At 33.0% G+C, this 72,089-nt stretch overlaps 1 protein-coding gene and 1 long non-coding RNA gene across 2 annotated transcripts; both read left to right on the top strand.

The window, feature by feature from the left end:
* The first annotated feature begins 33,944 nt into the window (after window positions 1–33,944).
* On the top strand, window positions 33,945–36,434 carry LOC133029221 (uncharacterized). Its single transcript, XR_009683373.1, has 3 exons — window positions 33,945–34,340; window positions 35,069–35,131; window positions 36,207–36,434. It is a non-coding gene; the product is annotated as an uncharacterized LOC133029221 (long non-coding RNA).
* A 9,773-nt stretch (window positions 36,435–46,207) lies between these two features.
* LOC133039733 (uncharacterized) lies at window positions 46,208–47,308 on the top strand. The gene is made up of 2 exons (XM_061118664.1): window positions 46,208–46,221; window positions 46,372–47,308. Exons 1-2 carry the CDS (start codon window positions 46,208–46,210, stop codon window positions 47,306–47,308), a joined length of 951 nt encoding a protein of 316 aa, XP_060974647.1.
* Window positions 47,309–72,089: the final 24,781 nt, after the last annotated feature.

The following is a 72,089-nucleotide window of genomic DNA, read 5'->3' as shown; positions in this document are numbered from 1 at the left end:
GTCCAAATTTCTTGCAAGCAAATCAATTACCATGGCTCTGAGGCCAGTTGTTGGAACTTATTTTACCAGGATCTTAGATCTACTCACAAGTATGTTGTTTAACACCCTAAATATGAACTTTCTAAAACGATAATTCAACACATATAAAGTTAAGAAAACCTTACATTGGTTGCAGCAGAACAATGTATCATTCCACTTAGATCTCTAACTCTTGTATCCTTTCGGTCGCAAAGTATTATCAAGATCTGAGCCCGAATGTCCTTCTCTTTGTGTGTGATCCGTCAGAGTCTTCCAATCTATGATTGAGGTACCACTTGCTGTGTGTGGGCACTACTCTATCACTAAGGGTTCGAAATTGTGAAGAGGGAAAGAGAGAGGTATAGGGTCGGCTATGGAGAGAGAAGTGGAAGGCTCAGTTTTTTAGAAAAGGCAATCTTTGATTTTCTGAGAAAAAGGTTATTTTGAACTGAGCCTTCACTTTCTATTTATAGGCAACTACTAGGTTTAGGTTAGTAATTATTTGGCATTAAAATAATGAAAATATTAATTGGAAAAAGCTCACTAAGTGGTCGGCCAAGGTGTTATTGGGCCTCACTTGGATTTTGCAGTCTTCACAATTTTTATTTCTATTTTCTCAAAAACGCCAATTTTCCAATTCAAACCATTTAAATGCCAAAACTAATTATTTAATAACTAAAATAGATTATTAAATAATATTTTCATTTAATTTAATTATTAATTAGACATATAGAGTTTCTTAATTAATAAATAAACCTAGAATCTCTTTTCTTTACAGTTTCACCCCTGCTTAGTAAAAATTCAAAAATTAGACATAGTCTAACTTTAGAATTATAATTGATTAATTACAAATCAATTATTGAGTCTTACAAGCAGCATAGTCTCAACTAGAATGGGGACCATGGATCTATATGCTGAGCTTCCAATAAGTGAACCGAATTTACTAAGTAAATCCTTACTTATTAATTCATCGTTAAATCCACTCTTAGAACATAGAATTTCACTCTCAGACTTATATAGAGCATATTATATGTTTCACGATATAGATATGCTATCTCATTTAACCATTGTTATAATCTTATTGTGATCAAAGATCCTCTATATAGATGATTTACATCGAGATGGGATAATTTTACCGTTTTCACCCCTCAACGTATTTTGCCCCTTAAAACACTTAGCTACCTGTAAATGATGTTTAGTGATCTAAGAAATAGTCACTTAAACAAGAGCTCATCCATTTACTTCTATTTAGATAAGCTCAAAGGGAATCATCACTTGACTTCTATACACCAGTAGAAGCTATAGATTCCATATTTATGTTCAACACTCCCACTCAATCATACTATCATGTTCCCAAAATATACGTATCATCCTGACCCAAAAGTAGGCTTAACTAATAAATCAAAGAACATGAATAACACTCCTGAGTTGAGCTTAAGCATATCAGGATTTAGATTCTTTTAATCTTAAGATCAACTACTGATATTGACTTCAAAAGATACAACGGTAAGCTTATAATATCTTAACTAAGTTCAATATCGGTCAAGTCCAATGTAGACTCCATACATTCGAAACTAGTATACTTTACCAATGTCCTGGAAAGAACATAACACTTACTCCAAGTGTAAGTACACATCATCACTGATTATCACATTAGTGTAAATCCAAAACATTAATGAAACAGGGACTTAGTCTTTTGAATCAGATACGCATAATCACATTCCACTGTGTTGACAATACTGTAATTGTGAATAAATATATGTTCTGGACTTAACAGATTTTGTGTATAAACATATTAAACATAAGTATGTGAAATTCATGCAAACATAAATCACTTCAATTTCTTATGTTGATAACTAATCAGATTGTAATGGGTTTTATTTAGGGCACAAAACCCAACAGATACTTGCTCCAAGAGCCTTAGAAATCTAACACACATGCATATAATATATCTTCCAGTATCTGTATTGTGCTTTCAGACTGTCCATTAGTCTGAGGATGGAAAGATGTACTGAACTTCAGTTTAGTACCCATGGCCCGCTGGAGACTCTGCCAAAATTTTGAGGTGAACTTCGAATCTCTATCCGATATAATGGACTTTAAAGCCCTATGTAACCTCACTATCTCTTTCACGTATAGGTCTGCATACTGATCCACAGTAAAGGTTATTTTCACCGGTAGGAAATGTGCAAATTTTAAAATTAATCTACCACAACCTAAATAGAATCGTACATTCCCGTGGTCCTAGGTAACCCAACCACAATATCCATGGTGACATCCTCCCACTTCCACTCAGGAAGTGTAAGTGGCTCAATAACCCTGCAGGTCTCTAATGTTCAGCCTTAATCTACTGACAAGTTAAACACTGGGATACAAATTCAACCACATCTTTCTTCATCCCGCACAACCAGTATAAAGCTCTTAAATCTTGATACATCTTGGTTGTGCCAAGATGCAGGGAATATGGAGTAATATGAGCTTCCTCAAGAATCTCATTTCTTAGTTTCACACTACTTGGAACACAAACTCTAGTTTTGTATAACAACATCCCGTTACTTGACACCGTAAAATCTTTAGCTTGACCAGCTAAAACCTCTTCTCAGATCATTACCAGTTCTGGATCTGTTAACTGAGCAGCTTTAATTTAGTCCAGCAGATCAGATTTCAACGTCAAATTATGAAGTTTTCCTACAACAAACTCAATACATGATCTAACCATGTCATTCACTAGGTGAGGTTAGATCTTAATCATACTAGTCACCTGTCCGGGACCCTTTCTGCGCAAGGCATCTGCCACCACATTGGCCTTCCTAGGATGGTAAAGGATTTCACAGTCGTAATCCTTAACCAACTCCAACCAATGTCTCTCCCACATATTCAAATCTTTATAGGTAAAGAAATATTTGAGGCTCTTGTGATCGGTATAAATCTCACACTTCTCTCCGTAGAGATAATGCTGCCAAATCTTTAAAGCAAAAACTACTGCCCCAAGTTCTAAATTGAGAGTTGGGTATCACTGTTCATATTCCATTAACTTACGGGAGGCATAAGTGATGACCTAATTGGCTTGCATCAAAACACACCCCAAACCCTGTCTAGATGCATCTCAGTAAACCACAAACTTCTCTTTATCAGATGTCAAGTGTTGGGGATTATTTTACCAGGATCAAGATTTACTACCATGTATATTGTTTAACATCCTAAATATGAATTTCTAAAACAATAGAATTTAAACACATATAAAGTTGTTCTGTTGGCACTGCGGGAGCCATAGCAGCAGGTGGTTGTAGGGGAGGCTCAACAGGAGCATCCCGCTGCCTCAGTCTTTGAATCTCTTCTTCTTGCTTAGTAATTCTGGCACGCATCTCAGCAAACCTCGGCTCCCAATCAAATGGAGCTTGGGGTGGATTCTCTTGGCCGTCTCTAGGAGCACGACCTCAGCCTCTACTGCGTCCATGGGGGTTTTGCGGATTTCTAACACCCCGACCACCTTTGGTCTCATTCATTTCACCCTGTCCTCTAATGTTTCGCCGGGCGTCCATTATTTAGGACTTAGCCTACAAACCCACAAGGCATGTAGGTTAGACAATGGTCAAAGTATTTTTAATACCACTTTAGAGTTTATGTAACATTTCACAAATATATGCAATACATCTTAAATAGTTTGCTAAAAAGTAAAACTTACGGAGCCGCGAGTTGAGCTCGACATTGGCCTTGATTGTACATCTCTTGACGGTCTTCAGTGAATAACCTGGTGGCTCTGATACCAAACTGTAACCCCCGTATCTGAAAACTTGCTAAACCAAATTTAATCTTATTATATTATAATTATATGACCTTATAGGTCGGGATCCCAAGTTTTAAAACACAGTTGCAAATTTCATTTACTATATATAGTTATGTAATATATTTTTTTACAAAATACAAGGCAGTTCAAACTGCCATAAGACCGAAACCCTCCAGGTTGCACTGTTGCGATATGTACAATCCTTGCCAAGCTCTAACTCACTGCTCCTCCTGCTTAGCCTTTCCCTTACCTACACAAGGTAGCAAACTGATGAGTCAATGGACTCAGTTGGATATGCATAACATATAAATAAGCGATGCTATAGCGACTTAATGATTAAGCTGTCCTGAGCCCAACAACTGAGCTTACCAAATGATTTAGAGCGAACTTAATGGATGTACGACCACTGTACCATATGTACTACAACATTAACTCTGTACTCGTGTCGGTAGGGTTGACCACTGTACCATATGCACTAGAGTACCAACTTCGTACTCGTGTTGGTAGGGCCAAATTATACTCCCGGGAGTTACCGAGTGTTGTACCACATGCACTAGAGTACCAATTCTGTACTCGTGTTGGTAACACCATAACTACTCTAAGATCCTACAGTGTATTAACACCGTTAAACTACATCATTGTTAGTGTTAGTAGTGTAAACAAATAATAATATGAATTCATTCTCATTTATATGCTTTTTGCTATCTTACCTCATTTCTGTGTTTAGGTGTGCCGGTCAGCCTGAGTGGAATTGCAGCTTGATGTTTCTTGGGGCCCTAATTTACATCATTTGTAATTTTGGTGAGAGACACGCTCAAACACTTTTTACGGACTTTAAAATCAAACTAGGAATAACCCTATCAATGAAAGACATGACCATACCCTAAAAATCAATAATTTGGGGAAAACTAGGGTCCTGGAAAAACCCCAACCAACAAACTGGTTAACCGGTTCACTGGGTTTCCTAAGGGACAAAACTGGTTTACCGATTACTCATGTCCCACAATATCGGTTGACCGATTTAGTGCAGGGAAACCCTAAAATTGACCCCCTAAACACAAAAAAACCCCAAACTCTCCAATAATCTCTACAATACTTGTATACACTATGATGAACCATAAAGAAGCAATAGAATTCCTCAACAATCACGGAAATTCAATCTACCATTAAAGGGCATGGCTTGAGTTCTTGAACTCAAGCCTTAGCCAAACCTCATCAAAGCTTACCAATTCAGCTCAAATCAACCAACATAAACCTAATCTAACCCCAAGACATGAAATTAAACCACCCTAAAACCTACAGCAACCAAAGTACCAAAGTTCATGCATAAAACCTACTTTGAGTTAAAAAAAAATCAAGGAAAAGAGGGCTAGGATACTATAGCTTGAATTAGAGTCTTCTAATCTGCTAGGATGACACAAAATTGAGCTAAACATAACAAATTCCCAGCTGGTTCCCTTGTTGTTCAAAAGAGAAAGAGAGAGACTTTAGAGAATTCTAGGTTTTTTTTCAAATTAAATGAATCTCTAATATTAATTACTTGGGTTAATATAATGATCCTAATAATAGTGTCTACAAAAGACAAAAACCCCATAGTAAAAGACCTATATGCCCCTTGATTTAAAATAAAAGCTACCATGTCCACCAAGGGTAATTTTGTCATTTAAACTCTGACAATTTACCGACACTCTAATGCCTTACAATGATACCCCGGTATTAATAAAATTCTATAACACAAAATTCAACTCTCTAATAGCCCAACATCTCTTTCCACCGTTTCCAAACATAGTCACAGGTAAACAAGAAATTCACATATAACATAATTAACATATATTTAAATTAAATAAATTTTCACCAATATGCAATACTATAATTAATATTTCAATTTTATATTTAACCCCAAATTATTCAACAACTCAGCATATTGATCTTAAGCGGCCTTTACAAGTTAGGCCTTTTATTCATATATTAGGTTTAAGTATTTTTTTCAAGGCATCTTGGTGTCACGTTTAATACTTTCCTACAAAATGCGAGTTGTTAGTATTCAACCTCGTATGTAGCTTATTGTTGTTTCTATGAGTTATATCTCATTTACAAATGCTACTTTTAATTTTCATTTCTCGTGGGAAAGGTTCTTTAATCAAAAACTTCAATTTTTTTTAACAAATTATAAAGTAGTGGGTTTGCAATATATCATGTATTTCTAGATAGATTCCGGTTAAGCATATACATATGCCCCTCAAGTAATTATAAAGGATGACACTTTGTAATTACTTGAATAATGATTCAACTTTATTAATAATTGATGTTCAAAATATTACATCAGAAATAGAAGTTACAACATCAGTTTACTGGTAGTAGGGTCGCAAATATTCCATGTTCCAGTATTTCTTTATCAGCGAGCCATTTAGCCGAGCTAATTTGTAAACCCCGGTTCCAACTATTGCCTCGATTACATAAGGACCCTCCCAGTTTAGATTAAATGCTCATGCAGAAGCGTCTCTTGTATTCGCAAATACTCATCTTAGCACCAAGTCTCTAATGTTGAAGAGCCTCTTCTTCACTTTCTTGTTGAAGTATCTCGTAACTCGGTGTTGATATGTTGCATTAGTAATTTGTGACTCAGCACGTTTTTCCTAAAGTAGATCCAAGGAAAATTTTAAGAGTTCTTAGTTTTCTTCTTGATTATAGAAATTTTGTCTGTGTGTTGCGATATTTACTTCTACCGGTAGCATTGCCTCCAAGACAAATGCTAATGAGAATGGAGTGCCCTGTTGCTGTCTTCTCAGTTGCGTAATGAGCCCAAAGTACTTGAGGTAGTTCATCGACCCATCTACCTTTGGCAGCGTTGAACTTCTTTTGGATAGTATCCTTCAAGGTTTTATTAACAACTTCTACTTGCCCATTTCCTTGAGGCCTGGACACTGATGAGAAGCTCTTAATAATCTTGTTCCTTTCGCAGAACTCAGTGAATAAGTCACCATCAAACTGAGTTCCGTTATTAGATACTATCTTAATGGGTATTCCAAACTTACAGATTATGTTCTTTACAACAAAGTCGAGAACTTTTTTGCAGGTTATGGATACCAGTGGGTCAACCTCTGTCCACTTTGTAAAGAAGTCGATAGCCACCACTGTGTACTTTGCTCCTCCTCGCCCTGTAGGAAGTGCCCCAATTAAATTAATTCCCCATATTGCAAATGGGTGAGGTGAGGTCATCATTCTCAGTTCCGTTGGTGGTATGCGAAGTATGTGTGAGAGTCTCTAACATTTATCACATTTCTTGACAAATTCGTGGGTGTCCTTGTTTATGGTTGGCTAGTAATATCCTTGTCAAATAATCTTTTTTGACAAGCTTTGCCAACCTGCATGGTCCCCACAAAAGCCCTCATGGATTTCTCTGATGATCTCATTTGCTTCTGTGAGAGGCATTGAATAGCCCCTTCTATACAATTTTCCCTCTACTATCGTGTAGTGAGGCACTGAATACAGGAGTTTTCGTGCCTCGTTCTTGTCAATTGGAAGCAATCCATTGAGAAGATAGTTAACTATAGGTGTCATCTAGGTACGTGAGATATCTATCATCTCAACTTCTTCTTTCTCATATATACTTGGCTCGTTTAACATCTCCACCAGAACCAAATTTAATTCATCCAGTTCATTCTGTGAGGCCAGTTTTGCTAAGGCATCAACATTAGAGTTTTGTTTTCTTGAAACTTGTTCGATTTTGAAATAATCAAACTTTTCCAAGTTCTTCTGAACCTTTTCTAGGTACTTTGCCATTTTTAATCTGTTAGACTGGTATTCCCCTAGTACTTGATTTACAATTAATTGCGAATAACTATGGCATATAAGATTTTTAACCATTAACACTTTAGCTATCTTCAATCCAGCGATCAAGACTTCATACTCAGCCTCGTTGTTTGACGTGTCGAATTGAAATCTTAAGGCATAGTGAAACTAGAAGCCTTCTGGCAAAATTAATATCACCCCTACACCCGAGGCATGCTCATTGGATGGACCATCTGCATATAACTTCCAAGTATCTGCATCTCGCTGAACAAGCAAATTTTCCTTTAAGGTTATTCCTTCTAGAAATCTGTCAAGGCTTGGCTCTTGATGAATGTTCGTAAGTGACAAGTTATGTCAAACTGCCCCAGTTCAATTGGCCATTTTATCAATCTTTCAGAAGCATCTGGTTTTGATAAAACTTGTCTCAGGAGTTGATCAATTAACACCTTAATTGGATGTGCCTGGAAGTAAGGTCATAACTTGCGAGATGCGTGGATTAGGCATAAGTCAAGTTTTTCAAGAGGGGGATACCTCGATTCTTCCGTAGTAACCTCTTACTAAAATAGTAAACAGGTTGCTGGTGCTTTCCCTCTTCTTGCAATATTGCAGCACTAATTGCATTTTCCAAGATAGCCAAGTAGAGGAGTAATGTCTCTCCAGTTATAGGTTTTTCCAGAACTAGAGGTGTCGACAGATGCCTTTCTATGCTCTTCAAGGCCTCGTCACACTCTTCTGTCCACTAAAATTTTTTGTTGCCTCAAAATACATTGAAAAGTAGTAGCACTTATCAGTTAATTTTGAAATGAATCTGTTAAGTTCTGCCATTCTTCCTGTGAAATCCTGAACTTCCTTTGGCTTAGTTGGTGATGGTATATCTGTTGGAATATATTTTACCAAGATCTAGATTTACTAACAAGTATGTTTTTAACATCCTAATATGAATTTCTAAAACGATGAAAATAAACACATAAAAGGTACGAGAAACCTTACAGTGTGCAGCGGAATTAAATGACTCCTTTTCGCTCAGATCTCTAACCCTTGAATCCTTTCCATAGCAGAGCATCACCAAGATTTGAACCCGATTCTCCTTCTTATTGTTTGGATTCTTCCCAGTCTTACATATTATGATTGAGGACTCACTTGGTTATGTGTGGGCATGCACTCAATCACTAATGGTTGAATTTTTGGTTTGTGAAGATAGACTATGGTATTTCGAATTAGAATAAGAAGAAGGAAGGGGTCTCATCAACCTAGAGAGAAAATTTAGTTTTTAGCTTTTTTGGAAGGTTCTAGAGCTAAAGCAGACTGCTCGTTCTTAACTTCCTTTACATATCTCTTTTGGGCATTGTTACTTTCCCGAACAATATGAGGCCCTCCTAAGATAAATAGAATATCCTCTCCTTCAAGAGGAGGAGGTTGTAATCCTTGGTTGCTCGGGTTATTGGGCGGATTTGGCTGGTTTTGTCCATTGCCTTGTCTTTTCACATATTGCCGGAAGTGACCTTTCGTGATGAGACTCTCTATCTTGTCTTTCAGCCGACGATATTCCTCTATCGTATGCCCAATGTCCTTGTCATACTTAAAAAATTTGGTTGCATCTCTGATATATCTCGCATGCCTCACGGGCTCAAGTTTACGAAATGCGACCCTGTGCTCATGTTCTGATAGATGTTTTCCCGAGTTTCATTAAGCTCGGTGTAAATGGTGTATTTTGGCACGAATTTGTTGTGCTTCTTTTGCTTTTTCTTGTCCTTGGCTAAGTCCTTAGAGTTATCCTTCCTATTAGAAATAGAGGCCCCTGGATTGTCAGCCATAGTCGAGACGTGCTTGTCTAGACAGTGCTGGGTTTACTTCCCGAGCTACTCTTTAACAACTTCATCTCTTTTCTTGCTTCCTCTTCTCGAACAAACACTTGAGCTCTTTCACTGAACTCGCTAATGTTTTTCACTGGGCAACCAGCAGGTCATCCCGTAGCTTGCCTCCAGCAGTAGCAATATCAGTCGTGATCCCTGCCTGAAGAGCAGTTAGCTAAGTACTATCGTCCAAGTTTCTAACCCTCGCAGTAGCTGTGCTAAAATGACTTAAGTAGGCCTACAGCATCTCACCTTGCTGCTGCTATATGTTAGTGAGGGAGGTCACCTTGGGTCGCTTATCCGTTGCTGCTTGGAATTGTTTCTTGAAGTCCTTAGACAACTGTTCCCAAGAGGTAATTGAATGATGGGTAACTTTGTTGAACCAGCTGCTTGCTGTCCCAACTAGCAAGGTAGGGAATAAAATACAACGTAGATTATTCGTTACATTGCTGGCTCGCATGATAGTATTAAGATTATTCAAGTGTGAGACTAGATCTTTAGTCTCATAGTATGATGATACGTGAGGGTTCTTTAATCCATGGGGGAATTGAGTATTCATTATGTCTGGATGCAAAAGGCTCAAGCTCTTCGTTTGAGTCGTATCCAGACTGTTTTCCATATTATCTATCTTGAGACCTCTTGAATTTTTCCTCCAACTCATTAATTCACAATTTGATCGGAACCTCTTGCCTTTGATTGTGTTATTGGCGAAGGTCAAGTTTTTTCTGGTTCAAGTGATTACGAAGATCCAGTTGTTGCTGGTCATAGTTACTCACGGACCTCGTCCTACTGATGGACCTCATTCTACTTGTGCATGTACTCTCTCAATCAGTACTGCGACGAGTTTCGTCCCCTCCTCACGTTGATCGACTACGGGTTCTTGTGCGTCCTGAGCTGGCACTCGCCTCGTCACATACCGGACTTCTCCCTTGGGTACGGGTTGTTTCATGCCCCCTTCTGGGGTTTGTACGTGCCCCTTCCCTATTGGTTGAAGAAAGAAGTTGATGCATGTCCTAAGTTGAGTCCCAAGATTTCCCTCGTTCTCACGAGGGATTTCTTGTTCCCTAGTCCTAGGTTGCGTTCTGTTCTCATTTCTATGAGAAGGTTCTGGTTGATCATTTGGTTGTTCATTTTCAGGGGGAACCTCAATTTCCCCAGGTTGTTAATGTTCAGCGTTCTGAGGGTCCTCTTGAGCCGTCTCCTGGCTCCTGGTTCATGAGTCGCGAGGTCTGCCTCGTGGTCTCCTCACTCTAGGACTAGGTTGGTTTTGTGTGTTGTTTTCCTGTGCCGCCCTGGCTGCGGCTGCCTCCCGCTCCAACTCAGCATTTTGTCAGTTCGTCTCATCCACGCGGCGCCTTAGATGATGATTTTTCAACTTAGCAACCGGTACGTATCTCGTGGGATCATAGGCACTATCATCGATGGGTTAAGCACCACCAACACCTGTGTTGGGTGCTTCATTCCCTGAATCTGGGTTTTGGCCACCTTCATATAGGGTCCTTCTTGAACCTGTGGACCATGTAGATAGTGTTGTCCGTGAATCAGGAGGCCTCTGTGAGCCCATTGCGTCTTTTCCAGGATGGTGAGTAGCCTTTTAAGGATGAGTATCATAATTTTCCCCGTTATCACCCATTGAGAAAGATTTTTCTTTTGGTTAGGAGGGTTTTTTTCTGAGCGTTTTTCACGTAGGCTCTCAATAAAAGCACCAAACTATTAACGCAGATTTTTGTTAATGATAACAAGCCTATTTTCATGATAAGTTTTGCACAGAAATAATAGAAAGTAAAAGAAGAAAATATAACACAAAGCTTTTAACGTAGTTTTTCAGTTAAAATTCTACACAGTCCACGAGTCTGTTGGGCTTTGTGCCCTAAATAAAATTCTATTTCAATGTAATCTCTATCATCTAAATATTAATAAAGAGACAGAAGTATTTTCATGTTATAATTTATATGTTTATTTGATTTATAAATTCATCCTACCTTATCACATTAATATTCTTGTTTATTGTGTCGTTAGCACAGTGGAAAGTAATCAAGATTGTGTGATTAAATTTATATTCCTAGATTTATGAGTACACAGGGTTTAACCGATATGATAATCTACAACATAGTTTACTTCTACCTTGGATAAGTGCTATGTCCTTTCTAGGGCATTCGTCAAAGTAAAGCTTGGGTTGGATGCATGGAGTATGCATTAGAAGGGACCGATATTGAACTTGGATCAGATATGATAAATTTATCGTAATATCTATTCAATTCAATATCACCTAGTTGATCCTAGATCAAATGATCTTAATCTTGACATGGTTAGGTTCCATCTCAAGAGTGTTATTCATGTTCTTTGATTTGTTAGTTAAGCCTACTTTTTTGTCACGGTGATACGTACATTTTGGGAACATGGTAGTGCAATTGAGTGGGAGCGCTAATCATAGATGTGCAATCTATAGCTTCTATCAGGACATAGAAGTGAAATGATTATTTCCTTCGAGCTTGGCTAATCAGAGATAAATGGTTGAGTACTCATTTCAGTGATTATGTTAGTTCACTGAAATATCATTTATAGCTGGCTAAGTGTTTTAAGGATAAAATATATTGAAGGGTGTAACGGTAAATTAATCCCCATACAATGTAAATCATCTATATAGGATCATTGATTATTGGGATTATAACAATAGATAACTAATAACGTATCTATATCGTGGAACATATAGAGCGTTCTATATAACTGAGAGTGCAATTCAAGTTCTATGGTAGATGCAATGAGGAATTAATAAGTCAGTGAGTTTACTTGGTAAATTCTAGATCTGATTATTGGAAGCTCAGATATATAGGCCCATGGTCCCCATACTAGTTGAGACAATACTACTTGTAAGACTCCGTTAATTGATTTTGATTAATGCATTATAATTCTAAAATTAGACTATGTCTAGTTTATGAATTTTCACTAAGCAAAGGCTTAATTGTGAAGAAAAGAGATTCTAGGGTTTATTTGTTAATTAAGAGACTTTGTTGAGTCTAATTAATAAATATGTTAAATGGCAATATTGTTTAATAATTAATCTTAGTTATTAAATAATTAGAATTGGCATTTAAGTGGTTAAATTGAAAAAATAGCATTTTTGAGAAAATGATATGAAAAATGAGAAAAATGGCAAAATTACAAAGTGGGGCCCACAATCCATGGCCGGCCACTTGGGATGGATTTTGCCACTTTATTTTGTCATTATTTTAATGCTAATTAAATCTAACCTAACCCTATGTGGTTTCCTATAAATAGGTAGTGATGGCTAAAGGGAAAAGATGATGCATCTCATTCTTTTAGTAAAAATTTGAGCCTCTTCTCCTATACCAAAACTGAAACCCTATCTCTCTCTTCCTCTCTTCAAAACCGAAGCCACATAGTGAAAAGATTGAGTGCCAACACACACCAAGTGGTACTCAAGGCTGTGAAGAATCCAGTTTCAAGAGAAGGAGATTCGGACTCAGATCTTGGTGATACCCTACTACAGAAAGGATACAAGGGTTAGAGATCTAAGTGAAACGAGACATTATATTCCGCTGCAACCACTGTAAGGTTCCTGATACTTTATATGTATTTATTTTATATCGTTTTTGAAGTTCATGTTTAGGATGTTAATAACATACTTGTTAGTAAATCTAGATCCTGGTAAAATAATTCCAACATCAATCTTATACAGATTATTCTGATACAAACTAGGGTTCTTTTTTCTTAAGGATTTTTCGCCCGTTTCTCAGTGCATTCTGCCCCTATTTATAGTAATATAGGATGGCAGCAAATTACAATCAGAGTCAAATTCCACAATAATATTTCCCCGAAATTGTGGGCTTTAATTTCACACCACGTAAATAAATGCAGTTATTATTTGAAAATCATACAGCTGTGATTTATCCGCTTTTACCGGGTCAATATTGACGTGGATTTAGATACGCTGCAAAGTGTATCTCGCTGGGGCATCTCACTGGGAACTTGAATAGGAACAATAATCCTGGCAGCGAGTTGGAGCTTTTCCCATGTCTTTCCGAAGTTGATAATTTAAATCTAGTCGTTTCTGCGATTGAAGACATAACGCTCCACCTGAAAATCGCAGATCTTGGTGACAAGGTGAACTTCAGTAGTCAACATCATTTTAATGTCAGCTTCTATCTGAGAAAGCTGACTCGATAGAGCAGTGGATCTCATTGAAAGATTTCTGGAGCTGATTAGTAAAGGTACCATGAGTATGCCCTCATATAGCGAGATGGATGCCTCGCTATCCGTCACTTAGGTTCTTCCAGCTGTGATACTTATTTAGTACAATGTATATTATACGCTAAGTGTCCTAACAATCAACATATTGTTGGAATTATTTTACCAGGATCTAGATTTACTAACAAGTATGTTTCATTAACATCCTAATATGAATTTCTCTAAAACAATGAAAATAAACGCATATAAAGTTTAAGAAACCTTACATTGATTGCAGCGGAATATAATGACTCCTTCCGTTCAGATCTCTAGCCCTTGATTCCTTTCTGTAGCAGAGCACTATCAAGATCTGAACTTGGATCTCTTTCTCTCCTTCTTGTTGATTGGATTCTTCACAGTCTTACATACTATGATTGAGATACCACTTGATGTGTGTGGCACTCACTCTATCACTCAAGGTATGAAAATATGAAGAGAATATGGTTCGCTATGCTAAAGGAAAGGAGGCTCAAAATTTTACTGAAGGAATCAGATGTATCATCATCTTTTCCCTGAAACCATCACTACCTATTTATAGGAAACCACCTAGGGTTAGGTTAGAATTATTTGGCATTAAAATAATGAAAAAATAAATGGTAAATTCCATACATAGTGGCCAACCATAGAGTTGATAATGGGCCCCACTTTGCAATTTTGCTGTTTTCTCATTTTTCCATCTCATTTTCTCAAAAATGTCAATTTTCCAATTTAACCACTTAAATGCCAATTCTAATTATTTAATAACTAAAAATTAATTATTAAATAATATTGTCATTTAATATAATTATTAATTAGACTAATAAAAGTCTCTTAATTAACAAATAAACCCTAGAAACTCTGTTCTTTACATTTAAGCCCTTGCTTAGTGAAAAATTCATAAACTAGACATAGTCTAATTTTAGAATTATAATTGATTAACTAAAATCAATTAACTGAGTCTTACAAGAACTATGGTCTCAACTAGTATGGGGACCATGGGCCTATATAACCGAGCTTCCAATAAGCTGATCTACAATTTACCAAGTAAATCAACTAACTTATTAATTCCTCATTGCATCCACTCATAGAACGCTCTATATGTTCCACGATATAGATACCCTATTAATTATCCATTGTTATAATCCCAATAACCAATGGTCCTCTATAGATGATCTACATTGCATAGGGATAAAATTACCGTTACACCCTTTCAATGTATTTTATCCTTAAAACACTTGGCCACCTATAAGTGATATTATACTGAACTAATATGATCACTAAAATGAGCGTTCTATCATTTATCTCTATTTAGCAAGCTCGAAGGAAATCATCGTTTCACTTCTATGTCTGGATAGAAGCTATAGATTCCATATCTATGATTAGCACTCCCACTCAATTTTACTACCATGTTCCCAAAATGTACGTATCACCTTGACCAAAAAGTACGCTTAACTAACAAATCAAAGAACATGAATAACACTCTTGAGATCGAACCTAATCATGTCAGGATTAAGATCATTTGATCTAGGATCAACTAGGTGATATTGAATTGAATAGACATTACGATAAATTTATCATATCTAATCAAAGTTCAATATTGGTCCCTTCCAATGTGTATTCCATACATCCGATACTGGTAAACTTTGCCAATGCCCTGGAAAGGACATAACACTTATCCAAGGTGTAAGTATACCTATCGCTGATTATCATGCGAGTCTAAATCCAGTGAACTGACAAATCAGGGAATTAAACTTTTGAACATATAATCATGAGTATATTCCACTGTGCTGACAACACTATAATCATGAACAAATACACATGTTTTGGACATAATAGAATTTATACATTAAATATAATCATGAAATAAATCATGTGAACCATGCAACATAAAATGTGATTTCTGATCTTTATTAGTTAGTAAATTTGATTATATTGTAATGAGTTTTATTTAGGGCACAAAACCCAACACATGTCTCATCATTACCTTTTATACGTAGCGAGGTTGGTGCCTCACTAGCATTATTGATGTCATCCTTATGATTGTATCTTCTTATGAAAAATGGTTTCTCGTCAATGCGTGAATCAATAGTTCGTACATCCTTGTCTCGCTTAAGACTATATAGTCAGCGAGTTATAGATATGCTCTATTAACTCTACATTTAATGAGTCATTCTATTTTAATATCCTTTAATATGATTTCCAATATATTTGTTGATTCGTATTTTCCAAGGTTGACATGTATCATCCTCTGAAGAGCCCGCCGAATTTCGAGTATAACACTTTGTTTAAATTTTTCCTTTCCCTTTTCACAATAATCAAATATTTGATATCATTAAAAAGGGGGAGATTTGTTGGAATTATTTTACCAGGATCTTAGATTTACTAACAAGTATGTTATTTAACATCCTAAATATGAACTTCTAAAACGATATGAAATAAACACATATAAAGTATAAGAAAGCTTACAGTGGTTGCAGCGGAATATAATGTCTCCTTCCACTCAGATCTCTAACCCTTGTATCCTTTCTGTCGCAGAGTATCACCAAGATCTGAGCTCCAATGTCCTTCTCTTGAATTTGGATTCTTCAGAATCTTCCACACTATGATTGAAGTACCACCTGATGTGTGTGGGCACTGAATCACTCACTATACGGTTCGGTTTTCAGAACAGAGAAAGAGTGAGAGAAGGCGGCGACCAGTTTTAAGAAGAGGCTTTCAGTTTTTCTCTGAAGGAATGAGATGCATCATCTTTTTCCTAAAGCCATCACTACCTATTTAGAGCAAACCACCTAGGGTTAGGTTAGATTTATTTGGCATTAAAATAATGAAAAAATAAATGATAAATAGGCTACATAAGTGGCCAGCCATGTAAAGGATAATGGGCCCCACTTTTACAAATTTGCCATTTTATCATTTCTACATCTCATTTTCTCAAAAACGCTAATTTTCCAATTTAATCACTTAAATGACAATTCTACTTATTTAATAACTAAAAATTAATTATTAAATAATATTGCCATTAATATATTTATTAATTAGACTAACCAAAGTCTCTTAATTAACAAATAAACCCTAGAAACTCTTTCTTCACAATTTAGCCCTTGTTTAGTGAGAATTCATAAACTAGACATAGTCTAATTTTAGAATTATAATTGATTAATCAAAATCAATTAACTGAGTCTTACAAACAGTGTTTTCTCAACTAGTATGGGGACCATGGGCCTATATATCCCAGCTTCCAATAAGCATACCAAGAACTTACCAGGTAAATTCACTGACTTATTAATTCCTCATTGCATCCACGCATAGAACTTGGAATTGTACTATCAATTATATAAAACACTCTATATGTTCCACGATATAGATACGCTATCAATTGACCATTGTTATAATCCTAATAATCAATGATCCTCTCTAGATGATTTACATTGTGTAGGGATTAAATTACCGTTACACCCTTCAATGTATTTTATCCTTAAAACACTTAGCTACATATAAATGATATTTCAGCGAACTTGAATGACTACGCAACCATTTATCTCTATTTAGCCAAGCTCGAGGAAATCATCATTTCACTTCTATTTTCTAGATAGAAGTTATAGATTCCATATCTATATTTAGCGCTCCCGCTCAATTGCACTACCATGTTCCCAAAATGTATGTATCACCCTGACAAAAAAGTAGGTTTAACTAAAAAATCAAAGAACATGTATAATACTCTTGAGAAAAAACCCAACCATATCAGGATTAAGATCATTTGATCTAGGATCAATTAGGTGATATTGAATTGAATAGATATTACGGTAAGTTTAATATATCTGAATCAAAGTACAATATCTGTAAAGCCCGCTTAGTTAATTTGGAAATTAGCAGTTGTTTATGTTTAATTATGAAATTATTTATAGCTATTTAATAATTTATGATACTGTTATTTACGGAATTCAGATATGCATGATTATGTCATCAGTAGCTTTATATTTCGCATTTCCGGTGTCCGGTATTTTGGAACTCGGCGTTTGGCTCAGTAGAAATCACAACTTAGTATGTTAGTATTTTGGGGACGGGTTTAGACATTGGGAATGTCGGGAATGGCCGGGAATTTAGAATGTCCCAAAAATACCCCTTTAGTATGATTTTTATGTGATTTTAGTGTGGAGGGGCAAAATGGTCTTTTTGCCCCATTGACTTTTGTCTTTTAGTGACTTAATTAAATTGAAAAATAAATGTTAATTGTTTATTTTATTTATTTGTTGGCTGAAATAAAATGTGAAATATGGCTTATATTCCTTTTTCCTCACAATTTCAACACTTAGTCAAATTAAAGAAAAATTTCAAAGAAAACACTCTTTTTGCTCTCTCTCTTTTTCGGCTGAGACTTGGGGTTCAAGAGCTGGAATTTTTGGTGGTGATTCAAGCTTGGATTGCAAGCTCTAGTAATCCCTTGTTGAGGTATTTCCTTGTTTAATTTCTCTACCTTGGTTTCTTGAGTTTATTTGATGAAAAAGTTGAGAAAATGCATGTTAAATTGAAGTTCTTGCTGCTGTGTTTAATTGTTGTTTCCAGTAGCTTAATTAGGCTTTAAATGGTTGGGTTACATAGGTTTTAATGCATGTTAGTGGATTTAACCAAGTTTGAGTTTTTGAACTCAAAGCTTGGTCTTTAATGGTGAATTTTGATTCTGTGCTTGAAGCTTTGTTTTATCACTTGGAAAATGTTTATTAGGGTCTATTTAGCAGGTCTGGAAAGTTTGGTTGAGTTTGGAATCGTTTTGGTGGGTGAAATGATTTTTGGGGTTTTTCTGGGTAAAACCGGCTAACCGGTTTTACACTGCATGTAAAACCGGTTACCCGGATTTTGCAGTAGGGTGAGAAACCGGTTTTTCTCAACTTTCCGTTTTGTGCTAGTTTCGGGTTTTCAGACAGTTTGTTCTCTGTTAGTTTGGGGGTATTTTAGTATTATGTTGCAGTGAGTTAGGTTTGGTTTTAAAACCTTTGTCCCCGTTGTGATTTAGCGTGTCACTTATCGGTGTTGTGATTTTTACGGTTTAGGAGCCTGTAATCCGCCGCTCAGCTAAGTTCCAGTCAGGTTGACCTAAGACACCTGAATTCGGAATCCAGGTAAGATTAGTATAACAGTATGCATATGTAGATTACATGTTTAGCGTGCATGTAGGAAGCCTATTAGATTACATTAGTTGTATGTTGGCTTCGAACCATCCAACCCTGTCACGTCGGTACAGGCTGGAGTATGACCAGCAGCCGGAGTATGACCGGTTCGACCGATCAGGCTGACACTTGGTTGGTGGTTCCGTGCTATTGACGTATCCCGTCGGTACAGGCTGGAGTATGACCAGCAGCCGGAGTATGACCGGTTCGACCGATCAGGTTGTTACGTGTCAATAGTACCGTCCCTATGAACGTTCAGAACTCAGTACCATGTTGGACATGGCAGTAGTGGCTCAGTACCATGTTGGACATGGCAGTAGCGGGACTCAGTATCGTGTTGGACACGGCAGTTAGTATTATGTATGAGTATTATTATGCTTTTCTTACTGAGTCTGTCGACTCACAGTTCTACGTTTATGTGTAGGTAAAGGCAAGGCTATAGCTGTTGGACCGTGAGCGAGCTTATGAGATTGTACATGTCGGGGCGGTTAGGCCTGGAGCGTACGATCCTCGGGACAGCAAGGCTGAGATTTTTGTAACTGTCGTTAGACGACTTTTATTTTGATGTAATAGTTAAACAGTGAAACTTTTGTAAATATTTTTATAAATCGGGATCCCGAGACTTTTGTAAAATGGTTTATAAGTTTAATGAAAAAGCAAAATTTTAATTAATCACGTTTTTCCATAAACCTCGTTGATTAGCAACGAGCTGCACAGTACGTTTAAAAATCACGTAATACGCCTAAGATAGTTAGGGTGTTACAATATCGGTCCCTTCCGATACATACTCCATGCATCCAACCCAAGCTTTACTTTAACCAATGCCCTGGAAAGAACATAGCACTTACCCAAGGTGCAAGTAAATTGTATTGTAGATTGTCATATCAGTTAAACCCTGTGTATTGATAAATCAAGGAATATATATGTAATCACATAATCTTGATTACTTTCCACTGTGCTGACGACACAATAAACAAGAATATAAATGCGACATGGGTTTGGATGAATTTATAAATCAAATAAACAAGTAAATGATAACATGAACCAAATGACACACAAATAAGTGATGAAAATACTTCTGTTTCTTTATTGATATTTAAAAGATAAAGATTACATTGAAATTGGAGTTTTATTTAGGGCATAAAACCCAACAAGATTGTTAACTCGAACTTTTAGGTCTCCTTATTTTGATGATTAACAAATATTTAATTATTATTTGTTACTAATGCTTTGTTGATTTTGTAGCAAAATCAAAAGAGAAAATAAATTTTTCAAGACAAATTGGTATTTTTACCAAACTTCTTAAAGTGACCCAAAATGGTTTCAACAAGCATATCATGAGAAAAAGATTCATCAAGGTATCAACAACTCAAGACCCTATTCAAAAGAGGTCTTCAACAGCCCAAAGTCAAAAGTCAACCCGAAAGTCAAAGTCACAGTCAACTCTGTAGAAAAGTCAGCTTGGGATAAAAAACATGCAAATCAAGCTAGGAGGTGTTGGAAATTATTTTACCAGGATCTTAGATCTACTCACAAGTATGTTGATTAACACCCTAAATATGAACTTTCTAAAACGATGAAATAAACACATATAAAGTTTAGTAAACCTTACATTGGGTGCAGCGGAATAATATGACTCCTTCCATTCAGATATCTAGCCCTTGATTCCTTTCTGTAGCAGAGCATTATCAATATCTGAACCTGGATCTCTTTCTCTGATTCTTTAGTGCTGAAACTCCTTCTTGCTGAAAGTCTTTCTTCACGATCTTCCTCACTATGGTTGAGGTATTACTTGCTGTGTGTGGGCACTATTCTCACACTAAGATTTTCAAAATTGAAGAGGGAAGGAGAAAGAGAAGGGTCGGCCAAAGATAGGGAGAGAGAAGGCTCAGTTTTTTTCTGAATCAGAAGTGTCAGAAGAAAAGTGTAATTTTCCTGAAGCCTTCACTATCTATTTATAGCATTCCACTAGGGTTAGGTTTGAATTATTTGGCATTAAAATAATGAAAATATCAGTTTAAAAATTCAAACCAAGTGGCCGGCCATGTACAGTAATGGGCCTTACTTGGATTTTGCAGTTTTCTCAATTCTGCATCTGATTTTCTAAAAAACGCCAATTTTCAAATTCAACCATTTAAATGTCAATTTTAACTATTTAATAACTATAAATAATTATTAAATAATATTGTCATTTATCATATTTATTAATTGAACCATACAAAGTATCATAATTAACAAATATGCCCCTATAAACTCTTTCTTTACAATTTCACCCTTAGTGAAAATTTCACAAATAGACGTAGTCTAATTTGAGACTTATAATTGATTAATAAAAACCAATTACATGAGTCTTACAAGCAATATTATCTCAACTAGTGCGGGGACCATGGGTCTATATAACCGAGCTTCCAATAAGTAGATCAAGAATTTGTTGGGTTTTATGCCCTAAATAAAACTCATTTCATATAATCAGATTTACTTATTAATAAAGATCAGAAATAACATTTTTATGTTGCATGGTTCACTTAATCAATTGCTTGTCTATTTGATTTATAAATTCATCCAAACCCCTTTTCACTTACTTGATCATGTTTATTGTGTTGTCAACACAGTGGAAAATAAACATGACTATGTGAATAAAGTATTCCTAGATTTATCAGAACACTGGGTTTTACTGATATGACAATCTACAACAGAGTTTACTTACATTTGGAGAAATGTTATGTTCTTTCCATAACATAGGTTAAAGTAAAGCTCAGGTTGGATGCATGGAGTATGCATTGGAATGGACCGATATTGAACTTTGAATTAGATTTTGAAACTTACCGTAAATATCTATTCAATTCAATATCATAAGTTGATCCTAGATCACATGATCGAAATCATGATATGGTTAGGCTCAATTTCAAGAATATTATTCGTGTTCTTTGATTTGTTAGTTAAGCCTATTTTTTAGTCTGGGCAATACATACATTTTGGGAACACGGTAGTGCAATTGAGTGGGAGCGCTAACATAAATATGGAATCTATAGCTTCTATTTGGCAAATAGAAGTAAAGGATGATTTCCTTCGAGCTTAACCAAACGAAGATAAATGGTGGAGATCTCATTTCACTTAGGTGAAATATCATTTATACAGGGTTAAGTGTTTTAAGGATAAAATACATTGTAGGGTGTTACGGTAATTTAATCCCTGTACAGAGTAAATCATCTATATAGAGGATCATTGATCACATTAGGGTTATAACAATGGATAACTAATGACGTGTCTATATCGTGGAACATATAGAGCGTTTCTATATGACTGAGAGTGCAATTCCAAGTTCTAAGTGTGGATTCAATGAGGAATTAATAAGTTAGGGAATTTACTTGGTAAATTCGGTTCGACTTATTGGAAGCTCGGTTATATAGACCCATGGTCCCCATACTAGTTGAGGCCATACTGCTTGTAAGACTCAGTTAATTGATTTTAATTAATCAATTATAATTCTAAAAGTTAGACTATGTCTACTTTATGAATTCTCACAGTTTAAGGATGAAATCGTAAAGAAAAGGGTTTCTAGGTTTAATTATTAATTAAGAGACTTTGCATGTCTAATTAATAATTATTTTAAATGACAATATTATTTAATAATCTATTTTAGTTATTAAATAATTAGTTTTGGCATTTAAATGATTAGAATTGGAAAAGTGGCATTTTTGGAGAAATAGAAATAAAATTGAGAAAATTGCAAAATCCAAGTGAGGCCCATTTCCCTCTATGGCCGAGCACTCCCTTTGTGTTTCCCAATTATTATTTTTATTTTTTGATTGCCATGTAATTGCTAATCAAAGCCTAGCAAAAATAGGAAAGTGGTGGATCACACTAAATAAGGCAGTTGATTGATTACACAATAATTAAGGAAACTGTTTTATTGGAAAGTTGTGCTCTCCCTTTTCCTATATAAAGCAACCTTGCTCTCTTCTCTTAAATAAATGATAAGCCACGAAATTAAGAGAGAAAAATAGAGAGAAATTTCGAAATCCTTGTGAGATGAGTAGTGCCCACACACATCAATGGTATCTCAATCATAGTATGGAAGACTATGGAATTTCTACATCAAAGAAGGAGAAAAGAAGATCCAGGTTCAGATCTTGGTGATGCTCTGCTACAGAAAGGAATCAAGGGCTAGAGATCTGAACGGAAGGAGTCATATTATTCCGCTGCACCCACTGTAAGGTTTTCTAACTTTATATGTGTTTATTTTCATTGTTTTAGAATTCATATTAGGTTGTTAATCCAACATACTTGTTAGTAAATCTAGATTCTGGTAAAATAATTTCCAACAACTGGCACCAGAGCCATGGTAATGATTTACTTTCATGTAATATGAATTAAAACGATGATTGCATGTTTCTGTGTTGATTTGGATGGTTTCATGTTGGTTTATGTGTTTTTATGATGAATGTTGATATTGTACGAAATTTTTCCGTGAAATATATTTTTTCAATTTTTGAAAATATTTTATTTGGATTCTTTTTGAAAAATTAAGCAATTTTGTTTTTTACGGAACTCGATTCCGATAAAAATTGGAAAAGTTATGAATTTTTGAAATTTGGGTGCCATGGCTGTCAAGTGGGTGCATCGAGTGCACCAGGCACTCGGACGAGCCAGGCACATCCGCGCGCGTATATGCTGCAACAACTCCGTGAAGCACCCTGCAGCTGACCGAGTATTCTCGGTCAGGCATGCTGCAGGAGCCGAGTTTACTCGGCATCAGCACCAGCTCCGCGCGCGTATGGGGAATTTTGCAGCCTCTGGAGGCTGCACGTGCAGCCTCCTGGGCAGCCAGCCCAAAGTTGCCCCTTTTGTGATTTTTTCCCAAAAAATCCAATTTTTTCATGGGATTGTTTCCCAAAATTCATTTTTCCAATTTTAAATATTTCTAAATTGAAATGTTTCCAATTTTAGATATTTTCAATTTGGAATTTTTCCAATTTTAAATATTTCTATTTTGGATTGTTTCCAATTTTTAAATATTTCCTATTATGGTCAGATTTAAAAAATTTGTTAACTTCTTTAATATTTATTTATTATTTAATTATAAGATTAGATATTTTGATATTTAAGATATTGTAAATTAAAAGATAACTTTGTCTTTTTATTTAAAATATTATATTAAAATTATCTTATATGACAAATTAAATAATTAATAAATTTGAAATTAACATAGATATTTTTATAGATATACTTACCATAATGTTTTTCAAATTCAAAGATTTGTTATTTTGTTAAATATTTAATTATTTATAAATTATAAGTATAAAAATGATATTTTTTCTATATATATAATTTTTTCCTTATTAGAAATTTATAAATCATATCTTAAATATTTAAATAACATAGATATTTTTGTAGAGATTTGAATATTGCTTAATTTGAGATATTTTGACATATAATTATGGTAATTATTATTTAACCAAATCTATTTTAAAATTGGTTTATTTTATTAAATTATAAGATCTGAAAGTGATATTGGAGATTCTTTCCTTTTAAATCATTGATCTTATTAGATATTTAATTTAATTTGATTCAAATAAACCTAGATATTTTAAACTTAGTTTCCTTTATTTGGTTAGTTTAAGAAATATAATTTAATTATATTAATATCTTATTTCACATCTGTTACATGGACAATGTTTGTTTATTTATATTGTTTATTCAAAACTTTTTAACAAACCTATTATTTATCTGATCTAAATTGCTATGATTAACTTGTTGACAGATCATGATCCAATGATCTGATTTTAATCATAGTCCAATTGACGATAGATCTTATAAATAATTTGTAACAGGTAAATTTTGTACTTCTTTCATCTGTGTAAACCTAGTAACATGATAGGGTCCATCCAAATCATTTGACCTGTGTGAGCCTATATGTTTGCTTTTGGGCTTAGATGCATATAGGGAGCCCATTTAAGTTTTTACTAAGTAAATGGACTAGGTTGCTAAAATAAATTTTGACATAAGGAAATTTATTTAGGTCCAATTAGATTTGGACTTATTCAATGAATAACAATTGTTTATTTTAAGGTTAAATTCCTCTCTTTTGGGCCTTGTGTGAGAGTTGGGGGCCATAGAAGTGGGTACGACATACTGAACCCAGCTCCCCCTCACATGAACTACCCCAATTGTGAAGGCCCATTTGCCTTATTTAAATAATTGTATTAGGTTAATTATATTAGTCTAACCTAATTAAAATTGAATTAGCAACATAATTAACTTTTAAAATATATGAAATTTATTTTTCATTGTAATATTTTAAAGTTAATTTTAGAAAAAGACTTAGTCAATGATATATTCTAGATAGTTATTTCTAGTACTAGTTATTATTTCTAATATTAAATAGGAAAATATTATAGATTGTGAAATTAATTGTTTCCTAATTAATTTTGGTACAATCTAAGTTTAGTATATTTTCCTAGTATTAAACTAGAATTAATAATTAAGTTTCCTCTTTACTTAATTATTTATTTCTTGAATTTAATACATTTAATTAAATTGAAAATTTCAATATCTAAGTTGATTTTCATCATGATACTTTAATATTGTTATTTTCATGTTATTTAATTAAAGTTGAAAATTATTTTAAGTTTGGAATCTTATTTCAGAATAACTTAAGTTTGAATAATTTTCAAAATATATTTTATTTTATTTTATTAATCATTTCCCAAAATTTCGAAATTGCATCACCTTGATGCAGAAATTTCGAATTTTATTTGAAAAATAGATTAAAGTTGAAAATTATTTATTTAATTTTGGACCAACTTAAATCAGTGACTTTTTCATTTGATGGTTAATTAAAATAAATGAACTAAAATATATTATAATTAGAAATTGGATTAATTAGACTATGAAAGTCTAGATAGATATTATCTGTTTTGCTTGAAGTATTTTTCTAGTGATATTTAATTAAATAGAAAATTAATATTTAAGTTGATTTTTTAATCATGATACTTAAATATTTGAAATTTTTCTTAGATATTTAATTAAATAGGAAAATTATAATTTTTTGTTGAAAATTAATTTTTATTAATTAATTTTGGGCCAACATAAAATTATAGTAATTTTCCAGGATTTATTTTATTTTATTTTAAAGCATTTTCGAAAATGCAATATATATTTATAGAAAATTAAATTTGAGTTGTAAATTAATTCAAATTAATTTTGAAACAACTTGAATTGAATAATTTTCTAAATATTTATTGAAATTATTACTAAGATGGAAATAATTCACGTTATTTATCTATCTAAGTATAATTTATAAATATTAAATTAAAATTTATATTTGGAATTTTTCATTCTAAATTGGAAATTTTAATTGAATAAATATATATTTAAAATAAATGGATTAAAATAAATATTAGAAGAAAATACAACCCTTCATTAAATAATGAGCTTTATTGTTATAAGGATATTCGATCTCTATTGTTGGTTTTACATAGCTATTGTTTTAGTGAGTAATCCTCCCTAATGGAGGAACGTTCATTAGCAAGTTAGCACCGTTTAATCTCGAAAGATAAGTAATCTTGTAAGTTTTTTTTTATATAGTTTATGATCACCCTAATGGTGGCGACTGTATAAGACTTGCAAGAATATGAAACAATGGTGGAAGCTCATAAGATAGAATAGCCTCGACTCTCGCCTAAACGGGACAACGCGGATTCAAATCTTGATCGAATAAAAGGTTGCTAGAATGTTGATCATTTTAGATGAGCTGAAAACTCTATTCAATGAATGATAGCTTTGACTCTCGCCTAAACGGGACACTGATATCAGTTTGTTGAAAACCTTGGAAATTATTTAGGATTGTATGTTTTAGTATTTTCACTTGTCATTCCTACTTGCTATGTGCTTCATAATTTCTGAATTGTGTATGAATTTGTATTGAACCATGTTATTTTCTGTTATTAAATTGTAGTTTAATTTCGAATCTTCATTGTTGGTCTAACTTGATTTGTTTTTCTAATGAGATAAATCCCTAATGGATTTTCACCATTAGACAAACATAATAGTGTTAGATCTCGAAAGATAAATATTGTATACGCAAGGTCTAGTTGTTCATCAATTGATGACACCTTAGACTAGTGTCTTACAATATGAAACAAGAAGATTGTATAAATAAGATTACTTTGACTCTCGCTAATCGGAGCATCGTTGGATTCTTATTTAAAACAAAATTATCCTAATTCCTCTTAGCTTATTCATTTCGAATCAGCTTAATGACATATCATTGGATGAATGGTCTATAAATCATATAAAGTCTTATTTTCTCTAAAGAAATTAGATGACGCATATGATTATATTCCCGGAATTCTATCCCTAAATGATAAAAATCCTCAATCTTAGATATCTCCTACTTGTATAGGCAAATCATAGAGTTAGATTAGTAGTGGTGGTCCAAGAAAGAATTACTAATTATACAGTTACACTTTCACAAGTGTTTAATAACCATTTTCTTTCAATGGATTCAAACTGTATGAGTTTAGTATTCTGTGACCAGAATCCACTTGCACTATTCTAAGAACTCTTTGATGTAACTAAAGTAAGTCATCAAAAGATTCAACCACATATTTTATAAATCTATGGCATTTGTATCTTGTTCATAGTGGTTTTGACAAGATCATTCTCTGCAAAGAGTTAATATGCCTATATCCACTGAAAGTAATTTCATCTCATTCGCAGATGGATGTACATTCAGGGGTGGATATGAGTTTTCGTTGTATTCTTAAAACGATCACTCTAGATTTTACCTTATGCAAAAGAAATTTGAAATGTTTGAAAAATTTCATGAATTTCTAGCAATGGTAAGTGGTTAAAGATCTTGCGAACTGATAGGGGTGGAGAAAAAGTTAGTAGATATGCAGTTCAAAGATCATTAATTTGATTTTGAATTATATCCAAACTTACCTCCCCAGAAATTCGAGTTGCATATTGATGATTAGTTACTAGTCGTTGCCTAAATCCTTCTATGGTAATATAATTTCAGAATGATGTAATGGTTGTATACTTTATGTAAATCATTACTAGATTCATGGATGACCTAACTGAAATCTTAAGAAAAGCTAGAACTGCTAACCCTGGTTTGCATGTTTGTTAGCTATTCTAAGTGATTAGGGGTGGAGCATCCCATAGTCATTAGATAAGAAAGTGTTTGTTTAAACAAATACTACTTTTCTAAGAAAATGACTAAGTCTGAAAATAAAGTAGCAAATAAAGGAGATATTTTTTTTTCTTGATTCCATAAGTGTTCTATCATCTTATTCGTTACAAGATGATCCCACTGCCTCTGTTGTCTTAACACAACTGAAGAGGTCTATACCATTTAGTTTTCTTTGACATAGTTCACGGTACCTTGTTGTAGTGGGAGAGTTTCTAGGAACTTTACCTTCTTATGACTTGGAAGACACTAGTGATTAAAATCCATTGTGAGTTTAGACAAGTAATGGATTGTCAAGATAAGAAACTAAGAAGAAAGCCAAGAGAACTATAGTTTGATCCATTCACATGGAGTAACCTAAAGTTTTCTGTTACAAGGACATGAAAGGAAATTTTCGCTAATAATTCTATTCAATGGACTTAACAAAACTTCCTTTTCCTAGTATTGTAGGTTTGAGTTTATATAAACCTATGGCTTGTGGTATACCTGGTAATTACTTACTCTAATGCAAGCAACTTACTTTAGTAAGATGCTGAAGCATTTTCTTTCCAATGACAATCTATAGAAGCTTCACAACTTCTTAGATATAGATTTGATTTATCTAAGGAAAAGTTTCAACTATTCCAGAAAAGATAAAGCCATGAAAGAATTTCTTAAATCAATAGTGAGAGGTCTCAGATATGCTTTAGTATGCCTTAGACCAGACACCTGCTGTTGAGTGGGAGTAATGAGTATGTATCAGATTAATCAAGGAGAGGAACATTGGAAGACAATCAAGTAAATCTTAAGATTAAGAAGATGAACTATATGTTAGTCAATAAGGGTGTTTGTTTAAAACTCTTAGACTACACCACATCAGATTTCAAGACTTGCCTTTATGCTAGAAAGTCTGCTGATGAGATGGTGATTACTTTGGGGGTGGAGTAGCGATTTTGGAGAAGTGTAAAAACCTATCTGAAATCTCTTGGTCTACCAGAAAGAGACTGAATGTTAAAAGTTGCAGGAAAGATACTTTTTCAGTCTAAGGAAAGTTCTATACATTTGTGGCAGTGTTCCAACTTGCCTTAACTACTAGGGTTACTTCCTGTATAACAAAAGAGTAGTTGCCCAAAAGTATAGAATCCAGTATCCCAAAAGAGTAGACATATAGAGAGGAATTTCACATTATCAAGGATTTTGTGATTAAGGAAGAGTAATGGTGGAGAAGAGGTTGGGTTTAATTCAACCTATCAGATCCTATTACGAGGAGTATACTACTATTACACTTGATTGGTAAATCAAGGTGTTAATGATTATTTGAAATGCACTTTTTGTTTTATATTAGTGCAAGTGGGAGTTTGTTGGGTTTTATGCCCTAAATAAAACTCATTTCATATAATCAGATTTACTTATTAATAAAGATCAGAAATAACATTTTTATGTTGCATGGTTCACTTAATCAATTGCTTGTCTATTTGATTTATAAATTCATCCAAACCCCTTTTCACATACTTGATCATGTTTATTGTGTTGTCAACACAGTGGAAAATAAACATGACTATGTGAATAAAGTATTCCTAGATTTATCAGAACACTGGGTTTTACTGATATGACAATCTACAACAGAGTTTACTTACATTTGGAGAAATGTTATGTTCTTTCCAGAACATAGGTTAAAGTAAAGCTCAGGTTGGATGCATGGAGTATGCATTGGAATGGACCGATATTGAACTTTGAATTAGATTTTGAAACTTACCGTAAATATCTATTCAATTCAATATCATAAGTTGATCCTAGATCACATGATCGAAATCCTGATATGGTTAGGCTCAATTTCAAGAGTATTATTCGTGTTCTTTGATTTGTTAGTTAAGCCTAATTTTTAGTCTGGGCAATACATACATTTTGGGAACACGGTAGTGCAATTGAGTGGGAGCGCTAACATAAATATGAAATCTATAGCTTCTATTTGGCAAATAGAAGTAAAGGATGATTTCCTTCGAGCTTAACCAAACGAAGATAAATGGTGGAGATCTCATTTCACTTAGGTGAAATATCATTTATACAAGGTTAAGTGTTCTAAGGATAAAATACATTGTAGGGTGTTACGGTAATTTAATCCCTGTACAGTGTAAATCATCTATATAGAGGATCATTGATCACATTAGGGTTATAACAATGGATAACTAATGACGTGTCTATATCGTGGAACATATAGAGCGTTTCTATATGACTGAGAGTGCAATTCCAAGTTCTAAGTGTGGATTCAATGAGAAATTAATAAGTTAGGGAATTTACTTGGTAAATTCGGTTCGACTTATTGGAAGCTCGGTTATATAGACCCATGGTCCCCATACTAGTTGAGGCCATACTGCTTGTAAGACTCAGTTAATTGATTTTAATTAATCAATTATAATTCTAAAAGTTAGACTATGTCTACTTTATGAATTCTCACAGTTTAAGGATGAAATCGTAAAGAAAAGGGTTTCTAGGTTTAATTATTAATTAAGAGACTTTGCATGTCTAATTAATAATTATTTTAAATGACAATATTATTTGATAATCTATTTTAGTTATTAAATAATTAGTTTTGGCATTTAAATGATTAGAATTGGAAAAGTGGCATTTTTGGAGAAATAGAAATAAAATTGAGGAAACTGCAAAATCCAAGTGAGGCCCATTTCCCTCTATGGCCGAGCACTCCCTTTGTGTTTCCCAATTATTATTTTTATTTTTTAATTGCCATGTAATTGCTAATCAAAGCCTAGCAAAAATAGAAAAGTGGTGGATCACACTAAATAAGGCAGTTGATTGATTACACAATAATTAAGGAAACTGTTTTATTTGGAAAGTTGTGCTCTCCCTTTTCCTATATAAAGCAACCTTGCTCTCTTCTCTTAAATAAATGATAAGCCACGAAATTAAGAGAGAGAAATTTCGAAATCCTTGTGAGATGAGTAGTGCCCACACACATCAAGTGGTATCTCAATCATAGTATGGAAGACTATGGAATATCTACATCAAAGAAGGAGAAAAGAAGATCCAGGTTCAGATCTTGGTGATGCTCTGCTACAGAAAGGAATCAAGGGCTAGAGATCTGAACGGAAGAAGTCATATTATTCCGCTGCACCCACTGTAAGGTTTTCTAACTTTATATGTGTTTACTTTCATTGTTTTAGAATTCATATTAGGTTGTTAATCCAACATACTTGTTAGTAAATCTAGATTCTGGTAAAATAATTTCCAACAGAATTTAGCACTAAAATTCACTAACTTATTAATTCTTCGTTGAATCCATGCATAGAACTTAGAATTGCACTCTCAGTATAATAGAATGCTCTATATGTTCCACCATATAGGCGCATCATCAGTTATCCATTGTTATAATCCTAATTTGATCAATGATCCTCTATATGATTGATCTACACTGTAAAGGGATTAGATTACCGTTACACCCTACAACGTATTTAATCCTTAAAACACTTAACCCCGTATAAATGATATTTCAGCTTATGTGAAATGAGATCTCCACCATTTATTTTCGTTTGGTCAAGCTCGAAGGAGATCATCCTTTACTTACTATTCGCCAGATAGAAGCTATAGATTCCATGTTTATGTTAGCGCTCCCACTCAATTGCATCCGTGTTCCCAAAATGTACGTATCACCCTGACCTAAAAGTAGGCTTAACTAACAAATCAAAGAACACGAATAGCCTCTTGAGATTGAGCCTAATCATAACAGGATTAAGATCATTTGATCTAGGATCAACTAGGCGATATTGACTTGAATAGATATTACGGTAAGTTTAATAAATCTAAGTCAAAGTTCAATATCGGTCCCTTCCGATGCATACTCCATGCATCCAACCTGAGCTTTACTTTAGCCAATGCTCTGGAAAGAACATAGCATTTCTCCAAATGCAAGTAAACTCTGTTGTAGATTATCATATCACTAAAACCCTATGTCTGATAAATCTAGGAAACTTTATTCACATAGTCATGTTTACTTTCCAATGTGTTGACAGCACAATAAACAGGATCAAGTATGTGAAAAGGGTTTCAGATGAATTCATACATTAAGTACATATAATCATGAAATAAATCATGTGAACCATGCAACATTAAATGTTATTTCTGATCTATATTAATAAGTAAATCTGATTATACTGAAATGAGTTTTATTTAGGGCATAAAACCCAACAAACTCCCACTTGCACTAATATAAAACAAAAAATGCGTTTCAAATAATCTTCACACCTTGATATACAAATCAAGTGTAGTAGTAGTAAACTCCTCGTAATAGGATCTGAAAGGTTGAATTAAACACAACCTTTTCTCCACCATTACTCTTCCTTAATCACAAAATCATTGAGAATGTGAAATTCCTCTCTATATGTCTACTCTCTTGGGATACTGGATTCTATACCTTTGGCAACTACTTTTGGTTAATCAGGAAGTTAACATTAGTAGCTTAGGCAATTTGGAATGGTGCCAAAGATGTATAGAACTTTTCTTAGTCTGAATAAGTAACTTTCCTGCAACTTTAACATCCAGTCTCTCTCTGGTAGACCTAGAGACTTCAAATAGGTTTTTACACTTCTCCAAAATCACTATTCCACCCCAGAGTAACCACCATCTTATCAGAAAGATTTTCTAGCACAAAGGCAAATTTCGAAATCTGATATGGTGTAGTCTAAGAGTTTTAAACACACCCTTATAGTCTAACATATAGTTCCTCTTCTTAATCTTAAGATTTACTTGATTGTCTTCCAATGTTCTTCTCCTGGATTAATCTGATACCTACTCATTACTCCCACTCAACAGCAGGTGTCTGGTCTAAGGCATACAAAAGCATATCTAAGACCTCTCACTGTTGATTTAAGAAATTCTTTCATGGCTTTACCTTTTTCTGGAATAGTTGAGACTTTTCCTTAGATAATTAAAATCTATGTCTAAGAAGTTGTGAAGCTTCTAAAGATTGCCATTAGAAAGAAAATGCTTCAGCATCTTACTAAAGTAAGTTGCTTGCATTAGAGTAAGTAATTACCAGGTTTACCACAAGCCATAGGTTTAGATAAACTCAAACCTATAATACTAGGAACAGGAAGTTTTGTTAAGTCCATTGAATGGACTTATAAACCAAAATTTCCTTTTATGTCCTTGTAATAGAAAACTTTAGGTTATTCGATGTGACTGGATTAAACCATAGTTCTTTTGGCTTTCTTCTTAGTTTCTTATCTTGACAATCCATTACTTGTTTAAACTCACAATGGATTTTAATCACTAGTGTCTCCCAAGTCATAAGAAGGTGAGTTCCTAGGAACTCTCCCACTACGACAAGGTACCGTGAATTATGTCTAAGAAAACTAAATGGTATTAACCTCTTTAGTTGTGACAAGACAACAGAGGCAGTGGGATCATCATATGTAAGATGATAGAACACTTTTGGAATCAAGAATTAAATATCTCCTTTATTTGCTACTTGTTTTTAAGACTTAGTCATTTTCTTAGAAAAGTAGTATTTGTTTGAACAAACACTTTCTTATCTATTGACAATGGGATGGTCCACCCCTAATCACTTAGAATAGCTAACAAACCATGGTTAACAGTTCTAGCTTTTCTTAAGATTTTGATTAGGTCATCGGTAATACCCTGGATTTAAGAAATGGATTAGCAAAACCCTAATTAGATAATTATGAATAATTGAGGAATTATATTATTATATAGTTCAATATATGTGAATTAATATGATTTATAACATGTTAAGACCCCGTTGGTAAGCTAGGGGCATTTTAGTAATTGTGACCCGAGAGGGGTAAAATGATGAAATTAATTTAATTACGTGCTTAATAGAACTATATTGTTATATAGTATACCTGTGTTGTCTTTTCAGGTGTGTTCTGACAGGTTGGCGGGGTATAGTCACAACCGGGTATTTCGGGCCGAACTGGGTTCGAGCTCGAAATACAATTGAATTGAATTAATTGGCATTTTAATTGATATTTGATAATCTGAAATTTAATTGGGTTTGAAATTGTGTGTTAATGCCATTTTTGCCCTTGTATGTTTAAAGTGGAAGTTATATGGCCCTAAGGGCATTTTAGTAATTTGGCTTGATGAGATAAGTGTGTGAAATGGCATTTTTGACAAAAAAAGAAAATAGAAATTCTGGTTATTCTCTCTCAAACCTGAACCTCTCTTTCTCTCTCTTACTCTCTTGTTTTTCAACTTGATTTGGTGAGAAATTGATGAGAAACTAGTTTGATTGTTGGGGAAAATTTTGTGTTAAGGCTTGGAGTTAGCTTGTGCAAGGAATTGAGGTAATTTTTATAACTTTGATGCTCTTTTGCTTGCTGAATTTTAGTTAAAAAAAAAAAAAAGCATGAATAGGTTGAAGAAGATGATATGTGCATGATTGTGAGTTCTTGTTAATTTGAGCATGTGGTACTTGAATCTTTTGGGTTTTGTGTTTGTTGAGCATGGAATGAGATTCTAGGGTATTTTCTGGGTTTGATTTCATGTTAAACTTGGTATGTTGCTGCTGGAAAATGTTCGGGGTTGAAGGATTTAAAGCTCAAGTTCATGAGCTTGAACTTTGTTGGTTTGAATGCATGATTTTGAATTGATTGTGTAATTTGAATTTTGAGAGGAGTTGTTGTTGTTGTTGTTGTTGTTGTTAGCTCTCTATTGTGATGATTTTTATCTGTAAGAAGTTAATTTTGGATATGGTATGATTGAGGTTAGAATTTATGGAAAATTTGGCATGTTTAGGCCTTAAAAATGGAGTTTTTGGGTGTTCTGAACCCAGTCGTCGCGACGGGGTTTTTGGCCGTCGCGACTGGGTTTGGCAGTGAGAAATTCTGTTTTTCTCAATTTTGTTTTGGCCATAACTTTTGACTCGGGACTCCGTTTGGGACATTCTTTATATCGTTGGAAAGCTCGTTCCGAGCTCTATTTGATCATCTGTGTTTTGAATGCCATGTTTATATTTTGTGAAAGTGAAATTGGGGATTAACCCTATTTGTGAAATCCCGGATTGTGTGACTAGGATTACCGGCACCTGATCAGGAGCACCCAGGGGTTTGGAATCTCTGTTATTGCAGGACAACAGGTAAGACAGTAGTTTGCACGTAGAGTATGCGCGGTGGCGCTTATGTTGAATATGATATATGTGAGTAATTGCAACCAGGATTAGGGTTATTACCCTAACATGAGCGGTTTAATAGCCTAGGGTTATTACCCTAGTGATATATGTTGTGTAATACTATGCCATGTCAGATATATCTATATATTGGGATTATGAATTATGCGCTTAAGGCATAATTAAACTAGACTCGGTAAGCTAGTACCTTGAGTTTAATTTTAATGCGGTCTAGGGTTATTACCCTAGAATATTGTGAATTCAGTGAAAGCATGAGTTAGGGTTAACACTCTTAGTAAATGTTATCTGAGTATATAGAAATGTATTATATGAGTGATTACATAGTGTGCAAGTTAGGGTTACTACCCTAAGATTATATATGTTGTAGTAAATATTGAACACACGCATGTATGTTAAGAGTTATGTGTATAAGACATAACTGGGTTAGACTTGGTATATATCACCAGGATAAACCACTGAAAGAACGTAATACATGGATTACGTATATACATGAATAGTGTTATGCGAGCAAGGCATAACCAGGTTAGGCTCGGTAATCAGAACCGAGGTAAGCCCTACAGAGGTCTTATTGTATATAGACGTGTGAGAGCAACACGTAGGTCTACGCCATGTAGACATAAATAGGCATGTGAGCGTAACATGCAGGTCTATAGCAAATAGACAAATAGTGCAGTGGCACTAATAATTATGTGTTACATATTGAGATTAAGGGTTATGTGTCAAGGCATAATCAAGTTGGACTCGGTAACTAGAACCGAGATGAACTATTCTAAGGCCTTATTGTAATTAGACGTGTGAGAGCAACACGTAGGTCTACGCCACGTAGATATATATAGATGTGTGAGCGCAACACATAGGCCTACGCCACGTAGACATAAATAGGCATGTGAGTGTAACATGCAGGTCTGTGACACACAGACATATATGAATGGCATTACTGTTTAAATAGCATGATGAGCATATTATATTTGTTATGATTTATACTGTCTTGCTGGGCTTGGCTCACGGGTGCTCTACTGTGCAGGAAAGGGTAAGGCATTAGCTGATGAGCCATGAGTTCTGGAGCTGGGCGAAGAATGTACATGTCCGGGCCATTTCAGACCAAGCGGGTTATGGGTCTATCAGTGTTGAACTTTTGAATTCTGTTTTGCCGCTTAGGTCGGCTAGAAAGAAAAGACTTGTAATAAGTTTGTAATTATTTTTGGGATCCCAACTATTTTGAAAGTTTAAATATATTACAAGTTTATTTTCATTCTGTTTAATATAAAAGTTTAAATTCTACGCTATTTTGGTTAGTAATCCCGATTAGGGGATTAGGGTTTCACAAGTATTTTTGGGTAGCGTGCCTAATTATTTTAGGGCGTTACATCATCCATGAGTCTAGTAATGATTTACATTAAGTATACAACCATTACATCATTCTGAAATTGTATTACCATAGAAGGACTTAGGCAACGACTAGTAACTAATCATCAATATGCAAATCGAAATTTCTAGGGAGGTAAGTTTGGATATAATTCAAAAATCAATTTAATGATCTTTGAACTGCATATCAACTAACTATTTCTCCACCCTTATCAGTTCGCAAGATCTTTAACCACTTACCTTAATGGTTTTAACCATTGCTAGAAATTAATGAAATTTTTCAAACATTTCAAATTTCTTGCTAAAAGGTATAATCTTGAGTTATCGTTTTAAGAATACAACGAAAAACTCATATCCACCCCTGAATGTACATCCATCTGCGAATGAGATGAACTACTTTCAGTGGATATAGGCATATTAACTCTTGGCAGAGATTGATCTTTTCAAATCTACTATGAACAAGATACAAATGCCATAGATTAAAAAAAATGTGGTTGTGTCGTTTTGATGACTTAGGTATAGTTACATCAAAGAGTTCTTAGAATACTGCAAGTGGATCCTGGTCACAGAATACCTAACTCATATTCCATACAGTTTTAATCCATTAATAGAAGATGGATATTAAACATTTGAAAGTGTAACTGTATTGTACTCTGGAATTAGAAATATAAGAAAATTTCTGTTTGGATTCTAAAATTAAAGTCAAAGACTTAATTTATACCAAATAAAATGAGTAATTCTATCTTGGACCACCACTACTAATTTAACTCTAAGTCTGATTTGCCAATACAAGTAGGAGATTTCTAAGATTGAGGTTTATATCAATTGGGAATAGAATTTTGGGATTATAATCATATGCTTCATTTAATTTCTTAAGAGAAAATATAGAATGACATGAAATGATTTATAAACCATTCATCCAATGATATGTTTTGAAGCTAATTCGAAATGAATAAGCTAAGAGGAATTAGGATAATTTCGTTTATAAATAAGAATCCAACGATGCTTCGATTAGCGAATGCCAAAGTAATCTTATTTATACAATCTTCTTGTTTCATATCGTAAAAATACTAGTCGAAGGTGTCATCAATTGATGAACAGCTAGATGTCGCATATACAATATTTATCTTTTGAGATCTAACACTATTATGTATGTCTAATGGTGAAAATCTACTAGGGATTTATCTCATTAGATAAACAAGCCAAGTTAGACCAACAATGAAGATTCGAAATTAAACTACAACTTAATAACAGAAAATAACATGATTCAATATAAATTCATACACAATTCAAAAATTATAAACATATAGCAAGTAGGAATGACAAGTGAAAATACTAAAACTTACAATCCTAAATAATTTCCAAGATTTTCAACAAACTGATATCAGTATCCCGTTTAGGCGAGAGTCAAAGCTACCATTCATTGAATAGAGTTGTCAGCTCGTCTAAAATGTTAAACATTCTAGCAACCTTTTATTCGATCAAGATTGGAATTCAGCGTTGTCCCGTTTGGGCGAGAGTCAAGGCAATTCTATCTTATGAGCTTCCACCATTGTTTCATAATTTGAAAGTCAAGTATGGTCGCCACCATTAGGGTGATCCATACCATACAAAACACTTACAAACTACTTATCATTCGAGATTAAACGGTGCGAAATCGCTAATGAACGTTCCTCCATTAGGGAGGATTACTCACTAAAACAAATGCGGTGTAAAACCCACAATGGAGATCGAATATCTTAATAATTAAGCTCATTATTTAAAGAGAGTTGTATTTTCTTTGATTCTCTTTATTTAATCTATTTATTTTAAATATATATTTATTAAAATTTCAAATTTAGAATGAAAAATTCTAAATATAAATTTTAATTTAATATCTATAAATTTTACTTAGATGGATATGAAAATAACATGAATTATTTCCATCTTAGTAATAATTTCCAATAAATATTTAGAAAAATATTCAATTTAAGTTGTTACAAAATTAATTTAAATTAATTTACAACTCAAATTTAATTTTCTATAAATATATATTGCATTTCGAAAAATTAAAGTATTCAAGGACACAATTTTTGAAAATGCATGTTAAAATAAAAAATTAATCCTTGAAAAATTATTCTAATTTAATGTTGGCCAAAAATTAATTAATAAAATTAATTTACAACAAAAAATATAATTTTCCTATTTAATTAAATATATAAGAAAATTTCAAATATTTAAGTATGATGATGAAAATCAACTTAAATATTAATTTTCTATTTAGTTAAATACACTAGAAAAATACTTCAAGAAAAAATATCATCTATCTAGATTTTCCTTTGACTAATTAATTCAATTTTAATAATATACTTTAATTCAATTTATTTTTAATTAATCATTAAATGAAAAAATCATTGATTTAAGTAGGTCCAAAATTAAAATAAATAATTTACAACTTTAATCTATTTTTCAAATAAAATTTGAAATTCCAGCATTTAAGAAATGCAATTTCGAAATTTGATTAATAAAATAAAGAAAAAATATATTTTGAAAATTATTTAAATATATTTAAGTATCATGATGAAAATCAACTTAGATATTTAATTTTCAAATTAATTAAATGTATTAAATTCAAGAAATAAATAATTAAGTGTAGAGAAGGCTTAATTATTAATCTCTAGTTTAATACTAGGAAAAATATACTTAAAATAAATTGTACCAAAATTAATTATTTAAATAATTAATTTCACAATGTATAATATTTTCCTATTTAATATTAGAAATAATAAGTAGTCTAGAAATAACTATGTAGAAAATATCTTATTTGACTAAGTATCTTTTCCACAAAATTTGAAACTATTGTAAGAGGTTTGGAAATACCTTGGTAAAAATTTCCCAGTTTTAAGGGTTAGTCAAGCCCGTTAACTTGGCTCGATATTGGAACTCAAAGCTAGGTCCATAGCTTTGAAGTCCAAGAATGTAGGTGGCTTAGTTCTACCAAACCTTGTAAAAATTGAGATTTTGCAAATTCTAACTCTTAAACTCTTTACTTTACAAGTTTGATTATTTGCTATAATATATTGCTTGCCATATCACTTGCATTTATTTGATTAAGTGTTTAATTGCTTAATTTTGTGTTAAATGTTTTTTTTTATCGAAATTAGTTTAAATTTCTAATTCACCCCCTCTTGAAAACATATCTTGGGCTAACAAGATTTGAACGTCTGAAATGCAAAAATGACGAAATGAATTGTTACATTCAATTTTTATACCCTGTTATTGATCACCGTTACATCGAAAGAAATCTAATCTAATGGATGGGAACATTGCAAATGAGAATAGTCATAGCATTTAATGCTAATGATGTGCCTTAAAGTTCTGAACCGCTAAAAACCCAAAGCATGCAATTTCTCAAAAATGGGTTAATACGATTATACCGTTGAAATCAGTTAAAAAGTTCTTTTTAATTAAATATTACTTTTTAGGGGGCAATTGTTATACCAAAAATTCAGCTATACTCCAAAAACTGACACATGTTCTACAGAAGGAATATGAATCAACTCTAATGGTATAACAATGTTATATCAATAAATGTAGATAAAAATAACTTGTTACAATTAAATAAATGTTTGATAGATAATATTCAAACTCGTTGACTATGAAGTCTTAAGCGAGACAAGGATAGTAACTATTAAACTGAGATTGACGAGACACATGTTTGCCTTAAAATATACAAACATGAAGGTGATATTCAACCACCCGAGCAGATAAATATAATAGCATACAATAGCCTCGCGTTACACATAGCAAGACGATCACCTCGCAATACTGATTCGAATGAAGAAATGCGACGAGGTGAGCTATCTCCCAACACTTAGCATTTTTTCCTATTAAGATGGACAAGAAAGATAACTTATATCCAGTGAGATGCAAGTTTCCAAGTCAGCAATAACAGTCTAACGGATAAAAATAAAGAGCGATTAGGTAGTTGTTAGATATTATCCCACATGTGATTAAATGAAACGTGGAAATTATCCACATTTCATGAAGGGTTATATTTGAATCAATCCCAAAAAGAGTAACTTCCTACCTATATTCATATAAATAGGGATAGAATCTATGGGAAAAGGGGGATGGTAAATTTGAGAGAAAAGATTACTTATTCAAAAATTTAACGTTGTATTTAGTACTCAAGAATATCCTTAATAATAAGGACTCTTCGAGTATGTAGATTTTAACTATAAAACCACGTAAAAATATCTGGTGTTTATTAATTATATATTTATTTTTGTAGTGTATTTATTGCTAAAAGCTATTAATTTTACTTAACAAGAATATGCGTTAACACTAATCTTTTCTTTACTATTAGTTTAAAGATATCTCTTTACTTAAATGACTATAAAAAATCCAAAAATTAAATATGTTAATTAAAACATCTAAATGTATAAATTTAAATTTGATTAGATACAATCGTATTTATTTTCTAATTATTAATTAATAGATTTTATTTTGTACATTTTCTTTTTAAAAAAACATAAAAGCTACAAATTTACTGTGTATAAAAGTAAGTAATTAACTTATTGTTTAATTTTTTGGGTACAAACCTGCTGGGAAAGATCATGATTACAAATGAGATATGACAATAATTTTGAATGTAGTCTATAAGTGAGATATAATCGTCATGGCAATAATTTTGAAATCACATGATGTGTTTTCTATGAATTTATCAATTGTTATATTTTTTGTTTTGAATCTTAAGACCTTTTTATTTAATATGCTTTTAAAAAAAAATTAACACTTTTAATGTGATCAATCTTATAGTTAGATTTTCATTTTTAATTCACTCCAATGTTAAGTTTATAATATTTCGGTCTCGAATTATTATTTGGACATTATTGAAAATTTCTAGAAATTATTTTTCTATTCTATTTATTTTTCTTATTTTCTATTCTATTTTAATAATTTATACTTACAAGTTATTTGAGTTTAAAGTTTTCACAATATTTTTTTAAAACTTTTAAAATCACATGATGAGTTTTTTTTTTTTTTTTTTTTTTTTTTTTTTTTTTTTATAAATTTATCAATTGTCTTACTTTTTATATTTATATTTTGTGTGACAATTCGGTTCTAGTTACTATTGGGTTTTGTGCCCTAAATAAAATCTATTTAAATATAATTAGATTTACTAATTATTAAAGATTAGAAACCGCTTCTATGTTGCATGGTTCACATAATTTATTTCATGATTATGTTTAATGTATAAATTCTATTAAGTCCAGAACATATATAAATATGTATATATTTGTTCATGATTATAGTGTCGTCAACACAGTAGAATATAGTCATGACTATATGTTCAAAAGTTTAATTCCCATGATTCGTCGGTTCACTGGATTTAAACTGACGTGATAATCAGTGATAAGGTATACTTAAACCTTGGATAAGTGTTATGTCCTTTCCAGGGCATTGGCAAAGTTTAGCAGTATCGGATGTATGGATTATAAATTGGAAGAGACCGATATTGATCTTGGATAAGATATCATAAACTTACCGTTATATCTTTCTAAGTCAATATCAATGGTTGATCTTAGGTCTATTGATCTTAATCATGATATGGTTAGGTTCAGCTTAGTTGTATTATTTATGTTCTTAGAGGTGTTTGTGGAAGCTAACTAATAGTTTTGGCAAATATTTACATCTTGGGAACATGGTAGTTTAATTGAGTGGAAGCGTTGATCATAGATATGGAATCTATAGCTTCTATAAGTATTTAGAAGTGAAACGATAATTTCCTTTGAGCTTGGCTTGATAGAGATCTCATTTCAGTAATTATATTAGTTTACTGAAATATTATGTATAGGTAGCTAAGTGTTTTAAGGATAAAATATATTGAAGGATAGAACGGTAAATTTGTCCCTATTCAGTGTAGATCATCTATGGAGAATCTTTGACTATTAGAATTGTAATAATGGATAATCATAACGTATCTATATCGTGGTACATATAGAGCGTTCTATATAATTGAGAATGCTATTCAATTCTAAATCTATAGTGGCGCAAGGCGGAATTAATAAGTTAGAGAATTTACTTGGTGAATTCTAGATCTACTTATTGAAAGCTCGGTTATATAGGCCCATGGTCCCCTCACTAGTTGAGATAATACTACTTGTAGACTCAGTCAATTGATTTTAATTAATCAATTATAATTCTAAAACTAGACTATGTCTTATTTATGAATTTTCACTAAGCAATGGCTTAATTGTAAAGAAAAGAGTTTTTGTGGTCAATTTGTTAATTATGAGACTTTGTATGGTCTAATTAAATGACAATTTTATTTAGTAATTAATTATAATTTTTAAATCAATAGTTTTTGCATTTATATGATTGAATTGGAAAATACGGTTTTATTGAATAAAGAATAAGTGGTTGAAATAAAGTGGCAAAATTGTAACTAGAAAGTGGTCCTATTGAGTGTACTGCCATAAAGTGTTTTTGCCAAATATTTTATTCTTTTTTAATCCAAATAATTCAATCCTAAGCCCTAGTTGAAACACTATAAAATGAACATGATGCTCTCATCTCATCCTCTTGTCAACTTGACTATTCAACCAACCTAGATGAGAGAATTCCTTCCTTAGTTGTAATAACCGCTAGTTCAGAAAGGGTATTTTTGTAATTTTTTAGCGGAGAGTATTTTTATTATTTTACATATTTATGGGTTTAAATATGTATGAGATTTTTATGATGATATAATATTTGATATTACTGGCATGTGCATAATGCCTACTAAATATATATATGTAGCTATTATTATATGGGTGTGTGAATTGTTTGATTTTGGTACATATTATTATTAGTGTGGGAATAATAATAATGATGAATGTTAACTTATAATAATATTGGGATTATTATTTTGGTCTAATAATATGGGTAAATATTATTATAGTGTTAAAGGGTATATTTAACATTATTATTATTATTATTATTATTATTATTATTATTATTATTATTATTATTATTATTATTAATATTATCATTAACGTTTGAAGTTGTTGTTGTACGTATATACATACGAAACTAAAGATGTTGTTGTTGTACATATATACGCACGAACCGAACGGCTATTTTTGTGGAATAAGAATCGCTCCACTTCGGTTCAAAGCCATCTCTTTGCTTGGGTTTAAACACGATAGAAATTAGGTTTTGAGCTCTATTTTTCCACACCCAAAATAGAGAACGAACGAGAGAGAGTGAACATATACGGCGTATACGATACCAAAAAATTTCGTTTCTTCAAGCGGACAGCAACCTGGGTGAACGTGGGGTTTGGGATCACTTATATACGACCTAAGGAACCTTTTTAACGTGGTATAAGGGGCGGAGATTCTCGTTTCGAGATTCGCCATTTTTGAAGCTTCAAAGGTGCGACTTGGAAACAGACTCGAATTCGAACATGTTTAAACTTGTTCTTGGGTCAAGGGAGGTTATATATGAGTGCATGGGACCCTAAGGATTGTTTTTGACGTAAGAAAACGAAGCTTTAACGTCCAAAACGAAAAACAAACATTTTGACTCCATTAAAGACGGTACAACGCCAACGAAGAAGATGACCCCGATCTGCCTTCTCGGACCACTTTTCTTGATTGTTTTGAGGTCCTGAGCACTGAGGAGAGCTTCCCCAATCCAAAGGACGCTTCAAGAGCAATCGAAGACAAAGTTACACTTTACCAGCGACGAAACCGACGAGAACGCCGGCGACCACGTTCTGACCGTTTCTGAGGTGTTTTTCTTAGATATTTTTGTATATTTTGATTCCGTATTTTATTCTAAGGTGCTTGGTGAAGTTTCATAATTTTTTGAATTTATTTGGAATTATTGTGAATTATTTAGTATAATTCATAGATTAATAATGAAAAATACTTAGGTACTCAGAAAAAACCTAGATTTATTTTATATGATGGGCTATGGTATATACACTGTTATAAAATTGGTTGATTGAATTTTCAGGCGATTATGTATTTTTCATGAATTATTGATGTTGTTTCTTATTTTAATTATGAAAAATACCTAGGTTGCTTAGAAAATTCGAAGAAAATTATTTCTGACTTAGTACAAAATATAAACTGTGTTAGAAGAGTTAGATTCAGTTTTTAATCAATTTTGGTATTTTTCATGAATTTACTTAATTAATGCTTAAGTTAATTATGAAAAATAGATAAGTGTTGTTAAAATAGTAAAATACATTTTTGTAATACCATTTACTACCTATGATATCAAAAGGAATAGGTTTTATTATTTATTAGTTGCTGTAGGTATTGATTATAATTATTGGTGATTAATTAACTATTCATTTGGGTTTTAATGAGAATAAATAGTATTTTAGTAAATTTTACTTAAAAAGGTGTTGTATGAATTCATGTTTTGCATTAAGAATGTTTGTTTGAGTGCATGCAATATGTTTGTGTGAATCAAAATAATAAATGCTTATGTATGGTGTGTCATGCAACTGAAATGGACCTATGTGTTACGTATTTTTACGTAAGTTTCTATATGGGTTTAGAGATTCATACTTGAATGTATTTTGAGTGTATTGTTGTGTTAATGAATGTTTAGGATCTTATTCTCAACAAGGAAATTCGTTGAGGTGCTCGAGGTAGCAAGTGTGGTCTTAGCAACTGAGGTAAAAAGAGTGGACATCTGTGCACAGGGTGTATGTTATGCATACAACTTGGGTTGGTTTGTTATTTAATTCGATTGTGTTGTGATTTCCTTATATTTTGTGAGCATCGTTAGCATGAGAATAATATTAGGGTCTTGCTGCTTGTGTGAGCATAACACCTACAGGTTATAACTTTATCATGGGTGAATACAACTTATGGTAATTAATTGCCCTGTTGGATGCCAAGTGTGAGAATAACGCAAGGCAGGGCAGGTTACCTCATGTCTGATCAACATGAGTGTATAGTTGATTATCGTATGTGAGTATAATGTGCGATATGAGACTTGATTTGTCCATGTGAGAACAACATGCGTTGTGGATATATTTATGGAATGTGAATTACTGTTGATTAATATTAAAGAGTAACTTATGTCAAATAACTAGTTACGAGGGTTATGTCCTACATAGCTCTTCTTACTGGGCGTTAGCTCACGGGTACTCTATGTGCAGGTAAGGGTAAGGCTAAGCAGTGAGATTGAAGAGCTCGAGGCGTGGACTGCATGTTAGGGGGCTGGCACAGTATTTTGCTTTTAATGTTTTTAATTGCTAAACATTTTGGAACTATTATTTCGACTTAACTAGTTCTTATTTAAGTTTACAGTACTAAAAGTATTTTGTTTTAAACAATGAGATCTGATGCTTGGATATTTTTCAATAAAGAAGTATTTGATTGTCTTTATCGTATTAAATTGTTTTATACAGACTATCCTATGTGACATCTCAGAAATCGGGGTGTTACAATACGGTATCAGAGCAATACGGTCCTAAAGAATGTGGTTAGCCCTAACATGTAAAGTTCACCGCCATGAGACGAGCTCGACTCACTATACTGTAATTGGTTATTACTTATAATTAAGGTGCCTTTAATTTCTGCATGCGGGAGTGTAAAATTCTTTTCATGTAAAATTGATAATCAAAATGATCTTGATGTGTTTTGTTTTGTGTGGTTCAGGAGTTTAGAAATGCCTCCTAGAAGGTCAGTTAGATTGGGTCGAGGTCGAGGTCGAGGCCGTGGCTAAGGCCAAGGCCGAGATAGAGGCCAAGATGATGGAGGGATCAATGAACCACCTCAAGCACCACAGGGATGGGAAGAGCGCATTGCCACACTGGAAGGAATCATTCATAGGCAGGATGAAGAACTTCGTCAGCTGAGACGTCAACCAGAGCCGCCAGTCCAAATAAGGCAGGATGCAGAAAATAGAGACCCGCCAGCTGCAGTGGTATATCCTGCTACAGAGGCTAGACATGAGTTGTTAGCAGAGAGATTTCGAAATCAACACCGACCTGAGTTTGAGGGAGGCATAGACCCGGTAGGGGCTGAGGAGTGGATAAGTCGCATAGAAAGCATTTTGCAGATGCTAAGGGTCGATGGGAATGACCGAGTGAAATGTGCATCTTACATGTTGAGGAAAGATGCTCGTATCTGGTGGGAGGTGGTGGAACAAACAAAGGATGTAGATACCATGAACTGGGATGATTTGAAAAGGGTCTTTAATGAGAAGTATTATAACTCAGCAGTTCTAGCAGCAAAGGTCGATGAATTTACTGGATTAGTCCAAGGGAGTCTTACTGTGACTGAGTATGCACAAAAATTTGATAGATTGGTGAAATTCGCTCTAGATCTGGTACCTACTAATAGAGTGCGAGCGCATCGATTTGTGGAAGGCCTGAAACCAATGGTTGCTCGAGATGTGAAAATTGTGTCAAGGGGTCAATTCAGTTATGCTCAAGTTGTCGAAATGGCTCTTACAGCTGAGCGGAGTGAAAACAAAATTTGGAAGGAAAATGCTGCCAGGAGAGAATCTAAGAAAGGTGAAGCCAATTCTAATGACCACAAGAAACGGGGACAGGACCAGTCCGGGCAGCCAAGTCAAGACAAGAGGTACAAAACTGATAACGACCAACGATTTAATGGCAGCAGTGGGCGAAACATTCCAGAATGCACTAAATGTACCAAACGTCATCTCGACGAGTGTCGCGCAAAAGCATGCTACAAATGTGGAAAAGAAGGACACATCAAACGCAATTGTCTACTGTGTGGACAGACTGGGAACAAAACATAACCCAAGATAGATGACAAGTATGTTCTAGCCAGAGTTTTTGCCATCACTCAAGCAGAAGCTGAGGCCAGTCCTTCGGTTTTATCAGGTCAGATTCCTATGGCCAGCACCACTTGTAAAGTTTTGTTTGATTTTGGTGCAACTCATTCCTTTATTGCTAGCACAATTGTTAATCATATAAATGCACCGAGTGAATTATTTACTGTGGGGTTTGGGACCATGTTACCATCTGGGGAGGTTGTAATCTCTAGAAATTGGCTTAGGGGTATACCTGTCAGGATAGATGGTAGAGAATTATTTGTAGACCTGATTGTATTAGATTTATTTGATTTTGATGTAATCTTGGGCATGGATTTTCTTACCAAATATGGAGCATCAATTGACTGCAAGCAAAAGAAAGTTGTTTTCACACTAGAAGATGGAGAGACATTCGAGTTCAGGGGGGTAGGAAAGAAACCCCGCACCCCTATTATTTCGGCAATGAAGGTTGGGCAACTATTGCAGCGTGGGTGCTTAGGGTATCTAGTTAATGTGGTTGATGAAACTAAGAAAATTGAAAGAAAGTCGGAGGAAACACGGGTAGTTGCTGAGTTTCTTGATGTATTTCCAGAGGAGTTACTCGGGTTACCACCACACAGAGAAATCAAATTTGTGATAGAATTAGTGCCCAGGACGGCACCTGTTTCCCGCGCACCATATAGAATGGCACCATCTGAATTGAAAGAACTCAAAATGCAGTTGGAAGAATTGCTTAAGTTAGGGTTTATCAGACCTAGCTACTCTCTGTGGGGCGCACCAGTTCTATTTGTTAAAAAGAAAGACGGTACTATGAGAATGTGCATAGATTACCGAGAACTGAACAAGGTGACTATAAAGAATCGTTACCCATTATCGAGGATTGACGACTTGTTTGACCAGCTTCAAGGGAAAAAGGTGTTTTCTAAGATTGATCTTCGTTCAGGATACCATTAGCTAAGAATAAAAAATGAAGACATACCAAAGACAGCCTTCAGAACGAGATACGGGCATTATGAGTTCATGGTGATGTCATTTGGACTTAAAAATGCCCCGGCAGCTTTTATGGACCTCATGAACCGAATCTTCAAAGAATATCTGGATCAATTTGTCATTATATTCATAGATGATATATTGATTTATTCTAAGACAGAGGAGGAACATGAGGAGCACTTACGCTTGACCTTGCAGCGATTGAGAGAACATCAATTGTATGCCAAGTACAAAAAATGTGAGTTCTGGTTGTCCGAGGTTGCATTTTTGGGCCACATTGTCACTAACGAGGGAATAAAAGTAGATCTTGCCAAGGTTGCTGCAGTGAAAGAATGGCCTAGACCAAAGACCGCCTCAGAGGTTCGAAGCTTTTTGGGTTTAGCAGGCTATTATAGAAGGTTTGTTGAGGGGTTCTCAAAAATAGCAACACCCTTAACAGAATTAACTAGGAAGAATCCAAAATTTTCCTGGTCAGACAAGTGTGAGCAAAGCTTCCAAGAGTTGAAGAGTAGACTTACTTCGGCACCAATCCTTAGTTTACCAACAGAAGAGGGACAATTTGCGGTATATTGTGATGCATCTAAACAAGGGTTGGGTTGTGTTCTAATGCAAGAAGGGAAGGTAATTGCTTACGCTTCAAGGCAATTAAAAGAATACGAACAAAGATACCCGACACATGACCTAGAATTAGCCGCAGTGGTTTTTGCACTAAAAATTTGGCGTCATTATCTCTATGGAGTGAAATGTGAAATCTACACCAATCATAAGAGTTTAAAGTACTTTTTCACCCAGAGGGAGTTAAACATGAGGCAGAGGAGGTGGTTGGAGCTAGTCAAAGACTACGACTGCGAGATAATGTACCATCCTGGTAAAGCCAATGTGGTAGCGGATGCACTCAGCCGTAAAGGTCCCGGACTAGTTTCCACTTTACAAAGAGTATCAAGGGAATTAGTAGAAGACATGGAATGAGCTGGTCTAGAGTTTATCACAGGGCAACTTGCAAAGGTCACACTTCAATCAACTTTGTTAGAAAGAATTAAGGAGAGGCAGATGACAAATCAAAAGCTCATTGAACTAAAGCAAGAAATTTTGAATAGTAACACCAAAGATTATGAAATATCAGACACGGGATTAATTCGGTTCAAGGGACGAATTTATGTGCCAGATAATGATGAGCTCAAGAAGGGGATATTGGAAGAAGCTCATACTACACCTTATTCAGTTCACCCCAGGACCACTAAAATGTACCATGACCTAAAAGCATTGTATTGGTGGCCTGGTATGAAAAACGTTGTAGTTGAATTTGTGGCGAAATGCTTAACATGTCAACAAGTTAAAGCAGAGCATCAAAGACCAGCGGGATTATTACAACCACTGAAGCTCCCTGAATGGAAGTGGGAAGAGATTTCCATGGATTTTGTGACTGGGTTACCTAAGACTACAAAGCAGCATAACGCCATTTGGGTAGTTGTGGATAACTATACAAAGTCTAAGTCTGCTCATTTTCTACCAGTACGCATGACTTACTCCATGGACCAATTTGCTGAACTTTATGTGAATGAGATTGTGAGATTACATGGGGCACCGTATTCTACTTTTTGTGATCGAGATGCTCGGTTAACTTCATCTTTTTGGGAAAGCTTACAGAGAGCAATGGGAACTCGATTGAAGTTCAGTACTGCATATCATCCAGAGACAGATGGTCAGACTGAGAGAACAAGTCAGATCTTGGAAGATATGTTGAGGGCATGTGTGATAGATTTCCAAGGATCATGGAGCAAATACCTGCCTTTGATTGAATTTTCTTACAACAACAGCTATCAGTCTACTATCGGGGTAGCACCCTATGAGATGTTGTATGGAAGAAAATGCAGGTCTCCACTGCATTGGGATGAGTTGGGAGAGAACAAACTCCTAGGGCCAGATGCAGTTCAGCACACCAACGAAGCTATTCAGAAGATCAGGGCTAGAATGATCACCGCTCAGAGCAGACAGAAATCTTATGCAGACCTGAAGCGGAGAGACATTGAGTTCGAAGTGGGTGATCATGTGTTTCTTCGAGTGACACCACGAAAAGGACTCTCGGTGAAGAGATTTGGCAAGAAAGGGAAACTAAGTCCCAGATATGTTGGTCCATTTCAGATATTGGACAGAGTGGGCAGTGTAGCTTATAGAATAGCTTTACCGCCATCATTATCTGGGGTGCACAATGTATTTCATGTATCTCAACTCCGGAAATATGTGTCAGACCCATCACATGTTTTGAGCTATGAAATACAGGGTTTGCAGGAAGATTTGTCCTACAATGAACGTCCGGTAAAGATTCTTGATCAAAAAGATAGGATTTTGAGAAATAAGAAAATTACCTTTGTGAAAGTCCTATGGAGAAACAGTGTGGTTGAGGAAGCTACTTGGGAGCTAGAGTCTGATATGCGAGAACAATATCCAGAATTATTTGAGTAAAATTTTGGGACAAAATTTTCTTTTAGAGGGGAATAATTGTAATAACCTCTAGTTCAGAAAGGGTATTTTTGTAATTTTTGAGCAGAGAGTATTTTTATTATTTTACATATTTATGGGTTTAAATATGTATGAGATTTTTATGATGAAATAATATTTGATATTATTGGCATGTGCATAATGCCTAACAAATATATATATCTGGCTATTATTATATGGGTGTGTGAATTGTTTGATTTTGGTACATATTATTATTAGTGTGGGAATAATAATAATGATGAATGTTAACTTATAATAATATTGGGATTATTTTGGTCTAATAATATGGGTAAATATTATTATAGTGTTAAAGGGTATATTTAACATTATTATTATTATTATTATTATTATTATTATTATTATTATTATTATTATAATTATAATTATAATTATTATTATTATTATTATTATTATTATTATTATTATTATTATTATTATTAAGTTGAAGTTGTTGTTGTACGTATATACATACGACACCGAAGATGTTCTTGTTGTACGTATATACGCACGAACTGAACGACTATTTTTGTGGAATAAGAATCGCTCCACTTCGGTTCAAAGCCATCTCTTTGCTTGGGTTTAAACACGATAGAAATTAGATTTTGAGCTCTATTTTCGCACACCCAAAACAGAGAACGAACGAGAGAGAGTGAACATATACGGCGTATACGATACCGAAAAATTTCGTTTCTTCAAGCGGACCGCAACCTGGGTGAATGTGGGGGTTTGGGATCACTTATATACGACCTAAGGAAGCTTTTTAACGTGGTATAAGGGGCGGAGATCCTCGTTTCGAGATTCGCCATTTTTGAAGCTTCAAAGGTGCGACTTGGAAACGGACTCGAATTCGAACGTGTTTAAACTTGTTCTTGGGTCAAGGGAGGTTATATATGAGTGCATGGGACCGTAAGGATTGTTTTTCACGTGAGAAAACGAAGCTTTAATGTCCAAAACGAAAAAACCAACATTTTGACTCCATTAAAGACGGTACACCGCCAACGAAGAAGACGACCCCGATCTGGCATCTCGGACCACTTTTCTTGATCGTTTTGAGGTCCTGAGCACTGTAGAGAGCTTTCCCAATCAAAAGGACGCTTCAAGAGCAATCGGAGACAAAGTTACACTTTACCAGCGACGAAACCGACGAGAACGCCGGCGACCACGTTCTGACCGTTTCTGAGGTGTTTTTCTTAGATATTTTTGTATATTTTGATTACTTATTTTATTCTAAGGTGCTTGGTGAAGTTTCATAATTTTTTTTAATTTATTTGGAAATATTGTGAATTATTTAGTATATTTAATAGATTAATTATGAAAAATACTTAGGTTGCTCAGAAAAATCTAGATTTATTTTATATGATGGGCTATGGTATATAAACTGTTATAAAATTGGTTGATTGAACTTTCACGCGATTATGTATTTTTCATGAATTATTGATGTTATTTTTTATTTTAATTATGAAAAATACCTAAGTTGCTTAGAAAATTCAAAGAAAATTATTTATGACTTAGTACAGAATATAAACTGTGTTAGAAGAGTTAGATTCGGTTTTTAATCAATTTTGGTATTTTTCATGAATTTACTTAATTAATGCTTAAGTTAATTATGAAAAATAGATAAGTGTTGTTAAAATAGTAAAATGTATTTTTGTAATACCATTTACTGCCTATGATATCAAAAGAAATAGGTTTTATTATTTATTAGTTGCTGTAGGTATTTATTATAATTATTGGTGATTAATTAACTATTTATTTGTGTTTTAATGAGAATAAATAGTATTTTAGTAAATTTTACGTAAAAAGGTGTTGTATGAATTCATGTTTTACGTTAAGAATGTTTGTTTGAGTGCATGCAATATGTTTGTGTGAATCAAAATAATAAATGCTTATGTATGGTGTGTCATGCAAGTGAAATGGACCTATGTGTTACGTATTTTTACGTAAGTTTCTGTATGGGTTTAGAGATTCATACTTGAATGTATTTTGAGTGTATTGTTGTGTTAATGAATGTTTAGGATCTTATTCTCAACAAGGAAATTCGTTGAGGTGCTCGAGGTAGCAAGTGTTGTCTTAGCAACTGAGGTAAGAAGAGTGGACATCTGTGCACAAGGTGTATGTTATGCATACACTTTGGGTTGGTTTGTTATTTAATTCGATTGTGTTGTGATTTCCTTATATTTTGTGAGCATCGTTAGCATGAGAATAATATTAGGGTCTTGCTGCTTGTGTGAGCATAACACCTGCAGGTTATAACTTTATCATGGGTGAGTACAACTTATGGTAATTAATTTCCCTGTTGGATGCCAAGTGTGAGAATAAAACAAGGCAGGGCAGGTTACCTCATGTCTGATCAACATGAGTGTATAGTTGATTATCGTATGTGAGTATAATGTGCGATATGAGACTTGATTTGTGCATGTGAGAACAACATGCGTTGTGGATATATTTATGGAATGTGAATTACTGTTGATTAATATTAAAGAGTAACTTATGTCAAGTAACTAGTTACGAGGGTTATGTCCTACATAGCTCTTCTTACTGGGCGTTAGCTCACGGGTACTCTGTGTGCAGGTAAGGGTAAGGCTAAGCAGTGAGATTGAAGAGCTCGAGGCGTGGACTGCATGTTAGGGGGCTGGCACAGTATTTTGCTTTTAATGTTTTTAATTGCTAAACATTTTGGAACTATTATTTCGACTTAACTAGTTCTTATTTAAGTTTACAGTACTAAAAGTATTTTGTTTTAAACAATGGGATCTCATGCTTGGATATTTTTCAATAAAGAAGTATTTGATTGTCTTTATCTTATTAAATTGTTTTATATGGACTATCCTATGTGACATCTCGGGAAATCGGGGTGTTACATTTGTGATTTCAAACCACCTTCATTGTTCTTCACCTATTCGAACCCATAGTGAAAGAGTGTCATGCCCACACATAGCAAGTCATAGTGAGTAAGACGGTGGTAACCAAACCCAAAGGAGAGAAAGAGATTCAGGTTTAGATCTTGATAATGCTCTACTACAGAAAGGAATCAAGGGCTAGAGATCTTAAAACGATGAATTATGTTTATTGTTTTTGTGCTGATTTGGATGTGTTCATGTTGGTTTATGTGTTATTTGATGAAAATGTTTTACAAAAATTTTCCATGAAAATAATTTTATTTTCAATCTGAAAATATTTTATTTGAATTCCTTGTGAAAAATCAAGTAATTTTGGTTTTTACAGAATTCGATTTCGATAAAAATTAAGAAAGTTATGAAGGTTTGAAATTTTGGGTGCACATGGCTCAATCACACACACACGAGTCCTTCGGACAAGGTGATACGCGGCCGGATGGCGGGCAAATCGTGTCTGAAGACAAGTGCACGCTTGGTTCGGACAGGGGACACCCATACCTAGAGGTTGCAAACGCCCGTGTCCTGATGCTGCGCCCACCGAGATTGCCTGCTCATGCACCTCCTCGTCGGCACCAGGTGCTCATGCACCAAAAATCTGAATTAAGTGGGATTTTTTTTTTCCATTTTTCGAATTTTTCCAAATTCAAACCCTAAAAATTAAAATAAAATATTATTTTTAATAATAATATCAATTAATAATATTTAATTATAATTATTTTTTAATAGATTATTATTAATTTTATGATATTTTGAGGTTTAAATTTAAAAATTGATTATTTCATTTTTAAATTATGGTCAGATTTTAAAAATTTGTTATTTTCTTTAATATTTATATATTATTTAATTATAAGATCAAATATTTTAATATTGGCTATATTTTAAATTAAAAGATAACTTTATCCTTTTAATTTGAAATATTATATTAAAATTATCTTATAAGATGAATTAAATAATTAATAAATTTGAAATTTACATAGATATTTTTATAGAAGCTCTAACCATAATATTTTTAAATTTAAAATAGGTTATTTAGTTAAATATTTAATAGTTTATAAATTATAAGTTAGAGAAAAATGATATTTTATATCATTTTACTTATGAGAAATTTATAAATAGTATTTTAAATATGGGGCTTTTTCATTTTTACACTTCAAAATAATTTTTTTTTACATTTTTACGAAATTCTACATAGAAACCCTTATTGCAACTAGCGCTGCAACCTAAATTGTAACAAAAAATCATACAGAAACCCCTATTGCAACTAGCGCTGCAAGTACTTTAGAAACTCAAACCGTAAATTTGCAAAAAGAAATTAAAAAAAAAGTATATGGGATAATTCCCCTTTAAATATTTAAATAACCTAGATATTTTTGTAGAAATTTAAAAAATACTTAATTTAAGATATTTTGACATATAATTAGGATAATTATTATTTGTTTATTATATTTGTCGAACCATATCTATTTTAAAATTGGTTTGTTTTGTTATTTTAATTTTATTAAATTATAAGATTAAAAAATAATATTGAAAATATCTATTTGATTATTTTCAAATCATTTATCTTATTAGATATTTAATTTAATTTGATAAAATAATTCAAATAAACCTAGATATTTTAAAATTGGTTTAACTTTATATTTTTTAAATTTTGAAGAGATATTTAAGGTTATTTTTAACAACCCTAAATTTTCAAAATAGTTGGTTAGTTAAAATAATAATTTAATTATATAAATATCTTATTTCACATTTGTTATATGGATATTGTTTGTTATATTTTTATTGTTTATTCAAAACTTTTCTTTAACAAACCTATTATTTATTTGATCTCAATTGCTATGATTAACTTATTGACAAATCCAATGATCTGATTTTAATCATATTTCAATTGTCAATAGATCTTATAAATAATTTGTGACAGGTAAATTTTGTATTTTTTTTCATCTGAGTAAACCTCTAAACATGATAGGGCTCATCCAAATCAATTTGACCTGTGTGAGCCTATATGTTTGCTTTTGGGCTTAGATGCATATAGGAACCCATTTATTTCTAGATAGATAAATGGACTAGGTTGCTAAAATGAAATATCACCCATGATAGTTTTGTTTAGGCCCAATTAGTATTGGGCTTATAAAATGAATAATAATTATTAAATTTAAGATTAAATTTCTCTCTTTTGGGCCTTGTGTGAGAGTTAGGGACCATTAGTAGCGGGTAAGACATACTAAACCCAGCCCTCCCTCACATGAATAACTCTAATTGTGAAGGTCCATTTGCCTTAATTAAATAATTGTATTAGGCTATACTAATTTAACGTAATTAAAATTGAAATAGCAACATAATTAATTTTAAAATAAATAATTTTTCATTGAATTATTTTAAAATTAATTTAAAAAAAAACACCCTTAGTTTAAAGGAAAGATTCTAGATAGTGATTTCCAGTAACTAATTTATATTTTCTAATATTTGTTTATGTAGAAAAATATATTTAAGTTGAAAATTACTTTGTTAATTAATTTTAGACCAACTTAGATTAGGATATTTTTCTTAGAACTTAAGTTAGAATTAATAATTAAGTTGATTTTATTCAACATACTTAATTATTTATTTCTATTTCATGAAATTTAATTAAATTAGAAAATATATTTAAGTTGAAAATTAATTTGTCAATTAATTTTAAACCAACTTAAATTAGAATATTTTTTTAAATATTAAATTAGAATTAATAATTAAGTTGATTCTATTCTGGATACTTAATTATTTCTATTTTTATTGAATTTAATTAAATAGAAAATTATATTTAAATTGGAAAAAATTTCAATTTCAAATCAACTTAAATCAGAATAATTTTTAGAATATATTTTATTTTATTTTAATAATAATTTCTATCATAAAATTTCGACATTTTTTTAATGTTGATATTTCTAAATTATTCTTTTTGAAAATTAGATTAAAGTTAAAAATTAATTTAATTAACTTTAGATCAACTTAAATCAAGTAATTTTCATTAATAATTTATTTAAAATAAGTAGATTAAAATATATTATATTTTAATTAGAAAATTAGTAATTAGTTTATTAAATATCTAGATAGATATTTTCTAGGTAGATTTTTTGGTATTTTTCTAGATATATTTAATTAAACTAGAAAATTAATATTTAAGTATATTTTATTCTAGACACTTAAATATTTGATATTTTTTTTAGGAAAATTATATTTATGTTGAAAATTAATTTATTTGATTTTAGACCAGCATAAATTAGACTAATTTTTCCATTTTCATTTTATTTTATTTTAATGAATTACGAAAATGTATAATTTTAAATACATTGAATTTTGAATTCAGTTATACATATATTAATAGAAAATTAAATTTGAGTTGAAAATTAATCTTAATTAATTTTGGACTAACTAAAAGTAAGTAATTTTCATAATATTTATTGGAAAATAAATTTTATTTTTCAGATCTTCCTTGAGTTTAATTTTATAAATATGAAATTAAAATTTATATTTAGAGTTATCGAAATTAGTAATTTTAGTTAAATAAATACATATCAAAATAAATAGATTAAAATAAGTATCAAATGAAAATACAACTCTTTAAAATAATAAGCTTTAGTTACAAGGATATTCGATCTCGATTGTTGGTCCTACATGGTTAATTGTTTTCAATATAACCTCGAGACGCTAGACTTCATCCCCCTTATGGATGGTTATTCATTAAAGCATTTAACACCGTAAAGATCTCGGAAGATAAGTATTTTGTAAGTTTTTCTCTCTATTAGACTCTCCCCTACGGTGACTACTTAGAGATAAATTTGTGAAGTATGAAACAATGGTGGAAGCTCATAAAATAAGAATAACCTTGACTCTCGCCTACCTGGACAATATTAGATTCTTAATTTGATCAAATAAAAGGTTGCTATTATGGTGTCCATTTTAGATGAGTTGACTATTCTATTCAATGAATAATTACTATAACTCTCGCCTACTGGGACACTATAACAGTTTGTTGGAAACCTTGGAAATTATTTCAGATGTGCTTATTTTGTATTTTCACATGTCTTTGTTACTTGCTGAATGCATGATAATTTCTGAATTGTATATCAATTTATACTGAACCGTGTTGTTTTCTGTTATTAACTGTAGTATAATTTTGAATCTTTATTGTTGGTCTAACTTAGTTTGTTGTTTTAAGGGACAAATCGCAAAGGATTGTCATCCATTAGACAAATATAATAGTGTTAAATCTCAATAGATAAATATTTATAAATGCAACATCTAGTTTTACATCCAAAGATGACAACTTAGACTAGTGTTTACAATATGAAACAATGAAGAATTTATAAAATAAGAATAACTTTGACTCTCCTATCGGGACATCGTTGGATTCTTATTTTATTCGAAATTATCCTTTAATTTTTCTCTTAGCTTTTTCTTTTAGAATTTTCTTAAATAATATATCATTGGATGAATGGTTTACAAATCATCTACTTATGATGTCATTCTATTTTCTTCTATGAAATTGAATGGCGTAGATGACTGTATTCCCAACATTCTATCACGAAATGATATATATATATATCCTCGATCTTAGAAATCTACTACTTATATATGTTTACTTTAAGAAAATTAGACTTAGAGTTAGATTAGTAGTGGTGGTCAAAGAAAGAATAATAACTCAAATATATTTGCTATAAATTTAAGTCTTTGACTTTAAATTCTAGATTCCAAATAGAAATTTTATTTTAGTTTCCTAGAATACATTGGACAATACAGTATGACTTTCACAAGTTATTAATATCCATTTTTTGTCAATGGATTCAAACTATATGTTTATGTGTGGAATATGAGTTTTGTATTCTATGACGAGGATCCACATGGACTATTCTAGAAACTCTTTATGTTAACTAGACCTAGGAATCATCAAGATTCATCATAACCACAATAATATATATATATGGCATTTGTATCTTGTTCATAGTGGTTTTTACAAGATCCTTATCTACAAAGAGAAATTATGCCTATATCCACTTGAAAGTAAGATAATCTATATTCGAATATGGATGTACATTCAGGGGTGGATATGAGTTATCGTTATATTCTTAAGACGATCACTCTAGATTTTACCTTATGCAAAGAAATTTAAAATGTTTGAGAAATTTCATGAATTTCTAGCAATGTTGAAAAACATTAAGGTAAGTGGTTAACGATCTTGCGAACTGATAGGGGTGGATAAATATTTGGATATGCAGTTCAAAGATCATTAAGTTGAATTTTTGAATTGCATCCAAACTTACCTCTCAAGAAATTCAGATTGCATATTGATGAAAGTAAAAGGTTTATGATTAGTTACTAACATTTGCCTATATCCTTCTAGGGATATACCCTACTGAGAGGAAAATTTCAGAATGATGGAATCGTTGTGTACTTAGTGTAAACCATTACTAGATTCATGGATGTCGTGATCGTGACCTTAAGAAAAGTTAAAATTGTTAACTAAGGTTTGCATGTTTTATAACTATTCTAAGTGATTAGGGGTAGACCATCCTATGGTCATTAAGATAAGAAAGTGTTTATCTCAACAACTTATCTGAGAAAATGACTATGTCTAAAAACAAAGTAGCAAAGTAGAGGAGATAATTTTTTTTTTCTTGATTCCAAAATTGTTCTATCATCTTTCTCTATATAAGATGGTCCCACTGCCTCTTTGTCTTGATACAACCGAAGGGGACAATACTATTTTACCCGAAATTTGGCTGGTACTTCAGAGGATGACACGTGTCAGCCTTGGAGAATACAAATCAACAAATATAATGGCAATTATATTTAAAGATATTAAATGGAATAACTCATTAAATGTAGAAGTCAATAGTGTATATTTATAACTCGCAGACTGCATAGTCCTTAGCGATACAAGGATGTACAAACTGTTGACCCACGTATTAACGAGAAACCATTTCGTGTCAAAAGACATAATCGCAAGGATGATATCAACATGACATAGCGAGGCATCAACCTCGCAATATGTAGAAGTGTTGACAAGGCGAACTGGCTATTAGAACACTTAGCGTATCATATACATTATACTAACTATGTGTAATAGCTTGGAGGACATAGATAACGGATAGCGAGACATCCATCTCGCTATAGGAAGGCATACAACTGGTACCTTCACTAATCAGCTCCAGACATCTTTCAATGAGCTTCACTGCTTCGTTGTGTCAACTGTTTCAGAAGAAGATGACATTCAAATAATGTTGGCTACCGAAGTTCATCTTGGCACCAAGAACTGCAATTTTCAGATGGAGCGTTGTCTTCAACCTCAAAAATACATGGGAAAAGCTCCAGCTCGCTGCCAGAATTACTGTTTCTATTGAGAACACAAACTAAGTTGTTCAAGTACCAAGCAAGATTCCCTGACAAGATACACTTTGCAGTGTGACTTAATCCACATCAGCGTTGACCCATTTAAAGCAATTTAAATCACAAATGTATGATTTTTAAATAATAACTGCATTTATTTACGAGGAGCGTAATTAAGGCCCACAATTTTGGGGACATAATATTGTGGAATTTGAGTTTGAATGTAATGAATTTCCAACTTATGTTATTATAAATAGGGACATAATGTACAGAAAAAGGGGACGAAAAATCCTTGAGAGAAAAGAACCCTAGTTCTGTATCAGAAAAGTCTGAATAAGATTGACTCGTGGACTATGCAGAGTTAACTGCAAAACAACGTAAAAAACTTGGTGTTATTTTTGTTTCTTTTATTTTCTACAATTTCTGTGCTAAACCTATCACAAAAATAGTCTGATTATCGTTAATGTAAATCTACGTTAACAATTTGCTGCTTTCATTGAGAGCCTATGTGAAAAAAGCTCAGAAAAAATCTCTCCTAACCAAAAGGAAATTTTTTCTCCATGGCTGACAACGGGGAAAACGATATTAATCACCCTGAAGAGACTACTCATCGTGCTGAAAAAGAGCCAGTGGGCTCACGGAGGCCTCCCAACTCACGAACAACCCGATCTACACGGTCAACACGTTCAAGGAGAAGCCAACGTGAAGGTGACCAAAACCCACATGGATCTTTCTTCTGTTCCTATTTAAACCCCAAAGAAATCCTCTGCATAGTTTTTCAATCTCCTTTGTAACACTGTGTGGGATAATGAACATACTCATCCAGTAATTACGAAGTCCAAGTAATACTGAATGAATCAGTTGAGCTCTACCTACAAAAGAAAGGTGTCTGCAGGCCCAAGTGAAAAGTCTCTGTTTAATCTTCTTTATGATAAGTCCACAATCTTAAACTTTCCACTTAGTAGGCTTAAAGGAACTCCCAAGTACTTAAGATGGAAATTTCCCTCCATTAGAGCCATCTCTCTTAGGATCAACTATTTCTCATCACCTCCAAACCCTCCCAAATAGATTTGGGATTTGTTGGAGTTGATAAAGAGCCCTCTTGTAGCACTGAAATCATCAAGAGTTTCCTTAAGCACTTGAACAGAATCTTTATTGCCTTTGCTAAACAACATAAGATCATCAGCAAAATAAATACTTATGATTTTTAAACCTTTGCACATTGGGTGGTACCTATAAGCAGAGTTATTAGCATCCAACAACAATCTTCTTGTGAGATATTCATAATTAAGACAAATAATAGAGGGGCGAGAGGATCACCTTGCCAGAGTCCCTTTTCTCCTTTAAAGCATCCTTGAACTCTGCCATTCATCATAATGGAATAGGTAGTAGCTCTAACACAAATCATCACCCATGGGATGAATCTAGTTGGCAAGTTATAAGTGTTGGGTTTCATGCCCTAAATAAAACTCTATTTCAATGTAATCTTTATCTTTTAAATATCAATAAAGAAACAGAAGTATTTTCATCACCTATTTGTGTGTCATTTGGTTCATGATATCATTTATAAGTTTATTTGATTTATAAATTCATCCAAACCCTTATCACATTTATATTCTTGTTTATTGTGTCGTCAGCACAGTGGAAAGTAATCAAGATTATTTGATTAAATATATATTCCTAGATTTATCATAACACAAGGTTTAACTGATATGACAATCTACAACATAGTTTACTTGCACCTTGGATAAGTGCTATGTTCTTTTCAGGGCATTGGTTAATGTAAAGCTTGGGTTGGATACATGGAGTATGCATCGGAAGGGACCGATATTGAACTTTGAATTAGATATGATAAACTTACCGTAATATCTATTCATATCAATATCACCTAGTTGATCCAAGATCAAATGATGTTAATCCTGACATGGTTAGGTTCGATCTCAAGAGTATTATACATGTTCTTCGATTTTTTAGTTAGGCCTACATTTTGGTCAGGGTGATACGTACATTTTGGGAACATGGTAGTGCAATTGAGTGGGAGCGCTAAACATAGAGATGAAATCTATAGCTTCTTTCTAGACATAGAAGTGAAATGATGATTTCCTTCGAGCTTGCCTAAATAGAGATAAATGATTGAGTACTCATTTCAGTGATTATGTTTAGTTCACTGAAATATCGTTTATAGGTGGCTAAGTGTTTTAAGGATAAAATACATTGAAGGGTGTAATGGTAATTTAAACTCTATACAATGTAGATCATATATAGAGGATCATTGATTATTGAGATTATAACAATGGATAACTAATAACATATCTATATCCTGGAACATATAGTGTTCTACATAACTGAGAGTGCAATGCCAAGTTCTATGAGTGGATGCAACAAGGAATTAATAAGTCGGTGAATTTACTTGGTAAGTTCTGGGTTTGCTTATTGGAAGCTCATATATATAGGTCCATGGTCCCCATACTAGTTGAGACAATACTACTTGTAAGACTCAGTTAATTGATTTTGATTAATCAATTATAATTCTAAAATTAGACGATGTCTAGTTTCTGAATTTTCACTAAGCAAGGGCTTAATTCTGAAGAAAGAGTTTCTAGGGTTCATTTGTTAATTAAGAAACTTTGATTGGTCTAATTAATAAATATATTAAATGACAATATTATTTAATAATTAATTTTTAGTTATTAAATAATTAGAATTGTTATTTAAGTGGTTAAATTGGAAAATGGGTGTTTTTGAGAAAATGAGATGGAGAAATGATAAAATGGCAAAATTTCAAAGTGGGGCCAAATCCATATCATGGTCGGCCACTTACGTAGCAATTTACCATTTATTTTTTCATGATTTTAATGCCAAATAATTCTAACCTAAGCCTAGGTGGTTTCCTATAAATAGGTAGTGATGGCTTCAGGAAAAAGATGATGCATCTCATTCCTTCAGATAAATTTGAGCCTCCACTTCCTACCCTAGCTGAAACCACCTTCTCTCTCTCTTCCTCTCTTCTAAATTGAGCCTATAGTGAATGAGTGAGTGCCCACACACATCAAGTGGTATCTCAATCATAGTGTGTAAGGCTGTGAAGAATCCAAATTCAAGAGAAGCACATTCAGGCTCAGATCTTGGTGATACTCTGCTACAGAGAGGATACAAGGGTTAGAGATTTATGTGGAAGGAGACATTATATTCCGCTGCAACCAATGTAAGGTTTCTTATACTTTATATGTGCTTATTTCACATCATTTTAGAAGTTCATATTTAGGTTGTTAAATAACATACTTGTTAGTAAATCTAAGATCCTGGTAAAATAATTCCAACAGTAAGCAGTGTCGAGAGCTTCAAGAAATTCCCAGTTCACTGTGTCATAGGCCTTGCTTATGTCTACTTTGATTGTGCATCTAGAGGAAACATTTTTCCTACTATAATATTTCAAAAGATCTTTAAGAATCATAACATTGTGAGCAATTGATCTCCCTTTAATGAAAACTCCTTGATTTTGATGAACTAAATCAGGAAGCACCTGAGCAAGCCGAGAATAGAGAAGCTTGGAGATGCACTTATACACAGTGGTGCAGTAGGCAATAGGTCTGTAGTCCACTGCCTTTGAAGGATTCTCTATTTTTTGGACTAGGGATATCATGGTATCATGAAACTCTTTAGGCATGTAACATGTGCTAAAGAATTCTTCAAATGCCTTAGTGAAATCTTGTCATAGTGTAGGCCACATCTGTTTGAAGAAACTAGCTCCATAACCATCAGGGCATGGAGATTTTGAGTTAGGAATGCCATAAATAGCCTTTCTGATCTCCTTACTCGAGAAAGGCTTTAGCAAGATAGGTTATTGATCAAGATTAAGCATAGCTCCTTGTGCTATGATGTCACTGCTGATTCTGTTTGAATGCCTGCTAGTATTTCCCATGTAGCCCTTAAAATGAGCTAAGAGATGATCAACCACCTCAGGGAAGTTATTGTTGGGTTTTATGCCCTAAATAAAACTCATTTCAATATAATCAGATTTACTTATTAATATAAATCAGAAATAACATTTAATGTTGCATGGTTCACATGATTTATTTCATGATTATATGTACATAATGTATAAATTCATCTGAAACCCTTTTCACATACTTGATCCTGTTTATTGTGCCGTCAACACATTGGAAAGTAAACATGACTATGTGAATAAAGTTTGCTAGATTTATCAGACATAGGGTTTTACTGATATGATAATCTACAACAGAGTTTACTTGCATTTGGAGAAGTGCTATGTTCTTTCCAGAGCATTGGTTAAAGTAAAGCTTAGGTTGGATGCATGGAGTACGCATCGGAAGGGACCAATATTGAACTTTGACTTAGATTTATTAAACTTACCGTAATATCTATTCAAGTCAATATCGCCTAGTTGATCCTAGATCAAATGATCTTAATCCTGTTATGATTAGGCTCAATCTTGAAAGGCTATTCGTGTTCTTTGATTTGTTAGTTAAGCCTACTTTTAGGTCAGGGTGATACGTACATTTTGGAAACACGGTAGTGCAATTGAGTGGGAGCGCTATCATAAACATGGAATCTATAGCTTCTATCTGGCGAATAGTAAGCAAAGGATGATCTCCTTCGAGCTTGACCAAACGATCATAAATGGTGGAGTACTCATTTCACATAAGCTGAAATATCATTTATACGGGGTCAAGTGTTTTAAGGAATAAATACATTGTAGGGTGTAACGGTAATTTAATCCCTTTACAGTGTAGATCATTCATATAGAGGATCAGTGATCAAATTAGGATTATAACAATGGATAACTAATGATGTGTCTATATGGTGGAACATATAGAGCATTCTATATAATTGAGAGTGCAATTCTAAGTTCTATGCGTGGATTCAACGAAGAATTAATAAGTTAGTGAATTTTAGTAATAAATTCTTGATCTACTTATTGGAAGCTCGGTTATATAGACCCATGGTCCCCGCACTAGTTGAGATAATATTGCTTGTAAGACTCATGTAATTGGTTTTGATTAATCAATTATAATTCTCAAATTAGACTATGTCTATTTGTGAATTTTTCACAAAGTAAGGGCGAAATTGTAAAGAAAGAGTTTTAGGGGCATATTTGTTAATTATGATACTTTGTATGGTTCAGTTAATAAATATGATAAATGACAATATTATTTAATAATTATTTATAGTTATTAAATATGCTATAAATAGATAGTGAAGGCTTCAGGAAAATTACACTTCTGATTCAGGAAAAACTGAGCCTCTCTCTCTCCCTATCTTTAGCCGCCACTTCCCTCTTCTTTTCTTCTTCAATATTTCGAAATTCTTAGTGTATGAGTAGTGCCCACACACAGCAAGTGATACCTCAATCATAGTGAGGAAGATCGTGAAGAAAGACTTTCAGCAAGAAGGAGGTTTCAACATCAAAGATTCAGAGAAAGAGATCCAGGTTCAGATATTAATAATGCTCTGCTACAGAAAGGAATCAAGGGCTAGATATCTGAACGAAAGGAGTCATATTATTCCGTTGCACCCAATGTAAGGTTTCCTAAACTTTATATGTGTTTATTTTATCGTTTTAGAAAGTTCATATTTAGGGTGTTAATCAACATACTTGTGAGTAGATTTAAGATCCTGGTAAAATAAATTCCAACAGTTATCAATACTCTCCCCTTGATAATTGATGTAGGAGATAATCTTGTTCTCCAATCTTCTTTTCTTCAAGAATGCCTGAATATATAAATTTTTGTCATCTCCCTTACTAAGCCAAGTCACCTTGCTTCGTTGTCGTAGGAAAAGTATGGTACATGTTTTCTTGCAAGCTGAATCTCACTGGTGCCTCTTTTTCCTGCTTTTTTAACATCTAATTTCGCAGATTTGCTTGAGCTTTCATCTTAGCCGAAGTGAGAACATATTTTGCTGTCTCATAAGCTTTCCCTACATCACCTATGACTTGTTTGTTGAACCTCTTGAAACAATGTTTAAGTGGCATAAATTTGTTGTGTAAGGCCTTCATTCCTGTGCATCTCAAAGGTTTTTTCCAATTTTCCATAACCACTCCCTTGAACTCTGGGTGATTAGCCCAAAAATTGAATTATTGAAAATGTTTAACCCTAATTTTCTCATTCACCGTAACCAATATAACACAAGCACAGTGATCTGAAATTTTTTCCCAACTAAAGTGAGCTTTAGCTGTAGGGAAAATATCATTCTAGTCATCATTCACAAAGACATGGTCAATCGTGGATTAGATCCTAAATGGCTCTAAATGGCTCTGAGCAAGCCAATTATTAGCATCCTGGATATGATTTATAGACATAGCATTGCCTCCTTCTTTATCCTCTAGCTCAAAAAGATCATTAAAGTCACCTGCTATTAGCCACGGTTTAACTGGAAATTTCATGTTGAAAAGCTTACTCCATAGTTGTTTCCTCTCCTCACTAGTATTGAATCCATAAACAAAAGTAATGTAGCAAACATTAATTTGGCCAGCCATTTTAATAAAATAGTGGGTGGATTGTGCATTGTCCTCTATAACAATAACTTGAACATAGCTTTTCCTCGACACTATAACAATACATACCTCAATAGGAGGATTAGTGTTGTAATCCTAGTTAGAAAATTTTCTTCTATCATTTCTCCAACTTTATTTCCCTTCAACTTGGTTTCTAACAAAGCTCCAACTCCAACCTTATTTTTTGAACAAAACTCAAAGATAGCATCCTATTTATCTTTATTATTAATACCCCTCACATTGCAAAAAATCTATATTGCAACTATCCATGATTAAGAAGAATATTACCCAAATCCCATGCTTCTTGTAAGGCAATGAAGGAATTGTTATCCTGGTATGCATCAGCTACAACTTTAGTTTTCATCTTCTCATAGGGATTTAATGCTTTCAAAGGGGTTGCTTTCTTTAGGATAATCCATTCTTTGTTTTACTATTTTCCGTCCTCTACTGGTTTTTTGTCTTGCAAAGAAGCAGCTGCTAGTTTCTTTCCTCTTATATCAGCTTTCTTCAGGATTTCTCCTTCTTCCTTCTTCCTAGTATCACCTTTTTGAAACTCAGCCATGGTGCGCCCATAATTTGAGCAGCTTTTACACTTGAGTGGTAGCCACTCATAGTCAATATTTTGTACCATTAATTGTCCATGTTCATTTAATTAAGGTATGAAGCAAGGAGCAGCATCACTAATCTCCATTTCTATAAGAACTCTAGCATACTATATCCTTGTATGCTCCTTACTATGTTGATCAACCATAATAGGTCTTTCTATTGTGCTGACCAACGCACTAAGAGTCCTATTCCCCCAGTAATGGAGCCCAAGGTCGTGCAACCTGATCCATAACAGAACTGAGTGAATCAACTTCACTGCATTCAAGTCAGTCAACCAAGGCCTCACAATGATAGGTTTTCTGTCAAATTGGATGACCCCGCCTCCAGTGAATCAACTTCACTGAATTCAAGTCAGTCAACCAAGGCCTTCACCATGACTAACCCCATAGTCATTTTGGCAACCTACAATATCCCAAGATGTCCCCAAACACATTTTATGAACCCGTCAAACACTAAAATTGGCAGATTGGCCACTAGGACCATACATATAACAGGACTATTCCAAAAGGCAGTATTTTCTTCAACTTCTTCTACATCCACTTGAGCTATCTTAATGTCATTCCTAATGATTGGCTCAGTGAACAACAACTTTGGATCCCGATGGAACATCTTCTCTTTCTTGAACGATTACAGTGTTCCTTAGATGAGACATGAATTTGTTCTGTCTCAAGATCATCTTCCACCTTTTTCGCCCAACTTTTTGTACCAGCAGAAATCGAATCTCCCTTTCTCCATCACAAACCCGTTTACAATCTTCACAAACTAGCATCTTGTAAGCTAATTCCACCACTTCTGCAATAAAGTTCAAATTGTTGGGTTTTGTGCCCTAAATAAAACCCATTTCAATATAATCAGATTTACTTATTAATAAAGATCAGAAATAATATTTTATGTTGCATGGTTCACATGATTTATTTCATGATTATATATACATAATGTATGAATTCTATTCAAGTCCAGAACATATGAATTTGTTAATGATTATAGTGTTGTCAGCACAGTGGAATATAATCTTAATTATATGTTCAAAAGTTTATTCCCTGATTTGTCAGTACACTGAATTTAGACTGGCATGATATAATCAGCGATAGGTATTCTTACACCTTGGAAAAGTGTTATGTCCTTTCCAGGACATTGGCAAAGTTTACCAGTATCGAATGTATGGAGTATACATCGGAAGGGACTGATATTGAACTATGATTAGATATATTAAAATTTACCGTAATATCTATTCAATTCAATATCACCTGTTGATCCTAGATCAAATGATCTTAATCCTGATATGATTAGGTTCGATCTCAAGAGTATTATACATGTTCTTTGATTTGTTAGTTAAGCCTACTTTTGGGTCAGGGTGATACGTACATTTTGGGAACATGATAGTATAATTGAGTGGGAGCGCTAACATAAATATGGAGTCTATAACTTCTATAGGAATTTAGAAGTGAAACGATGATATCCTCCGAGCCTGGCTAAACAGAGATAAATGGTGGAGATCTCATTTCACTTCACTGAAATATCATTTATACGGAGCTAAGTGTTTTAAGGATAAAATACATTGAAGGTGTAACGGTAACTTAGTGCATATTCAATGTAGATCATCTATTAGAGGGTCATTGATCAAATTAGGATTATAACAATGGATAACTAATGACGTATCTATATCGTGGAACATATAGAGCGTTCTATATGACTGAGAGTGCGATTCCAAGTTCTAAGTGTGGATTCAATAAGGAATTAATAAGTTAGGAAATTTACTTGGTAAATTCGGTTCGACTTATTGGAAGCTCGGAAATATAGGCCCATGGTCCCCATACTAGTTGAGACCATACTGATTGTAAGACTCAGTTATTTGATTTTAATTAATCAATTATAATTCTAAAGTTAGACTATGTCTACTTTATGAATTTTCACTAAGCAAGGGCGAAATTGTAAAGAAAAGAGATTCTAGGTTTATTTATTAATTAAGAGACTTTATATGTCTTAATTAATAAATATATTAAATGACAATATTATTTAATAATTATATTTAAGTTATTAAATAATTAGAATTGGCATTTAAATGGTTAAAATTGGAAAATTGGCATTTTTTGAGAAAATGGGAATAAAAAATAACAAAATGGGAAAGTTGCAAAGTGAGGCCGAATTTCCTTACATGGCCGCCCACTATGCAAAGGGTTTACCATTTATTTTTCCATTATTTTAATGCCATACAATTCTAACCTAAACCTAGATGGCATTCTATAAATAGAAAGTATTGGCTTCAGGAAACTCATGACTTTGCACATTGTTTCTTTCAGAAAAAGCCTACCCGCCCCTCTCTCTCTTTTCTTCTCTGCAAATTTCGAAATCCTTGAGTGAATGAGTAGTGCCCACACACATCAAGTGGTATCTCAATCATAATGTGTAAGACTGTAGGAGAATCCAAACAAGAAGAAGGAGAATCAGCATCAAAGGAAGGAGAGAAAGAGATCCAGATTCAGATCTTGATAATGCTCTGCTACAGAAAGGAATCAAGGGCTAGAGATCTGAATGGAAGGAGTCATTATATTCCGCTGCACCCAATGTAAGGTTTTCTTAAACTCTTATGTGTTTATTTCATTGTTTTAGAATTCATATTAGGATGTTAATAAAACATACTTGGTAGTAAATCTAGATCCTGGTAAAATATTTCCAACAACTGGTGTCAGAGCCATGGTAATGATTTACTTTCATGAAATATGAATTAAAACGATGTTTTGTGTTGATTTGGATGGTTTCATGTTGGTTTATGTGACGAATGTATGTGTTGTACGAAATTTTTCCATGAAAAATCTTTTTTTCTATTTTTGAAAATATTTTATTTCGATTCCTTGTGAAAAATTAAGAAATTTTGTTTTTCACGGAACTCGATTCCGATAAAAATTGAAAAGTTATGAATTTTGGAAAATCGGGATTCTTGGTTGTCGAAGCTAGGTGCACGCATGCACCAGGTGCTTCGGACAACCTGGGCTATGCGCGCGAGCATCCTGCTGATCCGCCCAGGATCACCCTGCAACGTTCCCCATCCGCGCGCGTGCCAAGCTGATTGTAGCCTATTTTGGGCTGCACGTGCAGCCTTGCTGCCAACAGTCCCAAAATTGCAATTTTTGTGGTTTTTTCTCCAAAAATCCAATTTTTTATGGGATTGTTTCCCAAAATTCGATTTTTCCAATTTTTGAAATATTTCCAATTTTGAATATTTCCTTTTTTTTTTAAATATTTCCAATTATGGTAAGATTTAAAAATTTGTTAACTTCTTTAATATTTATATATTATTTAATTATAAGATTAGATATTTTGATATTTAACATATTTTAAATTAAAAGATAACTTTGTCTTTTTATTTAAAATATTATATTAAAATTATCTTATATGACAAATTAAATAATTAATAAATTTGAAATTAACATAGATATTTTTATAAATACACTTACCATAATATTTTCAAATTCAAAAGTTTGTTATTTTGTTAAATATTTAATTATTTATAAATTATAAGTTTAAAAATGATATTTTTCTATATATATATATATATATCATTTTTTTCCTTATTGGAAATTTATAAATTATATCTTGAATATTTAAATAACTTAGATATTTTGTAGAAATTTGAATATTGCTTAATTCGAGATATTTTGACATATAATTATGGTAATTATTATTTATTTATTATTTTATTTCTAAAATAATAATTATCTAACCAAATCTATTTTAAAATTGATTTATTTTATTAAATTATAAGATTTGAAAGTGATATTGAAGATTCTTTCTTTCAAATCATTAATCTTATTTGATATTTAATTTAATTTGATTCAAATAAACTTAGATATTTTAAAATTAGTTTCTTTATTTTGAGATTTTAAGGTTTGTTTTAACAACCCTAAATTTTCAAAATTTATTTGGTTAGTTTAAGAATAATAATTTAATTATATTAATATCTCATTTCACATTTGTTACATGGACAATGTTTGTTTAATTTTATATTGTTTATTCAAAACTTTTTTAACAAACCTATTATTTATTTGATCTAAATTGCTATGATTAACTTGTTGACAGATCCAATTATCTGATTTTAATCATAATCCAATTCTCAATAGATCCTATAAATAATTTGTAACAGGTAAATTTTGTACTTCATTTATCTGTGTAAACCTAGTAACATGATAGAGCCCATCCAAATCATTTGACCTGTGTGAGCCTATATATTTTCTATTAGGCTTAGATGCATATAGGAAGCTCATTTAAGTTTTACTAAGTAAATGGACTAGGTTGCTAAAATAAAATTTGACATAAGTAATTTTATTTAGGCCCAATTAGTTTTGGGCTTATTCAATGAATAACAATTGTTTATTTAAAGGTTAAATTCCTCTCTTTTGGGCCTTGTGTGAGAGTTGGGGGCCAATAGAAGTGGGTACGACATAATGAACCCAGCTCCCCCTCACATGAACTACCCCAATTGTGAAGGCACATTTGCCTTATTTAAATAATTCTATTAGGTTAATTATATTAGTCTAACATAATTAAAATGGAATTAGCAACATAATTAACTTTTAAAATATATGAAATTTATTTTTCATTAAATATTTTAAAATTAATTTTAGAAAAACACTTAGTTAATGATATATATTCCAGAAAGTTATATCTAGTACTAATTATATTTTCTAATATTTAATTAGGAAAATATCATAGATTATGAAATTAATTGTTTAATAATTAATTTTGGTACAATCTAAGTTAAGTATATTTTTCCTAGTATTAAACTAGAATTAATAATTAAGTCTCCTCTATACTTAATTATTTATTTCTTGAATTTAATACATTTAATTAAATTAAAAATTTAGATATTTATGTTGATTCTCATCATGATACTTTA

This window comes from Cannabis sativa, chromosome 7 (assembly GCF_029168945.1).
Source record: "Cannabis sativa cultivar Pink pepper isolate KNU-18-1 chromosome 7, ASM2916894v1, whole genome shotgun sequence".
NCBI classification, from domain to species: domain Eukaryota; kingdom Viridiplantae; phylum Streptophyta; class Magnoliopsida; order Rosales; family Cannabaceae; genus Cannabis; species Cannabis sativa.
The sequence above is the reverse complement of the archived record's forward strand: the minus strand, read 5'-3'. Positions and strand labels throughout refer to the sequence as shown.